The 68,155-nt window shown below is 45.5% G+C and overlaps 3 protein-coding genes and 2 pseudogenes across 4 annotated transcripts; all 5 read right to left on the bottom strand.

Annotated features, from left to right (window-relative positions):
- Nucleotides 1-19,188: 19,188 nt before the first annotated feature.
- On the bottom strand, nucleotides 19,189-20,502 carry LOC115309115 (piggyBac transposable element-derived protein 4-like). Its single transcript, XM_040217806.2, has one exon. It carries the CDS (start codon nucleotides 20,488-20,490, stop codon nucleotides 19,189-19,191), a length of 1,302 nt encoding a protein of 433 aa, XP_040073740.2. The 5' UTR covers nucleotides 20,491-20,502.
- A 3,703-nt stretch (nucleotides 20,503-24,205) lies between these two features.
- On the bottom strand, nucleotides 24,206-25,447 carry LOC115309301 (annotated as a pseudogene).
- Nucleotides 25,448-39,356: 13,909 nt separating this feature from the next.
- LOC121836606 lies at nucleotides 39,357-44,174 on the bottom strand (annotated as a pseudogene).
- A 471-nt stretch (nucleotides 44,175-44,645) lies between these two features.
- Nucleotides 44,646-52,184, bottom strand: LOC115309269. Of its 2 annotated transcripts, none has more exons than XM_042290930.1 (7): nucleotides 52,086-52,184; nucleotides 50,887-50,937; nucleotides 50,739-50,789; nucleotides 50,590-50,640; nucleotides 50,420-50,463; nucleotides 46,675-46,738; nucleotides 44,646-44,749 (listed from the first exon to the last, which is right to left on the bottom strand). In XM_042290930.1, exons 1-6 carry the CDS (start codon nucleotides 52,102-52,104, stop codon nucleotides 46,676-46,678), a joined length of 279 nt encoding a protein of 92 aa, XP_042146864.1. In that variant the 5' UTR covers nucleotides 52,105-52,184; the 3' UTR covers nucleotides 44,646-44,749; nucleotide 46,675. The 2 variants fall into 2 exon arrangements, with proteins under 2 accessions (XP_042146864.1, XP_040073751.1); XM_040217817.1 differs by lacking the exon at nucleotides 52,086-52,184 and adding an exon at nucleotides 51,367-51,472.
- An 8,788-nt stretch (nucleotides 52,185-60,972) lies between these two features.
- On the bottom strand, nucleotides 60,973-67,040 carry LOC115309268. The gene has a single exon (XM_029967467.4). The coding sequence runs from the start codon at nucleotides 65,810-65,812 to the stop codon at nucleotides 63,260-63,262; it is 2,553 nt and encodes an 850-aa protein (XP_029823327.2). The 5' UTR covers nucleotides 65,813-67,040; the 3' UTR covers nucleotides 60,973-63,259.
- Nucleotides 67,041-68,155: the final 1,115 nt, after the last annotated feature.

Here is a 68,155-nt window from a genome sequence, read left to right as displayed (position 1 = left end):
ACTTCAGCTGCCGGACGTAGTCAGCATAGGCTGGCTGCGCGTCGTTCACCCCACCGTTTGCTGCCAGAACTCTGTCCATGGCATTAATGAGCTCGCCCAAATGTGAGCAGGGCAGGGGTGAATCCCGTTGATCGGTTGACCGTGGGTTGGAGGGCAAACCCAATCTTAGGGAGCTAAGTGTCCGAATCCTTGTGCTGCTCCGTATAAGCTGCAAGCATAGGTTTGAGATTGCAGTTCAGGCGTTTGGTCACATTCGGTTGGGGGTGGTACGTCGTGGTCCTGTTGTGCCGCTTGTGGGACACTTTTGATGACTCCAGTGCACTGGCTCGGGGCCTGGCGAGTCGGTGCAGAGTTGCCTTTTCTGTCTGGGACTTGTGGTGACTTCTGGCCTCTATCTTCATTTCGAGGAGGGCCCTTTAAAAGCCCCTTGGTCCTAGATTTTACTCTAGAACTGCAAGGGCTACTGCAGTCTCGACTGTCCAATGAGAAGCAAACTCTGTCTTCGGACTCCTGTTCCAGATGAGAGCTTTGAAGGACTTGTTGACATTCTGAGTCTTCATGCGTGAGCATCTTGGCAACAAGTCCTGTGCCAAGCTATTGTACACCAGCACAAGCTCCTTGGCCATTTCTTCGGAGAAGGTCGGCCGTTGAGGTTTGGCAGCTGACAGCTTTCCAGCTGCTTTGAGTGCGAGGTGGTGATTGTGGTGGCACCACGACTCTTCTCTCTTGTGCATGCCATGTGTCTAAGCTCTTCGTCGTTTGAATACATGTGCAGCAGGGTTGCAAAGACCCCCCCCCCCCCCCCGCTGCATTGCTGTCACGTCTGGGGCATTCTCCTTCAGGGCACTCGCTTAGTGGTTTGTCTATGTTTTCATTATAACATTCGTCAGCTTGCCCCGTCCACCCAGTCCTTTCTTTGCTTTCTTCAGTTTTTCCATTCCTGCGTAGAGACTCTTTGCAACGTGGTTAATGCAATCTTCTTTGCTCATATTCTTGTCATAGAGCTGCAGTGCAGCAATGCGTTTGAAAGCTTTGGAGTCACTGTCACTGAGCACGGTTACATATTGCAGCTTGTGTTGTTCCGCCGACCGGCTGAAGATCAACTCTGCTGCGTACGCCTCCATAGCGTTGGCCGATTCATCAAAATTCTTTTGGCATCTGGATTTATGTTCTTGTAGCCACTCTTTTTCTCCTTCAGAGCCCTCTTTCAGTCCAAGGCTGCAACCATATGGTAGTAGTTGCTGACCCCCGCATAGTCCAGAACTAGACCCAGGTCAAGTTCAATAACAGCACCAATGCCAAAATAAGACGGGTTGGCCTCGTTTGTGTCATGTCCCGTCATAACTGATGCAGACATCCTGCACCTACTCCTTGTCATCCTACGTTCCTAGCAGCTTCCGCGCCGTCTCCGCAGTTTCTGCCATCGCTGACGCTCATGTGGCCGCATCACGCACTTTCATCGCGATCATCTGGTATGATTTGAGGTGCATCGGCGGCGGGGCATTTAGTTCCGTAAACAAAATATGTAAGCTTTGTAAAACCGATGCCGCATTTGTGCACAGCAATTATGAGGCACGCAGGAAGTTCAATCTGTACTGCTCCATCGATGGTCGACGAGAGTGGCACCGAAATGACGGCTTCACAAGTGTGGCACTCGATGACGAATGTCAGATAAGCTCCAGTGCCACGTTCTCAAAGCTCCAAATCGTCACCTTGGCAAGTTGGCCACAGCAGGACTTTTACCAAGCTTTGCAGGCAAGCCAGATCTACCAAACGGTAGCTGCCTGCGCCATCGCTGCAAGGCTGTTCGGTATGCTCGGCATCTTCACTGCTCCCATCGCTTCTGCCTGCTTCGTCCAAAAAGCTGATGTTTGCTCAAAAGTGGTGAGCAAGTCCAACTCACAGAACGTATCACTCTCGGGTATTGCAGGCACTGCTACTGCTGATAGTGCTGCTGCAGCCTCGGGTGGAATGGGCGATGATCTTGAAGACACAAAATTGTTGTCATTGGCGACGGGTGTGCATGTTCCAGTGCCACGTCCTCGCAATTTCCTGAATCACGAGCGGCGACCAAAGTTTTGCCGCGTTCGCAACTTCACCACAAGCATATCCTCAAAACGATCGCCGAAAAAATCACCCAAAGCTCTTTGAAAAGTTCACGAAGTAAAGACCGACGAAGGGAAAGAGCAGGCTTCTAAACGAGAACTAGCAGACAATGAGTGAGCTAGCCATGCCATAGACCATGTGATTTACGGAAGCCAATGAGAGCTGACATTTCATGAGTTCGGCCAATAAGAGTTTGCGTAGCGTGTTTTAATACGAAAACACGCAAGTTCCGACGGAGTTCATGGACGTCTCCCAGGGCGCTTATTCATTCTCGAACGACAATTATTATCTGTGCCGAAAATACAAGAAATGAGCTTTTCATTGAGTATACTATCTTCTCGCTTGCACGGAGCACCTATGTGGCAAAAAATGTAAACATTGCAGCACTCCATGTGCTCCAAGTGCCGCTTCTCATCCTCTTGCATAGCACGTAGCAAAACAGCTACACAGCGGACATGAATGAAACTTCGTTGGAGATACTCTTAAGAAGTTTGTGAACCTAAAAATAATATTTTTCAAGAGTTAATTTTTTTTTTTTTAATTTGGTTTATTACAGTTGTTTATATACATAAACTCTCTGTCATTCGTGCACAAAGTGCCAGTTTCACAGTCAAGAGCTCAGAAAGGGACCTAGTACTACTTTCTTAGTGTGATATCCTGTTTGACATGGAGCATGGGGCCTAATCCTGGCTGTCATTTAACTGGCAACACTCTATGTGTTCAGGTCCACACTGCTTATTTGCGATACATGGTGCTGATGGAGCTACTGGCAGACCCCTAGATTGCAATGTACTGCTTGTAGAGTATAAGTCGATCCACTGAAGAGAGCTAAGTAAGCTCACACAAGTCAGTCGTGTCCAGGAACTGTTTGAGGGATGTAGCTCAAGTGTACCATGAGCAGCCTTTTACTACTGAAACATTCAGAGTTTTGTGTTCTCATCACAGGTCACTAAGAAAAAGGGTATGTGGAAAGCCCCTATTGGCCTGTCCTCGAGTAGTGGTTTTCTTGAAAGCAACAAGAAAAGCGAATTTTGGCTCACAAAGCTTTTTTTTAATTGTTGGCATAAAAATTAAATTGACATAAAAATTTCAACAGGCATCAGTGCCTTTCAGTGTTTTTCCTTTCATGGTTTTCACTTAGAAGTTAGGACGAGAGACTAAAAAATAGCTTCTGATTTCAATTAAAAATAAATATAGAATCGGAAATTTTATTCATGTTCCATTTTGATTCAGATGAAAGCGCCTCAGAAAAACAGGGAGAGGGAAGACATGACATCACAGACTGCTACTTACAACTGAATGTTTTATTGAAAACAATTACTAATAGACAAACTTTCAGTTGTAAGTATAGCGTTCTGTACTGCCTTGTCTTCCTTGCCCCCTTTTTTCTGAGTCACTTTTATCTTAATTAACGGGATCCAATTAGCCATCATGCTCAATTGCTGTCCTCGCCATTTCCTACAATTAGCAGATGCCCAAAGTTCCTATGGAATATGTATATTTGCAAAACCGCATCCCCTGTCTGCTATGTTCAGTCACTCACTTAACCTGCCCATGCTGCGGGGACAAAGCTTATGTAGCTAACAGGCATGGCACTAACCAGTTCCTTCATGGTGTTCTGGCACCCCAAATCAAAGAATCCATTGGTTCATGAGAAAGTTCATGTAGTGCACTGATGCAGTGCTTAATACTGCCACTGTGTCCATGTATCTTGTGGTGTGGTCAACACATAAAAGAATGTAGCCCTTTCCTTCGCTCGTGTTGATTGGACCGAGGTGGTCCAGCAAGATCCCCAGATTGGGCTTGTTCGGGATGGCCCGGAGCCTCAAATAGTCTTTGTTTCTTGTTGTGTGCGCGTTAATCATGCGACACATGTAGCAGGGATGTACGTAACGACGGACATCTTTGAGCAAGGTGTGCCACCTGTATTTTCGTAGAATGAGTTCCTTCGTCTTTTCCGTTCTAATGTGTCCTGAGTTGTTGTGAAAAATCATCGTCACAGACTCTCGGAGCATTGCGGGAACAACAATTTTTTTACAGTGCATCCTTTCTCTGTGTTTTTTTTTCGTGAGGACGTCATTCCCATTATTGCACGGGCTGTTTGCATCGCTCGCGAGTGACTTTAACTTCTGGCATTCTGCGTCTCTTGCCTACAAGTTGCTCAGGTGACTGATCTCCTGCTGCAATGGCGTAGCATGCCAACCCTTGACCCGCCGGTACTGTTTCGAGGATGTCTCCTGGCATACTCTCGCTTTCTCCATGTCGCGAGAGGGCATCCGCTGCCATGTTCAATCTTCCTGGCCTGTGAACAATATCGGACATGTTCTCAGCAAGGTCCAGCGTCCATCGAGCAAATCGGCGATTTTTTGCTCTCTTTCGTGCCAAATACGCCATGCTAAAGTTGTTCGTAAACACAGTGAAACGCAGTCCACCCCGTAGGTAAATAGAGAACTTCTGTGTCACTGCCCAACGCAGCACCATGCATTCGAGCATGCTAGAGCGAAGGTTGGGGTCGTGTTCAGCGATCGGCTGGCTTTTTAAAGGGGATTGGGCGGTTACTCAAGACACATAAAAGTAACATAGTTGAGTGGGGAAAAAAACACGCTACGCAACATCTGTTAAAAAGTTGGTAACAACATTTTTAAAATTTACGGTGTTAGTTATTGAGACTAAATATGCGGGAAGGCGATTCCAATCAATGGAGGTTTGGAGTCAAGTGGTCGTATGTCTACGTGACTTGCATGCAATATTGTTGCATCATGCTGATTGCTTGACGTCTCTGGCGGCCAGTCTTAGACTTTCCTTTGCCGAGGAAAACAAATAGGGTGATGTAAAACATGCTGCAGAAGGTTTGTGCTCAGCAGCAAGATCATCACAATGGCAGCTGATATGACATCAGTGCAAGCCATGTATAAAGGAGGTTGTGGTATAAACTATGTGGAAAACATGCTTTGTTCCTTCAGGTGACCATGACTATAGTTGGGTTCTTTGTTTTCTTTGCTTGTTATTCTGTTCCTTTTATTTACATAAAGCGAAATGGTAATCTAAAAATGCAAAAATAAAAGTGGAGCCACGCTGCTTCCCTGGGACACTCTGGAAGACAATGAATAAGCATTAGGCAAAACATCTTAAACACAGGCACAACTTGCCTGCCACGAAAAGGTCATTTCTGAACAGTTTACAGTGTGCCTGGTGGGTGGGTTAGCCTCAAAGTATGCAACAAGTGCAGCACACACTGCAGTGTCGCTGTCCATCTTGGCCTTGTGGCTCGGCTGCTCCAGCTTGTCGTCCTCCTCCACTTTCCAAACATCCTTGACCCACTGCTTGCCCACGCTGTCATTGAGCGTCTCGCAGATGTTGTGTAGTGAGCAGCACGCTCGGACATCAGTGATAACATTGTCATTGCGGACGTCTATTCGCTTGAGGATAATTCTGAACCGACCTTTCAGATGCCCAAACGCTTTCTCCACAACATGCCTGACCTTGGAGAGGGCGTAGTTGTAGTCACCTTTCTCCTGAAGGTGATCCAAACTGTGGGGGAAAGGCTCCATCAGGTTCCTGGTGAGAGGAAATGCCTGATTGCGTAGGATGATGGGTAGTATCTATGTGCCACCAATCCATCAGTAGTTCCCTATTCACATTCGCGCCGTGGCACTTGTCAGGGAAGCCCATGCCGATATACCGAAACAGGTATCTGTGGTCCACCAATGCCAAAAGGATGATGTCGTACCTCAAACAAAGTGACCACATGTCAGCAAGGAACAACAGAAGTACTGCATGCAACAAACCTCTCTAAATTGTGCGCTCCTGAACAAGATTGCCACTTGTTAGATAGAGCCTCTCAAGCCCAAGCAGCAGAATTGACACAGCCAACATGGGTGCCTTACACCCGTGGGAAGCTTTCTGTGGCTATTAACTCTTGTAAGGAGGGGATGCGCCCATCACTTCGCACACGCTTCCTCCTCCCCTCGTTTCGCCACACAAAGTTGTCTGCAGGTATAGTGACATCATGTCTGTAATGCTGTTCAAGGGTATAAGGTGGCAAGAGAACTAGAATGGTCCCTGGTGTGACTGCACCAGTGTATTTTCGGTTTATCCGTATGTTTGAAGCATGATTTATTAAGATTGCTTAGTGTTTCCAAGAGCCAAATTACACTGAGGGGTCCAGCCTTGCTCGTGCTTAATCACTCATTACCTCGTAATTTTATACGAAATGAGCCAATATACCCTGAGAAAATGAGTGTCACTCTTTGCTCACCATCTTTTGTAATTTCGGTAGTCGACAGCCGAGTCTTGCTGGTGACACAGGCAGGCGGCTGTCGTCAAGAGCATTGATAGTGTTGGGGAATCCCAGCACTGCCTTGAACTCACGCGTGTGGTGCTCTAGATCCTCATTGTGAATCATTGAGACCGTTCTTTTTGTTGCAGAACTCGTCATAGCTTTCGTTCACCACCGATATTCCAACAGCAGAAAGATGGCCGATCGTCCGTTCCTCCGCCGTGGAGCAGAGCCTGTACAGGCGCTGATCACTGCTCTCTTCTCCACTGTGATTGCAATTTTTATGGCGGTGTCTTGGCATTGCATCGATGAGTGGCAGACGTCCATGAAGTACCGGAAGGTGGTTGAGGACACGCGGAAGCCAGTACGAAAGTGTTGTTCGCCCAGCCTAGGTTAGCGTCTCCTACAACCACCTCCCCACCGAACATACACTGCCCTCTTGTGAGGGATCCTCATGATTCGTTGCGCCGAAAGAGCGGCGACAGCGGAGCTTGTTGGCCGCAAGCTGCTCCTCAAGTTCGTCGGCTTTTTCTTTGGTGGCTTGGATGCTCTCCTCGAGCTGATTAAACTCGATCTGCAGCTGATGCAGCAATTACGAAATGCCCGGCCATGCAATAGTCGTCGTCCATCACAAGCCGCTCGTCGCCGTCAGTCATTGCTTTCATCACTACGGCGTGGTGTTTCTACTGGGCCCAGTTGGCAGTAGGAGGTAAAAGTCGCAGACGCAGAGAAGTAGCAAAGCAAACTCGGGAAAACACAGAGTTGTCAATCCCATTTCGCACCTTGTGTACCTCGACTGTGTACCTTTTTTGGATTTTGATTTGACAACATGGCGTGCAGTTTGGCCACACCAGCGAGACACTCCAAAGAAAAGCTGATTTTGAATTGCACCATGCAATAAAATCAATAAAACAATTATAAATTAGCTTTAAAGCGAGATATCCCAAGTGTAAATCAGTCCAGGTGGAACCAGCTGGGAATGGATTATGGAACTGGAAACTAGTTCCAGCTGGAAAAAAATCCAGCTGGAAACAGCTTCATTTCCACCTGGAAATGGAAGTTTCCAACTGGAGATGGAACTGTTTCCAACTGGAAATGGAACTGTTTCCAGTTGGAAATGGAGTTGTTCCAGCTGGAAATGGAGTTGTTCCAGCTGTAAAGGGAGCTAGTTCTATCTGGAAACTATGACATTTTCAGCAGAAATATCCACAAGTATTTATCAATTATATTTTAGTATGAGGTACACCCAATAAAGTGATCCCCAGTTTAATGTGAACTACTTCAAAATCAGATTGACACTGCACCTACAATTAATTGTCACACAATTCAATGTTGCATAATCAAACTCAGAATATGTGCTCAAAGAGATTCTGCGTTTCCTTTCATGTTTATTGAACATCATTTCAGAATACATTGCGCTAGCAAAAATCCTTGAGGTCCCTCCTGAGGTCCTGGATCTTTTCTCCCAGGATTTTAGGGATGTCTTCAAAAAGGTGGGAGACCGCTGCAGATTTTGCTTCTCCCCACCACTCAAGTGTTGCTGCAAAAACAGAATTTATAGTAAATCAAGTTTTACACTAAATAAGATCCCAGCTGGAAATAGTGTATAAAAAAGGAAATGCACCTAACACACACAATCTGGACCTTCTCTGGGGTCAGCTGTTTTCTGCCAGTTTGACCGAATGCCTTGGTGGGTCCGCAATTGCCACTGACACTCCTCTGCATGAGGGTGTCACTTCCCCAGACTGCCACACCAGCATCTTTGATAGCAATCCTTGGTCTCTTGTTTAGCTTTATTTTTTTTATTTACTCCCTTGACATGATGACTCCGTCTTTCAGGTGGAACTGAAAAGTGTTGGAGGAAATAGGAGAGAGCAGGCCGTTATTTTAAACTGTAGAATGACTACTTCCATCCTGTAATATTTTGACAGTTGGCTCACATTTTCCTATCAGTGTGATGTGGCAACATACGAGTAGCCCTAACATTTTCAAGACTCGGGCACTAGCTACAACGAAACTCAATTTACCCCACCTGAAATGTTACTTGAAAATATTGGAACAATCTTATCAATCAGCAATGAAATTCTATGCGTTATTGGCAAAGTCTGAGGCATGTATATTGAATGTTATAATCGGTTACAAGGCAACAATGTAGGAGAAGCTGCACCCACAAGCGTGATGCGCCCGTTTCAAATCCCTCCGCAGAAGAAAGAGAGTTCACTGGAAACGCTCCTTGTTCCGCTTCAATGGATAGATATTGGCTATGTGGTAGAATCTGTGCGCGGTTTTCTATATACTAATTAAAGGAATTTTCAATTAAACAAAAATAACTATATTAGATCAACTCGATTACAGAAATACACAGTCATTGTTCAAGTCGGCGTCACCGCGATCTCCTCCGTTCGAGTTCCTTTGTTCGACTCCTGCGTGTCCGGCGCTTTCCTTCTCCCGTCTTGCCCTCACCCCAGCCCCCATCGCCGCGCTCGGGCTGCTGGAGATGTCGGCTCGGGTTTCCCCGGCGCGTGCTTCGGAGGACGACAGCCGGGGTGGAAATGGCGTTCTGGAATCCGCAACAGGCTACAGAGGGATGCCAACTTGTCTCCGACCCCCACGTTTTAAGAAAGCGACCTTTGTATTCATCAGAGGGGGAACCGAGCCCCTGAAAGCAGCCTTTGTATTCATCGGAGTGGGAACCGAGCCCCTGAAAGCAGCCTTTGTGTCCATCAGAGGGGGAACCTAATCCCCAAAAGTCATATTTGTTTCTATCGGAGGGGGAAAACTAATCTCCCCCTCGTGGCTTCCACAATGCAAAGTCAAAAGATAAAGTAAATATGTACAGAAAGGCAAGACCCTCCTCACGCGTTGGCTGCCACGTCACGGAAACAATGGGACGCTATTGGATGCGGAGGTGGTGGAGAGATATATGATTCCCTTTGAGGCGCATTTGCCTCTACCTTCTTGACTTGTAACCTACTATAGGTATAACTTCATGTTCATGCAGACCCAGGGGATGGCACTAATTAACATGCGCATATATGGTAACCGCTTGGAACACAGGTAGAAAAATAGGACAGAAAAGACAGAGAAAAACATTTCTGGTAAAGTTCCATTCTAGAGTTGGTTAAACGAATACTGAAGGTGGAAACAATAAACCATAAAGCATTATGAAGAGGGGCACCTTAACTAACAATGAAGACGCACTAGTTTCAGACAGGTTCAGTATTTTATAAACTTCTTGGGATAAAATGTCTGAATTATGTTGTGAAGTTTGTATAGCATACTGCTCAGTCAGTTTTGTCTGCACAGCTCCAAAATTAGTGGTGACAGTTTGCTGATCTCTCTACTGTAAATGGCCTCAGGTTCGATTTGAACCAAGATTCAAGATCCAGCTAGATTCTTGAAAATGAATACCTCATATGTCAGTAGGTCTAATAACTAGCAAATTGTCATACAAATTCAGTCAAGTTGTCCTTTAAAGGAAGTAAGAGGGTTATTAATCTAATAATTTATGCATTTGAACAAGAAACAGATATATGTCAGAATTATATGAAGCTGTATGAGGTTGTAGACTTACACACCCGTCACTCAGAAAAGAGAAATTCGCTGGCAGTGCCTCTGAATGGAGTGGTGCCACTGGCTGGGGTTGTGCCTCCGGCTGGGGTTGTGCCTCCGGCTGTAGGCGCACTTCTGGCTGTGAGGGTGTAGCCCGAAACAACCCATTCCCGTTTGAACCCGTCCCATTTCGACCCATTCCCGAATCGACCTTCCCATTTCGACCCATTCCCGAATCGACCTTCCCGTTTGAACCCTTCCCGTTTCGACCCATTCCCGTAACGACCTTCCCGTTTGAACCCGTCCCGTTTCGTCCCATTCCCGAAACGCCCTTCTCGTTTGAACCCTTCCCGTTTCGTCCCATTCCCGAAACGCCCCTCTCACTTGAATCCGTCCTGTTTCAACTGATACCCGAAAGACCCTTTGCGTTTGAACCCGTCCATTTTCAGCCCATTTGTATAAAACCCTGCGCATGCCAACCTCTTCGCGAAAGGCTAATCGTTCAAATCCTGGTCAGCGCACCTTTTCGGCTTAAGAATACATGTTCTGAAATATTTCTGGAAGCCGGTGTGTTTTAAAAATATGCACCTTTCAGGTAGGCTTCGATGTAATATATTATTCTTACTTCAACCACTTAAAGTTTTTTTTTTTTTTTTTATTTCAAGATGATCCCCATAAAGGCCCGTTCACACTCTTGCAACCGAGTTCGACCGAGAGAGACCAGACCGGTTTTTAAGCCTTTTGCGACTTCTTAGGATTGGATGCGCTGCAGCTGAGCTGGTCCTAAGAGATCGCAAGAGGCTTAAAAACCGGTTTGGTTGCTCTCGGTCGAACTCGGTCGCAAGAGTGTGAACGGGCCTTAACGTGCAACCGCGAAATGGCCTAAGTACATTCGGCGACGCCGTTGCTGCAAAAACGACCTTGTCGATTCTTTTAGAATTTTACTTCGGAAGGGTATTAGCAGGTACCAAATTTTAGGGCCTAGGGTAGTGGCTCAGATAAGCACTTCCAAAGAGAGCAATAGTGTTTATGGCAGCTTTTTAATTCTATGAGATAAACAGCAACGCCGCTGATCGCTTGTTCGCGGTAACATTTTCACGCTATGCACAATAATGAAGTCTTACGTACACAATCACTTTGGGTAAGCTAAAATTAGCGTCGCCGTCGCGACGCTATTTTCAGTTTACCCAAAGCCTTGCGTACATTCTCCTAAAACCTTATATTTTTGATTGTGATATTTTGGAGAGCGAGAAATCAGACAGGGGGACAGACATATGATCGCGACTTTATTTGCTTTTACACTTTTAAACATTGAACACTCGCGCACACAGAAAAACATCACAGACCGGAAAATGCCTTCGCTTTGTTGAGAAACTCAAAGATGGAAATCGTGCCATTAGAAAGGCGACACTCGAGCTCAGAAAGCTTGCGGTCCTTGCTGACCCACTTGTGGCCCCTGGCCCGCACAGCACCACCATTCGCAAGCTGCTGCAAGGATATCCTAGTCAAAGCCTCATCCCGTTTAATTAAATCGATAAAACTGTAAATGTTCGGGTGGGCCCTCTCTGACACCGCATTTATTTTACGGTGCCAGGACTCCATGTGGTTGTTTGTCCGTGGCCCTCGGTTTCCGTGGTGATTCCATTGCTGAATCAATAAATGACCATTCATCCAGGTGCCATCAAAATAGTCAAGCACAGTGATGACGCCTGAAACACCGAGGGATACGCCTTCTTGTCGCAAAAACAGCCATGCACGCTGGACGTCAGAAACTGGAACGAACGAAAACGCCACTATCTTTCTAATAAGGGACCTAATAGTGTCATCCTGCCCGTACGCAGTTTGGAGGCCGGCTCTTTGTACTGCAGCCCACACTCTTTTTGTGAAATGGAAATGGCACCCACGATGGATTGCGGTTGGGAATAAAGTCAGCAAGCCTGCGATGAGCGCCTGCTCGAAGTCTGTTAGAAAAATGTCAGGATTCGGAAACACGATGCCCGCACCAGCGAATACATTCCTCAAGTTTTGAAATGCTCGAACATACGTCTCACGAGATCTACCAGACAGCAGAAAGTACACTGCGGGTGAGTGTTTGCCATCCGACATGACATGAATGGTCAGGAGTTGATCAAAAATCTGAGGCACAACAAAAAATGTACCATCAACAAAGAGCATCTTCGCGGATGACAAGCGCAGCAAACCCTCCCGTGATGCAAAGGCTAAGATCCGAGAACCACCAACACTAGTGTCATCGATTACAAGGAAGGGATGGCCGTCTTCTGTCTGTTGGTACAACGGGCTCAGCTGAATGTCGTCCGCAGTTGCAGGAAGTTCCGGCTGATGACGGCGTCGCTCTCTGTACATGGCGTTCTTCAGGCTTGCGAAAGTCGGGATTTCAGCTACAACATCGGCCGCACTCTAAAAATAAATACAGTTCCCGCTTTAGCCAACAAACCTGATTACACATGAAAACATACAGTCCCCTTTTCTTTTCCTTTTAGCTGCACCAAATTTTCAAAGAAACGGAAGGTGAGATAGGGTAGTTTGAGCCCTTGGGCCAAGTTGGTGGCCATTCTGGCCGCTTGAACTAAGGCGCAATGGCGGAATTAGGTAGTTACTTAACTAAAATGGGTAGGTAAATTTAGCATCTGAGGGCTAGGGGCATAGGGTATATAAAAGATCGAAGCTCGACCTCAATCTGGCTTAGCCGTACCGTAAAAGTTTGATTAAAAAAGTATTAGTGGGCACTACAGGGCAAGAAAGTTTACCCTTGAACAAGGCTGACATATCTTGCCCCATAGCGCCCACTATGAATTTTAATTCAGAATGGTACTTCACATCTAGACCATATTGAGGACGAGCTTTAATTATCCAAATACATTACGCGCCCTCAAGTGAAAAATAATTAAAACGTTTTAGTTAATTAGCTAGCTAATGACCTAATTTCGCATTTTTCTAGTGGCCACCAAGGCCATTATCACTGCCCCAGGACTCAAATTACTACATCTCACGTTTACTTTTTTCTAATATAGCCCAGCTAAAAAAAAAAAAAGCCCATTATGATCGCACTTTCACAAAATGGACACTTACGGCTTGAGATGCGCGAAGAAGTTCCTGGTTGTAGAGCGTCGGAGCTGCAACGTGAGGATTAGAGGCCACTTTTTCTTTTAGTTCCATTCTGATCCGGTCCTTGACAACGGCTGTTTCATCGGGAGGGTGATTGTGGTCTCCTAAAAAAAATGAAATGTTAATTTCGCACTGCAAATTCACGTTAACCTTCAGCTTTAAATAACCTTTCTACTCACGAAGGGTGTTCTTGACATGATCTCCTTCCGTCAGGATTGATGCAGGGCAGCAGGATGAACCATGGTTGGCACACCGCCACGCAACAGTTCCGTTCGCATTCGAACGTTTCTTGTGGTACTTATATCCATCTAAGTGTAAACACTGCTTCTTTTTCTGGGTTTGTAAGATGACAAACGAAGACATCCTGCGGCGGTGACAGCGGTAACTGCTATGCGTTTACAGCACTGCCGACACACTAACACCAGAACAGCGTGCAAAAAATGACTGCTGGTGATTAAATCTTCAAGGTCGTTTTGGGAGAGGGTGAAATTAGGTCACCAAGGAAGACAGACATGGTACACTTGAACTGACTGAGCTGATAACAAACTTCCCGTGGACAGTGCGAGGTGACACGGGTCGAAACGGGAAGGTTGTTTCGGGAAAGGGCGAAATGAGAAAAGATGAAACGGGAAGGTCGTTTTGATCCGGGTCGAAACGGGAAGGTACAAACGGGAAGGTTGAAATGGGAATGGGTTGAAACGGGAACCACCCGGCTGTGAAGGTCCCCTTAGCTATCACGGTTCCACTACCTGTAAATGTCTCTCTAGCTGCAGAGATGCCACTGGCTGTAGGTGTGCCGTCTCTTAAATAAAAAAGAAAAAGAAACATACTTTTTCACACAATTAGAACAGCAAATAAAACAGAGACTGCCTAAAAATGATGTATCAATGCACACGCAAAGCCCTCAGATGTATAACTCAGTACAACATACCGGGTGTCTGCAAGAAATCCGAACCCCGTTTTTCGCATCGCAATAACAAACTAGACATTGTGCAGACACAGCATCAACTGCTGCATATGCGTCGCCAACAAAAAGGCTTAATACAGCGTTCCTTCCTAGACATAAATAGTTTTTCATTTCTAACATTTTATTCCGGTAATGGGAAGTGTTGAAAGTGTGGCAACTTGCTCAAGCAGACGGTGCAATAAACACCAACCCTAAACCCTCCATTTATTTGCCGTGTGATCCATTTTAATACGCATACATTTAGCTAAGGGACCTAAACTACAGGTCCTTTAGGCAGCCCTTGTGAATGATGCTACTGTCTCCATTACTCAGGAACATTGTGAAGTGCACTAGCATCTCGTGGGTCGATGTTTGTTGCCAAATGCGTACCGCTGCCTTTAACTCTTTCGCTACCACGGGAAAAAGGGCAGTTCTTACTAGGTGGAAGGAAATATTTTTTGGTGCAGATTCACTAATGCCTTATTTACATTGTTTGGTATCAAAATGTAGTTAAAAGAATTTTCTATTCGATAACATAAATGCTGCATATACATTTATTGCACAACATAATAAAAAAATGTTTTGATGTAAAACTTTATACAGTGAGGATGTTGTTCTGCTTGACAAAGGTGGACAACTCTAAAAATATCAAGAGTGAAAAAATTTCAAGATATGCATTCTGTAGCTTATTATGCTGTCGGCGGTGTGTTCGAAAGCGCCGGAGAAGAAAAAGGAACGTCCAGCTCAGAGCTTTGACAAAAGGCATATATTCTGTTATTTCGCGCGGCTCCCGAGGCCACGCGGTAGCGTGAGCTGGCGCGCTCACCGGCACTGCGCCCGGCGCAGTGGAGCCTCGGTTGTTTAATCTAGAACAACGTTCACTCGGGTGTTTTCTACAACCCGTGTGGTTGTGGCAGCTGTTGGCTCTGCTACAGAATCCCCCCCCTAGTGTCGTGGAACAACCCGTGTGGTTGTGGCCCACGTCACGGTACTTTGGGGAGTCGGTGATTTGGCGGAGGCTTTTACTTGAGTGGGTGTGACGGCTGATGGATGGTGCAGGAGCACAGGGTCCGTCAGAGAAGAGTCCAAGTAAGCGGGTTTCACTCGATCGAGTGTGACAACGTCATGACGACCATTGATGTTGACCGTACAAGTTTTGTCGGTGCGTGAAATGACTTCGAATGGTCCGTCGTACGGGGGAATGAGAGGTGCGCGTACTGTATCCCGTCTCACGAATACGTGAGTGCACGTGTCCAGATCTTCACTTATGAAAATCTGTCTCTGTGTTTGTTGTCTTGGTGAGACCGGCCGTAGAGAAGTGAAGAATTTTCTCATCTCTTCAAGGTATGAAGGCATGTCAGGCTGTGCGGATGGTGTGCACGTAAAGAAATCTCCTGGTAATCGAAGTGTAGTGCCGTAAACCAGTTCGGCTGAGGTGCAAGTTAGGTCCGTCTTGAAGGTGCCGCGAATTCCAAGGAGAACGAGAGGAAGATGGTTCACCCAATGGTTTCGATCTTCTCTAGTCATGAGTGCCGTCTTCAGTTGGCGATGTAGGCGCTCAACCATACCATTTGCGGCAGGATGGTACGATGTCGTGTGTATGTGGCGCGCGCCCAAGATGTTGGTGAGGGCCTTGAAAAACGCGCATTCAAATTGTCGGCCACGGTCGGTCGTGATGATGGATGGACAACCGAACCGTGAGATCCAGGTGGTGATGAATGTGTGGGCAACGGTCTCTGCTGTGATGTCCTCGAGTGGAACAGCTTCAGGCCATCGCGTAAATCTGTCTACACATGTCAAGATGTAGCGAAATCCGTTGGATGATGGTAGCGGGCCCACGATGTCTATATGTACATGATCGAATCTGGCATCCGGCGGTCGAAATGGGTGGAGCGGTGTCTTTGTGTGTCGAGACACCTTCGAGCGCTGGCATTTGCAGCAAGTCTTCGCCCATAGACGGATGTCTGCGTTGATCCGGGGCCAGATGTATCTTGATGTAACTAGGCGTTGTGTGGCCCGAATTCCCGGATGACTGAGGTCATGCAGAGCGTGGAAAATGGCCTGACGAAATTTCGGAGGGATGTAGGGTCTGGGTGTGCCAGTTGACATGTCGCAAATAATCTCACAAGTGGCGAGTGGCAATGTAATGGACTGCAGCTTGAGAGATGTTGATGACGTGCGTAGCTTTTGCAGTTCGGCGTCTTCCTGTTGGGCCAAGGCCAATTCCGAAAAATTGACAACGGGAGACGGGGATACATTTCCAATGCGAGATAGTGCGTCTGCTGGCGTGTTGGCAATACCGGCGACATGGCGTAGATCTGTAGTATATTCTGCAATGTAAGCAAGGTGTCGAATTTCTCTTGCAGAATAAGAGTTGTGGTTTCCGGCGAATGAGTAGGTGAGAGGCTTGTGGTCGGTCATCACGTGAAACACTCGGCCTTCCAAGAAGTACTGGAAGTGACGAACTGTTGCGTAAACTGCAAATAGTTCGCGTCCGAACGTGCTATAGCGTGTCTCCGCCGGGGTGAGTTTCTGAGAGAAAAATGCCAGTGGGAGCCACTCATTGTTGTTTTGTTGTTGCAACACTGCTCCTACTGCAACTTCCGAAGCATCAACCATGATGCGCGTTGGAGCGTCATTTCGAGGGTGCACCAAAAGTGTGGCGTCGGCAAGGGCATTTTTTACAGCGGTGAAAGCCTTTAGTGCGCTGTCTGACCATGGTATTTCTGTGGAGGGTTTCTGTTGGCCACGTAGCAAGTCTGTCAGAGGTTTTATAGCTTGTGCGCAGTGTGGAATAAATCTTCGATGAAAGTTTATGAGTCCAAGAAACTCTCGCAGCTTCCTCAAAGATTTTGGTTGGGGGAAATCTCGGATCACTTGTACCTTGGACTGGAGAGGTTCGATGCCAGCAGGTGTGATGTGGTGTCCGAGAAATTCCAAAGCCGTTGCCCCAAAGGTACATTTTGCCACATTGATGGTCAGTCCGTATAGGCGGAGTCGTTCAAAGGTAAGGCGTAGATGTTCGTTGTGCTCTTCAGGTGATGCGCTCGCAATCAAGAGGTCATCCACGTAGGCGAAGATGAAAGGAAGTCCATGAAGGACTTCGTGGATGAACCTCTGAAAGGTTTGCGCGGAGTTGCGCAACCCGAAGGGCATACGGACATACTCAAAGAGGCCGAAGGGGGTGGTGATTGCCGTCTTCGGTATATCCGCAGGTTCTATTGGGATGTGGTGATACGCCTTCACCAAGTCTATCTTGCTGTAGATAGATGTGCCATCCAGGTGCTGTGTGAAGTCGTGGATATGAGGCAATGGGTACCGATCGGGCTGTGTTTGATTGTTCAGCGCTCGGTAGTCCCCACACGGCCTCCAGTCTCCCGGATCTTTCTTGGGGACCATGTGGAGGGGTGTGGCCCAGGAACTCTTTGATGGTCGGATGATGCCGAGCTCCTGCATGTGCTCGAATTCTAGTCGGGCTACGCGGAGGCGTTCGCCCGATAGACGACGAGGGCGAGCAAAAGTGGGTGGGCCAGACGTGACAATATGATGTGTCACTCCGTGTGGTGGTATCTCTGATATGTTAGACGTCTTCGTGATCTCTGGAAATTCCTTTAGGATATCGGCAAAACTGGAAGCCGGCAGGATGTTTCGAATGCCAATTGAAGTTAAGTTGGTGAAGGCTCCATTGACCGCAAGGCGAGTTCTGTTGTCAGTCAGGCGACGGTGGTGCATACTGACATCCAAATCAAAGTGGGAAAGGAAGTCAGAACCTAAGAGTGGGTAGGTCACATCGGCTATGACAAAGATCCATCGGAAGACTCGGCGTAATCCCAAATCTAGGGTCACTGAGCGCATTCCGTATGTTAAAATATTGGATCCGTTTGCCGCAACGAGGTGTGATCCGGGCTGTGGGTGTCGTCTTTCCGCTAGTGTTGGAGGAAGGACGGACATTTCAGCTCCGGTGTCGACCAAGAAGCGGCGGCCTGAAATGCGTTCTGTGATGAAAAACAGACGGCTTGCTGTTGGGCCTTGGTCACTTGCCGCCTCTAGTGACGGGCCGGAGCGTTTTCCTGCCAGTTGCATGGTTGTTCGCACTTGCGTGCCCTGCCGCCGAATGTCTGGTGGTACCAACAGGTACCGCCTTCTCGTCGTTGCGATGAACTGCGACGTCGAGATGATCTGCGCCTTCTTGGTTCACGCGATCTGCTTCTCGTGCTAAGGGCCGCGACGCTTGCTGTTAAAGCGTCAATGCGAGCTTCGAGGGCTCGGGTGGAGGAGCACTGGTGTGAAGTGTCCACGACGCTCGACAGGCTAGGTGTAGCGTATTCGGCGACGCGATCGGCCATCTCTGCGAGGCGGTCAAGACTTAAGTCTGCAGCTGGGGCGAGGGCCATGCGCATCCCTTGGGGCAAGCGATGGAGGAACAATTCCCGTAAAATGGGATTGTTTGCGTCAGATGCTTGCTCACCCAGCAGTTGCCGCATGCGGTGAAGCAGCTGGGATGGTCTACGGTCGCCCAGCTCTTCAGTGTTCAAGAGCTGCTGAAGCCGCGATGTCTCGGACTCCGTCTTTCTGGCGAGGATTGTGCGCTTGAGGTGGTCGAAAGCGTCGTCAGGAGGTGGCATTGCCAGTATGTCGTCAAGCTCATCAGCCAGTTCTGGGGGGAGGGCCGACACGACATGATAGTAGCGTGACAACTGGGTGGTGATGTGCCGCAAGTGGAACTGTGCTTCCACTTGGGAAAACCAGGCCCGTGGATTTTTCGCCCAAAAGACTGGAAGGCGGAGCTGGACGGTGGTGGTCAAGCCTGCGTCGTCGGTGGAGTTGCCGGCGCTCTGGTTCATTGTAGTCGGACGTCCGGGTCACCAATTTGTCGGCGGTGTGTTCGAAAGCGCCGGAGAAGAAAAAGGAACGTCCAGCTCAGAGCTTTGACAAAAGGCATATATTCTGTTATTTCGCGCGGCTCCCGAGGCCACGCGGTAGCGTGAGCTGGCGCGCTCACCGGCACTGCGCCCGGCGCAGTGGAGCCTCGGTTGTTTAATCTAGAACAACGTTCACTCGGGTGTTTTCTACAACCCGTGTGGTTGTGGCAGCTGTTGGCTCTGCTACAATGCCATAAAATGATAACACAATTTTCAGAGGGTATTGCTGAAAACTGTTCTTTGCGCAAAAAAAAAAGTTAGCGTGGGTGTGTGGCGTGCCATCCTCCAAAGCAGTCCCTCGTTGGGATGAAACACAGATACACACCACACGGCTCACAAAAAACTGCAGTCTTCCTTTCGACCTTCTTTTTCTCGTAGCAGAGCTTGCAGTTACGGCGCTTTTCTTGCACCTGGGGCTTGTGCTCAGACTTCTTTGGAGGAGGCGGAGGGTGAACATGTCTGTCGTCCATCCCGAAAATCTGGTTGACCAGCTCAATACGGAATGCGAGCTGGTCAAAGCCAGTCTTTCTGGTGAGCTCCTCTATCTCGGGGTGATGTTCCCTGTGTCCTTGGAAGATGACAAAGCTGTTGACGACATCAATGTCAATGCAGTGGAAGAACAGTGTCTTCCACCACCTGACACACTTCATCAAGACATTGTAAGAAGCGATAAGTTGATCGGACTTGTCAACACCAAGCATGCCCTTATTATAGTCTTCTATTATGAGTGGCTTCCTTATGGGGATCCTTGTCCATCGGTCTCCTCTCTTCACTTTTCGCATTGCACTGACGTGATTGTTGGCAGTGTGGGCTGTGCTCATCATGTTTACAGTGCGCTTGTCTTTCCATTGCAAATACAGCACATCACGGCACCGCAGCCAGCGAATGTCCCCTCGAGTTGCTCTTTTCTCCCAAGTGGTGTCTTTCAACTGGGAGGAAAATCCGCGCCGATCTTTGCGCGTTGTTCCACAAGAGAGAGTCTTCCTCTCAAGAAGGTGTTCAAAGAGGGAGGTGGATGTGTAGAAGTTGTCAAGGTAGATAATGTAGCCTTGATCCAAATATGCATCACACAGGCGCGTTACAACGTCATAAGCCAGTCCCTTTGAGCTGGGTGTTTCTCGCTTCCCGGTGTAAACGCTAAATTGCACAGTGTAGCCTGTGCTTGAGTCAGCAAGGACCCACAGCTTGTACCCCCATTTGACCCCCTTGTCACGCATATACTGGCGTATTCCCGATCGTCCTTTTGATTTGACCATTCGTTCATCCACGCACAAATTTCGGTATGGCTGGAAATGCTGACATGACACGTCATTCATATGTTGCAGCAGATGTGTGATCCTGTGCAGCTTGCCATCGCGGACAGCGTCAGTCTTCTCCGGGTCCATGACACTGAGAAAAGCAAGAAACGCAAAAAATCGGCTTCTGGCCATAATCTTTGGAAGAATGAGGCCGGAAAATAACTCCGAGGTATTCCAGTATAGATGGAGGCGAGGCAGTTCCACAATTCCCATGTAGATCAGGACTCCTATGCACTGCATCACTTCATTGGGACTGAACATTTTCCATGAGCCGTCCTTTTCTGCGTACGTTTGCCTCTCTAAAATATGCGCCCACGCATATTTGTTTGTGTTCTCACAGATCATGTTGATTAGCTCTGCGGTGAAGAAGAGTTGGAAGACATCGACGGCCCGGACGAACCGCCGTGCGCTACTCCGGACCGCGCCGCCAACTTTGACTCCCGGGTTTCGTTTAGGAAAAAACTGTACGCGCTTCACAGCTGCTGGCAAGGAATCATGTCCGTATGACGTTGAGACCCTGAAAATAAATAATATAGCTGTGAGTACATGCTCCGCCGGTCATAACTATTTATTAGTAATCTAAATGTGCGCCCCACATAGAGCTGACACTCACCCGCTGGATGTTCCGGCTTGAGTTGGTGCATCCTCGTCATCGGTGCTGAAATCTGATGTGTCCACATCATCTTCAGTCTCACTACTGCTGATTGCATCCGCAAAATTGGCTCCTAAAGAGCTCGAAAGGCCAGAAGCACGACATCTTTTGGGAGCGCGCGCGCACGATGACGACGCCATGATCGAAGCGCTCGCCCGTCAAAGCTAAACTTTTTGCGACGCGGGGAGGAGCGCCGCAAAGCAGGAAACTAACAAAACATAGCGGAGCACGTTGTGTGTTTCCCACTTTCTAACCTAGATGGCGCTAGGCGCCCGTAAACCGCGCGAGCGCGCGAAAATTTGAACTGGAAGTGTGTCGATCAAATTGATCGATTTGAATAGGCGCGGTAGCGAAAGAGTTAGACGCCATTCCCTATCGTTTCTCTTTTCCCCCTCAGAAGGGGTAAATTCTAGTGGAGGTGGTCCTTCGTGCATATGAAAAGTTCTGAAAATTCTGGGAAAAACAATGCCTCTTGACCTTGGACTTGTCATACTATTCAAAGTGCAAAACATTTTCAAAGCAGAATCTAGGAAAAGCACGAGTGACTCTGGCTTGACTGGGCATTTGAAAATTTTTAGTGCCAAAAGATTGAAGATGCAAAAAAGAAGAAAAATAATACTTCCTGTGGATACACAAAGGAACATAGTTCATTTCGTTTCAGCATGTCCAAAACGTGGAGAAAAAAAAATCACTTTGCCATGGTAAGTTTTGTTTCGCTATTGGTTTACTGCAATTGTTGTAATGCAACAAAAGTTGATTGGCAAACGAAAAACCCTACATACCGTAAAACAATGCAATGTTGCAACACAACGTAGCAATACAAAAAGAAACTCAGTGTTGGGACGATAACATCGAACACAATATCAATACGAAGTTACCGATGGTGGGATACAGCATCGAACATGTTATACAATATGAGGTTGTTGCTCTTGGACACAACTTCGAACACAATATACAATACAAGGTTACGGTGTTGGGACCCAAATTGAATGTGATATGTGACAGTGTCGGTTTGCACGATAAAATGAGGGTGAATAGGTTTGGCAGGTCAGGTGCATGCAGTTGCTTCTTACGCTCACATCTATCGATATTGACCCACCTTTCTGGGTAATCCTACGTCGTACACAAAATCCACGACAACATACGAGCACATTTCACCCACCACTCTTCGTCATCTGTTTCGCGAGATTCACATGACTGGAGGAAAAACGATGCAACGAACTATCGCCCGCAGCCGTGGCAAAGCCAGAAAACATTTTGCGAAGTGATGCAGGAACTAAAAATCAAATATCACAATCGAAAGATCTTCTGATATATAATAATCACACGATTTGCATGGTTTATGTTTTAGCTTCGTCTAATCGTCCACCTATGTGGCCATGTTTGGCTTGGCAACTGAGCCGTTGAGCGCCGACCATAAGTGAGCGCCACAAAAAGTATCCGAGTATGAAAAAAAAAATACTTAAAAAAATTTGAAAAAAAAAAAACAGGTTTTTACTTTTTTGTTTAGTGGAACATTTTAATGTTTCACAAACTTGCGTTGCTGCTGGCCACAATGGCAAACAGATACAGAATTTATATCAAATATGGCCGCTTACTCAACCAACTTTCCTAGCAGCATCAGCACCGTGGTTGTTATCGAATTATGAGTCGGATAACTTTTGGGCAGCTGTATACTGTGGTTACATGTGCTCTGTCTCTGGTGCATTATTGTAAGCTGTGTAAGCAGCAGCTAAAAATAAACCAGTCGAACGACCGGTTGAACACAACGTTGGAATGCTGTAGTCAAGTGGCCGCTGATAACCCGGTCGCATAAGTGTTTCGTTTGTAATACATTAATAGGAAACAATCCGAGGCTTTGATAGGATCTTTGACCTGCATCATAGTATTAACCATGTTGAAATTAACCTGAGACTGGGGAAGAGAAGAAACATCAAACTGTAGAAGGGACAGAACTCGGCTAACTCGTTTATTTAGTCCACTTCCTTATATAGTTTCAATCTCAAGGTCATCTCCACGAACAGAGAAGAACAAAGTCTATACAGTTCAAGTGCCACAGTCTTCATCGCACAATGCAAGAACATTGACAACCTTTACAGGTCGACGCGATAAGGCAACATCCATCCACCTTCAAACTTGAACAAAAGGATCTCTTCCCCTACTTTTCTAAAAACACAGTTCGTACTTCTGAATCATAACACGCCCTCCCCAAGAAAACAAAAAAAAAACACTGAAACAGTAGTTGGGCCAATTCACGTTGAGAACCACACAAAGTAAAAATGTTTTACAGGTCACTGGACTACAGGGGTGGAAATAGCCTAGCTCGTCTAAGCAGGTAGGTTTTCTGATAGTCGAAAGGAATAACATGTTGCAATTCAAAAATTCAGTGTGAAATGTCGACGGTTGTGTTTTATTCATTAAGTAAAATTACACATATGTATTAGGCATCAAATTACATAAATCGCAGAAGACAGTGTGAGCATCATCTATAGTTTATGTACCAAAAAGTCTTAATGAAACAAGAAAAACGAAACCAGCATGTTTGCATTCCTTTATAACCATGACACACATTTTATAACCAATTTATACATAGAAATATCACAATGCAACTGAAAAATAAGGGCACTCCTGTACTGTTGGTGAAATAAAAGAACGGTCAAGCTTTTTGAACATGTTTATAAAATGATAATAAAACAATATGCTGTTTAGAACCGACCCCTTAGGATCAACTCGCACAAGAGAATCTGCTTGCAAACATATCCTACATAATTTAGGGGCCAAGATTTTAATTCGAAGGGCATGAGTGCCATAAAGACATACGATTGATGTGTTTGCAACATGTTAGGCTTTGCTTTATTCTTCCTACATTAAAAAGCTTCCTACATTAAAATAAAGTACTTCCTACATTAAAAAAAAGTGCACCTTACAATTTTTTTAAATTTTGCAAAAAGTTTTGGAGGTGAGGTAAAAAAAATTGACACAAACCTTAATATGCGAGTGCTAACACAACAAGAGGACCTGGCACATCCCGGCAAGGATTGAAGATTCATTTAGACGTGCAACCGAAATATCAGTTTGCCGGATCTCTACTTAATTCCCCTCCAGCCTGCTAGGGAGTGGAACCTTCTTTCTCCTTCAAGACGAGGTATCTACCGTCGACATTAGTGTCAGCACAAGCTGCCCGGTTAAGTTTTGTTATGAGGTAATGTGCAGCCTCTATACCTACTGTAAGATACCGGGCAAGCGTGCACTCAAATTTTAGAGAATTGCAAAAAAAATAGGGGATGGGCACGTGTCCGGTCATCAATCTTGCATATAACTGTACTGTGCGTATTTTCAAAGATCTTACAAACCTGGAAATGGGTGCTTAGTGGGGAATGGGCATGCAGATATGCGGTATTCCTCGGTAATGCTACCTGCATGCACCCCTACTTCCCACCGCACTTGTTACAAAAAATTTTAAAACGAGAAAAGATCTAATAGAAAATTTTAAAGATCTAAAATGGTTAACAAGGTTGCAAAAAAATTAATTTCCTTTACGTTCGAGCCAGAGGCACCCAACATCACTGGCATCAATCTCAATGACCTTCTTGGATGACCACTTTTCAACTTTTTTTATGTGAGTGGTGCCGAATGAGAGAGAGGAAACATAGTCCCTAGACACTATGAAGACTCTCTTTATGTTACTACAACTCACTGAGACAATGTGCTGCATCTTTGCACACACATTGTTCGGCAGCTTTACTGCTGTGCAGTCAGTCCTGTGTGGCCTCTGGTACTGCTGGCTGTGGAACACACGCCCAGAGATGCATACTCTGTCATGTTCAACAACAGGGCCTGTGATCTGCTCAGCAACTTGCCTCTCAACCAACCTAAGCAAATGTCCTTCTACAAGTCTTGACTTGCCAAGGAGGGCTACTGGCTCTTCCTTAGGTGTACCACACTGGAGAAAGTCCTTAATGCGAGGGCTGGCCTCTGCCTTGCACGCATTGACTTTGTGGGCCATCATGCGTGTCATCACTTGGTGAGGTACACCCTTTGCCGACGTGACTAGGCTTAAGTTTCCCCATGCTCGCTTCAAAAGCGAAGCATGAGTGTGCCCAGAGCGGCCCTTGCAGTACAACACTTTTTGCAAGATGAAGCAACTGATGCACATTTCACATCATCTCTTTCTATAATAAGATAAAGAAATTGGATGCCTAGAACAAATCGCACCAGGCAGTCCGGGCTGTTGCTAATGTCGGCCGTAGATACCTCGTCTTGAAGAAGCAGGGAGATGCCCCGCACTAGCAGGCTGAAGTGGGTTAGGTAGCGGTCAGGCAAAATGCCATCTGTGCACGCCAAGCTAAAGTAGAGGAGCCATTGCTGCCATTCAACAGCCTTCCAGTACTTCCTCAGCTTGACAGATCTAGGCACACGTGCCATGCACTGTGGGGGCTTGATGTGACAGAGCCGCTCATCATTCTCTTTCTGGAGTTGTGGCGATCCAATGTAGTAGGCTGCCCCAACATTGGAGAGCCACAACTCTAGAAATCGGCGTGTCACACCAAGCAGCACACAGTGCATTTAGTCCGGGCTGAAGCTCCATACAATGTTTAAGCCAGGTAAGTTGATCAAGGGTGATGGCCCCTTGCAGGGTGTCGAACCGAAATTTTTATCGGTTCGGTTCCGGTTCGGGTTCACGGCTTTCGGTTCGGTTCCGGTTCAGTTCCGGGGAGCCAAAAATAACGGTTCAAACCGGTTCGAACCGCTTTCAACCGCTAAATTGAGAATATATTTTCCGCGTTCTTTTGGCACTATACACTATTTCCGTTGTGAAACGATTCACTATATAGTTTCTTCGATCGTCCGTGCAATTTACTTTTGTTCTTAGGTACCAAAAATATTAAATTCTGTTATTTAATTTCGACGCAAGAGTAGAAGAAAATCTACATCAACATACATAACGTCGTGTTCATACGACTCAATATCTATTTGTTTACGAGTAAAATATATTTTGCCTGAATCAAGATGTTTAAGTACAAGAGTAAAGAGTTGAGCTTGTTGGTACATACCTGTAAATAGATAAGCTTCTAATTTAGAACTATACTGTATTTTCTTGTCCTTTCTTCGTGTTAAAGTAAAATTCTAAAGTTCAAGCTGATCTATTTACACGGTATAAAATGTTGTCGCGAAGTGTGGTAGGTCGTCTAAAATACCCGTGATTGGTACAACTTTGTGTGTATTAAAAGTGAAATCATGTCATGAGCATGCACCTCGTGGCCATATATCATGAAATAAGGTTTACGAAATACACTTCACAATATATATATACATATATATATATATATATATATATATATATATATATGTGATGACGACCCAACTGAGCTAAAAGCAATGAAATTTTCGAAATTAACGAAGTTTTAGGATAACTCCTTTCAGTCTATGTTTTATAGAAACACCGAGCGGCAATCGAAATGCCTGTTGTTCTAACCAAACATTGTTTACACTCAGCACCGCACGCATGCGACTAATCATGGAGCAAGGAGTAATTGCAATTGTTCACTCTAATATATATGCACCTTCGCACTCATACCGAATCTGGCCCAAAATAGCGCTTGCCCAAGTGAACATTTTCTTATACAGAATAAGCTGGCATAGCCTGGCTGTTGAGGTTAGTTGTTGACAAGATGCCGGACATTTTATATTTGCAAATGAGCATCCTCCTTGCTAATTGATGATTTTAACACGATAGCGTTAACGAGCTCATGTCGCAGAAAAACCGATGTCGGTGGCGTGACTGGAAAATCCTGATGGGTCGATAGGTTCATGACGTCTGAGCTACATACCCTAGCGCAAGAATTTCAAACAACCCACAATGCTTACGTGAAACGTGACATCACGCGTGGAATGAGGGTGATTAAAACATGATATGTAATGCGAAATAAAGGTCACCGTATGTTTCAAATGATTTCACTTTTGAAAGTAATTCATTTGCCTTAAAGAAAAAATTAAAAATTTTAGGCAGGATTCGAACCCACAACCCTTTAGTTGTGAGTCAGATGCTTTTCACTAGGCCACGCGAGGCACGCTTGCGTAGCAAATGAGAATGTGATGCAAACGAGGCCCGTTGACGCGATCGCGTTCCACTTTTAAAGGCGAAGCTTAAGCGTCCTTCAAAATTCTTTTTTGTTTAGTAAAACCAAGTAGTATTTCACGTTCTACTTGACAAGGCAGCTACTTAATTGGACACTTTCTGACGGTTTGCGTGCGTAATCATCATAGTTCCACCGCGTGCCCCTGTTTACTTTCTTTTCGTCCAGCCCACAGGCACAAAACTAATGTTCACCAGATAAAAAAGGCAATAACAGACTTCTATATGTTTGAGAAGTTATATGTGTGAGGAGCAGATAGTTATTTAAATTAGCTTCAAAATCAGAAATGTATGTAAGGCCGTCCCATATCACTTACAACGTGCCTGTCGAGGATAAAAACGCCGGAAAAGATTGGCAGAACCGCTTACAAATAATTGGGGGGGCATTGTAATTAAATATATTTTATATTGATAAAAAAATTTTACTTTATAAAGTTCACATAACCGCTTGAGACCGACGCGGAAGGACGATACTCGAAACTATGTGAGCTGTGGAGTCTACGTAAAAGTGTTTTTCTGTTTGCTGATTGGCAGTGTGAAACATCGGGTTGCAGGGTACGCTAAAAAGGACTCTATGCTCACATGATGAATTGGAAGTCAAATACACAAAATGTTCAAAAAGAGAGAGATAATTAATGTTATGTTTTGCAAATAATCCCTTCCAGAACGCCTTACTGCAAAAAGAGACGCGTAAAGATGCACGCAATGATATTCATGATTTTACATAAATAGCGCGAAGGACAGACAACAATTTTTGAAATCTTAGTATATTACATTTCATCAGCTTGCATGAGCTCGAAACTTCCGAAATACTGCCTCGGGAGGCAAATGTTATATTCGGTTTTACCTGAACTTGTTTTGGGCCCTCACTTTACAGCACTATGCTAGAATTGTCATGCGTTCTAACATTTCTCTAGGCTGCCATATCTCATCGCGAGACTGCTATAAATACTTCACAAATTTACAATTAGGACATCTATGGCTAGTGTTGCGAACATCATACTTCACCAGAAAGCTGAACTATTTAGCATGGTATGCACGTGACGTTATCACACTATAGGCTGGTGGTCATTCTGATTCCTTCTTGCTGAGAAAGTCGAATTCGACGGCACAAAAGGCACGCTGCAGGAGGTGCAAGCTCAGCGAAAGCAAAGTATTTGAAAGGCTAGTATTATTATTCTTAGTGCATCGTCGTGAGGAACGGCGCCACCGTCTGGCACGACAAAAACATGCTTTTTGGCAAGAGCGCTTTTCCAATCAAAGTAGTTTCCGGGGTCACGCTTTTTCGTCTGCGCCAAAGATGCAGGGAAGAGGAACCTTTACAACACAGTATGTTTCTAAAACTCCCCCCTCCCTCCCCCCCCCCCCCCCCCCCCCCCGGGCCCCACACACAGACGCACTTCTTTATACAGCGGTGCTGTTAAGGGCTAGTCATGCGTTACCGCCATCTATAAATGGCGACGGCAACCAGACAGCCAGCTTGCCAGTTGTTTGGTTGCCACCGTCGCTCATAAATGGCGGCAACCCCTCCAGCCTTTCCGGTCTGGCTTGCCGACTTGCGGCCGGCCATTACTTCATTCCCACCATAGTACAGCATTTCTGGCCTTCCTTCTTCACCAGAGTGGAAAGGGTGAAAGTATTCCTGAGGAATTGCCTCCTTCATTTGTGTCTGTTAATTCGACAATTTTATTTGACACTTCCCTAGCAAAAATTCTAATAGAAATTTCTAATAGCCTATCGGTTTATTGACACTTTGTATTAGTCTATTAGTTGTAATAGCCTATTAGTTGTATTAGTCTATTAGTTGTATTAGTCTATTAGTTGTATTAGCCTATTAGTTGTATTAGTCTATTAGTTGTATTAGCCTATTAGTTGTATTGGTGTAGCCTATTAGTTTTAGTTATATTGGCATGCTATTTACCTACTGCATTACGTGTCTTGCCAAGTGAGAGTACACGGTGTAGCTTATTTAAGATAATACAGTTTATTTAAGTACATAATACAAATCTCACATTCACGCAAACCTCTCTATTTAAATCAGCACTTTTCCTAGCCAGAAGCTTGTTCATCCCTGCCTTGCGAACCTTGCGTGTTTTCTCAGCAGTGCTGGTTGTGTCCACATAGTGCCCAAAGAAGCCTGAAAGAGATAAGGAATTCGCAGTTGAAAGTGACGGTAGACATAATTTGTATGAGGGCCGAAATGCTATCACAAGGTGGTCGAAGCCAGAGGGACACAAACTGTTTAGGCCTCCGACCACTAAAACAATTTAGCAGCATCCAGTAACCCTCTTTCGAACCATTTCTGGGCTAGTTTTGGAAGCTCTCTCAGGCCCCACAACCTTCACTTTGTGCACCTGAGTAAGGAGTGCTGGCAAAACAACCCGAGAAGCAGCTCGCATTCGGATCACTCGACGAAAGAAACCACCGCTTGATTGGCTGACAAGCGCCGTTCGTTGTTCGGCAACGGTTTGGGTTCTGTGATTAATCGCAGAAAAATTGATTATCCTATTTTAATACGAAAATCGGTGGTGCAGGATTATAATGTTTAGATTCTTGGGATGCTAGAGCCTCTAGAATAACGCATGATCAAGAGTGGACTATCTCAAAAACCTCTTTAGTGCCCCTTTAGGGGAAACTCGCAGCGCTGAACCGTTTACATTTGCAAATAATTATAACTTTTTTTTTTAAATACTATTCAATAAAATGACAAATTGCGAGCAATATTGAATGTATTATCAGAAATTTAAATTTTTGAGCATCCCTACTCGACATCAACTAATTATATTTTAGGCTGAAATAGGTAGAATTGGGCCTCCGACCACTTTACTCGTATTTCAAAGCAAATGTTTGTATGAATTATTTTCAGTTCTCTTTCCACGTTACACTACTTACAACTTGACAAAGATTGACAGGGGAGACTGCTACGGCAGGTAGTTAAAAAAACCTGATACATAACATTTTCGGGAACCGCATGCACATTTCAAAAGAAATACCTCCGGACCATCATCCCTAAGAGGTGTTTTATATGTTTTTGCCATTCTTTTTGCCACCAAATCTACAGCAACCTCACAAGGTCGCCGAGAAAAATGCACGTCGTAACCGCGAACGGAACAGGCAATCTATAGATGCTACAAATGCACCGCACACTTAAAGAGAAGAGGTATATATATATATATATATATAAATAAATTTCATGCTTTGATACTTACCATACATCTTCATGATTTGGGCTCGAAAATAGCCAGATTGGTGTCCTTCCACCACACGTCGTACCAACGGTTGGCGTTGAAGTCCGTAAGTCCAACTGCGCTCAAATTCTTTATATCGTTACACGGAATAACGACGTTTGCGTCGCCGTCCTAAAACTGGACGTACACATGCATGTACACAAGTAGACAGGATACGATTGTTCCGACCATGGTTCCGACACACGTGTTACTTTTGTTTAACGTTCTTTTGTTGGCGGCATTAAGGACTGCTGTCAATTCGAAGTTTTGAAGGACGTGCAGTATGCTGCCGCTGCGGCGCCACCAGTGCGACAACTACCATCACGTGAATTCATCTGTTGGTACGAAATAATCTTAAAATACAATTTGTATTCTAATACTTATTAACAAAATTTGCTAATGTTTCAAATGCCGCCCTGCAGCCGCAAGAACGAACGCCAGCAGCTAGGCACCAAGTGCAAAGTTGACAGCACATAGGGTGACAGGGATAATAGTCAATGAAATCCATTCTGGTAGCCACTTCTATCCATAGCCATAGCCATAGATCTTTCAACAAGAAAAATGGCGGACGATTCAGGTGGTTCCGCGGCGGTTTACTCCTCGGTTGTCTCGTTCACGCCAAAATGCTTGCTCATGCAAACGAGAAAAGTACTTAGAGCCTGGCGCTGAATACTGAGGAACAACAGAGCTACAACGCAGGAAAAGAGCAAGTGCTGCCGTGCCGCAGGCAAGCGCAGCGGCAGTATCGATATCGCAAGAATGTGCCGGCGACGGCGAATCCGGCGTTCACGGTGCCGACAGCCAAAGAGCCTACACATATTTTTTCTTGTAAATTTTTCTTCTCGCTCTGCTGTTATTGGGCACAGCTAAGTTCCAATTTCGAACTTGCCTGTTATTTCTGGAACTCGTGGTTCCCGAAATTAATCAAATCTTCCAAACTTGCCTCATGACACACATTCAAAACTTTTATAGTACCATAGCTCCATGTAGTGACGTTTTTAACCCATCTTGTATATAGCGTTCAAGTGTTTTCTTAATTATCACTAGAATTTTCGTACCCCGTTTTGCCATATGTATATTGTACTTCATTACCAAGGAGAAAGCTGTTCATGAGCACAAAAGATAAATGGATGAATGAATGGTCCATCTGCGCCTTTTTGAGTTGTACATCGAATGAAGACAATTTGTTGTGAACATTCACTCTTATGTTTGATAAAAAAAATTTACAATGCAGAAACTTCTGTTAGCCAGTTAGAAAGTATCGGTGGGGACCAGCGGTTTTCCACATCTAATAAATCTCAGTTATTTGTTCATATTTATTTGGTGGTGTCGAGTTTCAATTGTTCTAATATGCCCATTTAAAATTGTAATAGAATGGCTGTGTTACAAGTAGTCTAATGAGCATTCCATTTGTTTAATAGAATATGTAAATTTGTCTAATTATTATTCTATAAGACTAACAGAATGCTTGTATTAGTCTATGAAACTTTATATTCTAATAGAAGGCATACATAACCCAATAAATATTTCTATTAGACAAATATAGTTTTGTATTAGTCTAATACACATCTCTACTCGTGTGATAAAGATGTTTATTAGTCTCATAGAGATTCCTATTGGTCTCATACAAGTTGCTATGAGCCTTATAGGGATTCCTATTAGTCTCATAGGAGTTGCTATTAGTCTCATAGGCATTTCTATTAGTCTTATAGGAGTTCCTATTAGTCTCATAGAAATGTCTATTAGTCTCATAGATATTCCTATTAGAATTTTTGCTAGGGTTGTTAACCGCAACCTTTCATTGCTTTTATTTTGCACCCCGTGAAGTTTAAAGGGGTCATGAAACGATATCGGGTTGGAATGTGCATGACTTTTCCGGGGCGTACTAGTCCCCTGGTCCAAGTGTTCTCGCACAGGGCGCCACTGATTCAGAAGCTTCTTTGCCGCGGTGAAATTGCGAGGATTGAACGAGACTATTTCTTTTAGTCTTGCCTTCTCAAAGATTGATGTCGTAATTGTGGGATCAAAACCACCCGCTTGTCGACAGTCGAGCGCGACTCATGGATTGGGCAGGAGAACTGTGTGAGCACCGTACATCGGCTCGTAACAATCAATGCCTCGGCAGACACTTGGGTAGTGGCTCGTGTCCAACCGCTGTGGTGATGAGAATAGTCGAACTCTAACAATGCCTGGAGGTCCAGCACGCGTTTTCTTCCTTTAAAACTCCAGCGCGGGGGTATGATTAACGTTGGCGGCATAAGATAGGCACCAGGCCACGTGGCCGCTTCTGGCTCCGAGTTGAGGGAATGAACGATGCTCATATTTCTCTCATTTTTTCGGCGACTACCATTGCCTAGAAAAAACAGCAAAGCCAAGTTAAATCAGTTATTAACATTAGGGACTGATCCTGAGTAGTATTTAGTAATGTATAGAAATATGTTATAGCTCATTTAAACAAAATACAGAGGGGTCGAAACTTGGGCAATAACTTGAGAACGACGCTCGTGTGAGACTTTCAGCGACTGCCAACGTTCGGCTGTTCCTCTCACGTCACTAAAATATCTTCTTTTTTTAGGTATTCCTTCCGTACACACGAGTAGTTCTATGTAACGTCATATTAATAGGTCGCATTTAGTCATTTCAAAACTTCCATCCCCGGGGACATCTTTCGGATATACTTCAGCAACAACGAAAAAATGTTTCAATGCCTAAATAATGTCAAATTGGTCTTGCAACATTTTTTTTTGTACTTTCAATAAATAGTGTTGAGAAATAACCCGTGACGTTGATAGGTTGCGGAAACATCCATTAGTTTTCCCCTAATAACAGATGCAGAAAAAATAAAGGACAGAGACAGCTGTCGATTTGAACAAGCGGCCACGTGATCTGACCCTAATTATATACCGCCAGTGTTCATCACAGTTATGCCCTAGACTGCAAGGGTTTGCAAAGCAAAAGCTTGGGCTGAGCTTCAGATATTGTTAGTGTTAGGCTATTGATTATCATATCTAATTGACATGAGCCGTTACCTAAATGTTTGGCCATGCTGATTGTCATGAACCCGAGCACTCGACTAGGGCATATGAAAATCGCTTACGTCACGGAGTCACGTGACTCTCGGTGTGAAATCGTGATGTCATGTTACGTCATGCTGTCAACAAGGTTAATACATCTAGTGACTTCCTCAAATTAAATTGATTTAACGCAGTGATTTACGTGACGTCACGAGGCCACGTGACATTACTTGACAACATGTATTGACACCATGACGTCACGTGACAACTTGACACATGGTTAATCATAGTGCCAACAAAGGTGCCATGAAAACCCACAATTTATCATACGTTGCAATTATGTATATGACGATGCGATCAACAGATAGAAATACAGCCGCCAATTGTTTAGTCCCATATGTTCATTTTGTGATACTAGCAAAGAAGAAAAAAAATATTACCTTGAACCGTTTTGAACCGGTTACCGTTATATTTTTTTTTCGGTTCGGTTCCGGTTCAGTTCCAAGATGGCGGCGAAGATTTCGGTTCCGTTCAGTTCAGGTTCGGCTAAAAATAACGGTTCTGTTCCGGTTTTCGGTTCGGTTCCGGTTCGACACCCTGGCCCCTTGATCCCACAAACATTCACACCAGTTCGAACGCCTCCACCATGTCGCTCTCAACTTCCTCCTTCGTCCTGTCAGGCACGCTGGTTATGCCAATGGGGTACTTGACTGTCCCTGTTAATACATTTGATGTGAAACAAATAAATTTGCAAGACAGCAAACAGAGAGCTTTTGTTATTTCCTCCCCATGTCCAGTGCCAGACATTGATCTCCACCTTACACACACATACACACATTAAAAAAAAGTATTTCATATACATGCTCTTATGGTGTGGAAAAATTATTCTGCTAGAGAAAAAATCTTTAGAGCACAAATGGAAAAGAAGCAGAATGAACATGAGCAAGAGAGACAATTTGGGTTGCACAGTCAGTGCCTTGCATGGGTAATGAATTAAGGGGGTATGGTAGGGTAAATGGTACACGTTAGTTTTAATGGAATACTTTAGAGACCGGTGCATGTATCGACATCAAACTTTGTGTGTTCAAAAAGAATGCCACTGGGTATTATATGACACCCATTTTTTGTGGCTAGATGACTTACCCTTTCTATGGCTCACCCCCCAAATTGCAGGTGTGTTTAATTATTCAATGTACCTTTTCTTAGCAGCCACGAAGAGGAATGTGATGATATTAGGCGATGTTATTCTGAACTCCCGTAGATTATATCTGAACTAGAGAGATATTATATTTTCCTTGGAGTTCTTGTCGAAAAAAAAAATAAAATCACTCTATGCACCAAGCCACAAAGGGGGTGTCTCGGAGTGGGATTTTTTAAAAATTATTAGCATGCAAGTAATCAGTGATTTTTTAGTTCAATATATTCATGAAAGGTTGTAGTACATGTGTGACAAAGTTTTACTGGATTTGGATCAATAGTTTCAAAGGAAAGGTGCATTGAATTTAAAGAAATGCTTAAAAATGCAATTTGAGAAAAGTGAAGTTTTATGTTCACATACTGCTTCTGGATGCTCAAAATGCTCCCGGAGAATACCGTATTTATTCGAATATAAGGCGGTCACGATTATAAGGCGAGGGGGCAGTTGAAGGACCAAAGAAAAAGAAAAAAGTTTGCACACTAATATAAGGCGAAAGAAACGAAAGAAGGCAATTAAATTCCTTACCTTTCAGCGAAGCAGACACAAGTATTTGAACTATCTGCACACAAAGATATTTACCTATTCGGAGCGAGACGAAAGACAAACTTAGAAGCTGTTGTCTTCAGAAGTGGTAGCATCCGAATCATCCTTATCACTTTCGCACTCAAAGAGGTCAGCGTCTTCGGTGCCGTCAAGGGCATTGGAAATGCAGCACTTGCGGAACGATGCTGCAACCATAGCTTCGGGGATCGCTGCCCATGCGTCGACCACCCACTGGGCGAGCATAGACGGGGACGCCCGCTTTAGACGTCCCGACGGCGTGAGGGCCACAGTGTCAGACGCCATCCATTCATTGTACTGCCGTCTGACGTGTGCCTTAAAGGGCTTGTTAAGACAAACGTCAAGCGGCTGTAGTTGGCTTGTCATGCCCCCCGGGATAACGACCAGCTCCGTGCGTTCGTCCACCAGCTTCTTCTTCACACCCTCCGTGAGATGTCCGCGGAACGCGTCGAGGACCAGCATTGACCTCCGGGCGAGCAGTGCCCCTGGTCTTCGGCACCACACCGACTTAATCCAGTTCAGAAAAAGCTCTTCCGTCATCCACCCCTTCTCCTGGCAACGAATGTGGACGTTCTGCGGGAAGACCTCGTTCTTCGGAAAGGTCTTTCTCTTCAGGATGATGAAGGGGGGCAACTTCCGCCCATCGGCGGTGCAGGCTAACATAACGGTGATCCTAGCCTTCTCGTTGCCTGTAGTGCGCAGGCTCACTTGGCGATCACCTTTTTGGTGAATGGTCTGGGGCGACGGCATGTCAAAAAAAATCGGGGTTTCGTCGGCGTTGCCCATCTGCCCGAGTAGAAAGTCGTGGTCGCGTCGCAGGCCGATAACATATCTCTGAAAAGAGATTAGTTTCTCTTCGTAGTCCTCGGGCAACTTCTGCATCACGGAGGTCCGCCTTCGCAAGGAAAATCCGGCCCTCTTCATATATTTCTGCACCCAGCCCCGGCTAGCTTTGAACTTGAGAGCGGGGATGCCACGCTCTCTCGCGATTTCGCGCGCCTTCATCTGCACGATGTCGGAAGTAACGGCCAAACCGCGGCCTCTCCTCTCTTTGATGAACTGCGTCAGCACTTCCACTTCGGGGAACGCTCCCTTTCGCGGGCCACGGAAAGCCTTTCTCGTCGCTGCGCAGGCGAACAGCGCAGTCTTCTGTTTGCGCCAACGACGCACGTTGTTCTCCGGAACACCAAACTTCCGACCCGCCGCGCAGTTTCCAGAAACCTCCGCCTCTGATACAACCTTCCTCTTGAAGGCTGCATCATAGTGGCAACGGTGACTCGCCATTGCGCTGGTAGCGTAAATAAGCGAGCACTGAAAAAATCCTGCCGCAGAGACTCGGCCACTCCAGCAAAAAAATGCAAAATGGCGTCCCAACTTGTTTACAAACTTTGCGGCTACTACTGGCTTGGAAGCGGCTACTGCTGGCTCAGCTCGTTGATATGGTTGAAGGCGTCTGCAGCCATCGCGTCTCCTGCATCGCAGCTGCCTAAACTCGGTAGTTACTATCTGTAACTTGCGTTTGTGTAACATTTTGTATGTTTTATTCTTAAATCTCTGCGTTAGATTTGTAACAGTATTGTCGGGCTCTTTTGGAAGCTTGGAAATGGTTGAAAGGCGGAAACCGAAACTGTTACACCAAAATTGCCGTATTGCTGTACTGAGCTTCGAATATAAGGCGGGGTACGACTTTGAGACTAAGGATTTCGGAAAAAAACCTCGCCTTATATTCGAATAAATACGGTACATTTCGCTTCTGGCTTTTTTCTGGTGTCTCTGAAACATTTCTTGGCGTTCCTTTTTTTCCGTCGTCTTTCCTTGCTCTCGGCAGAGTTGTAGAATTCTGCCCTTTCAACGTGCTCTTTGTCCATCTTTAGGGAAATGTCGCAAAACACACCTGGAACAATTCCAAGGACCTCCAGAACAGCTTTTCATGCAGAATTGCCGTCATTGTAGCAGGCCACAGCATCAAGTTGTCATCTGTGTGAAGGTTGCGGGCACACATGTGGCAAAGCTTGGATTCAACTTCGAAGTCGAGCACTTTTCCTGAGTCAGCTGATACTGCTGCTATGACGCCGTGTAGCGAGGAATAACCCCGCTTCATCCATGTGCCGTCACTGTGACAGCAGATTCCAGCTCCCCATCAAAGGCAGAGGCCTCTTTCTTCAGTTCTTAGGCAGCTTTTGCTCACAACAGTCGTGGTTGCGTCAAGAAGCCTCTCGTTGTACGATGCAAACTTCGTTGGCGGTGGCGGCAGATTGAGCACAGCACATATGATGCGACCAGTCGTCAATCCTTTTCCGCAGGTGCGAAGGGCATAACCGAACCGTTGATTTACAGTGTAGACCGCATATAACGTATGTCTCGGGAGTCGCGAAAATCCGCACTATAAGCGGTACTGCGCTATAACCAAAACATCAATTTTTCAGGCCAAAATACATGCCACGAGACAACTTACCTTTGTAAAAGAATTTATTTTATGTTAGATGAAAAATAAAGCTTAGTTTGAGGACAGTCTTTATTTCACCAGACTAGTACAGTTCTGTCTCAAGTGTGTCACACATTTTGAAAGAAATAAGCGGCTTTTGCCTGGCGCAGCCTTTCAACGGTGTCGCGGGCTGCGGATGGGCATTGCGAGCGTTCAGGATTGCTAACCCTAATCACTTTTCTTTGGAGATGAAAACGCGTGAAAATTCGTATCCTTCATACGGTACGCGTCAGTAATACCTTGAACTTGAGCACACACATGGAATGCGCCAAATAAGAAAATCCGGGGGATGTTCGAGGACACAAATGCTTAGAAAGCACCACTGTAGTCGAAGCAAACAAACACGACGACACGGGCGTTTCTGCCGTCTTGAGAGCGCCGCCACGACATCGCCGCACGAGTAGGTGGATCTTCCCTTCTAGTACGTGCTGGGTTATCATAGCGACACACAACGAAAATTCACAGTCAAGGATAGCGCTTTTACGCAGAACGATGAGATGAACGCCGTCTACAACGACGATCGCAACCGACGCCATGTTTGCAGATAGCTGCAGCCGGCCCGCGACCGGCATGCAACGCGCGCGAACACTTCTCCTCGACCTGCGATTGGTCTGTCGTTGTGGTTGTTTGTTTCTTTGTTTCCAACACAGCGGAGGGACGCACGCACGTGAACGACACGTGCGTGCGTCCCTCCGTCGCTACGGCAACTGCAGCCTCTCACCGCTTCTCCCCGCGAGTGCCCCTTGCGGCTCGCGCCAACTCGCGCCGTCAGCGCCGTTATCTACTGTCGCACAGGGAAGCGTGCTCGCTGCTCCGGTCGTCGGCGCGGTCGGCGGGCTGTGCCAAAAACCGCACTATAACCGGTATTTCCCTTTGCGCGCCTGCATTTTAAGCGGTATGTAATTACATGGAGTTCTATGGGAGGCGAACCGGTGGTTTAAAAAAACCGCGTTATACCCGGTCCTGCACTATAAGTGGTTACGTTGTAAGTGGTCTATACTGTACTTCAAAGACGTTGCCCGCAGTACGCCTGGATGTCTCAAGCACACTGAGAGCACCGCACTCGCTGCAGGTGACATTTATGCAGGATGCCAAACCGCTTCGCCTGTCAATAGCTTCTTTCAAAATTATTTCTCCCTTGTTGCACTTTTTACACACTGCAACATCTTGCAAGAAGCTGCAGAGAAGACCGAATTATACAGAAGCCAGTCGTACTCGTCCCGTCTACATCGAAGGATTCACCACCGATACTCCCACCAAGTTTCGTAAAGCTTGCACTTCGTCGTGTCAGTTTCTCAGTGCTTTTCTTGGAAGTGATCCGATTACCTTTGAAAGTTCTCTTTCTGGTCCATTTGCTGGACGATCGTGGCATCTTCTGGGCAAGTTATACACTTGAAACACGAAACAGAGGCGATCCAAAGTCCTTAATCGACCACAACTGAAATGTTCGGAGCAATAACAAAGAAATATAGAACAAGCTACAAGGGCACCACTAGCGGCGCATTTGCAAAGAAATAAATACTTTCAACAATATATTATATTTCACTACACATCATTTACTAGTCACACACACATAATAACAAAAAAAAAAAAAAACGGTACCGAAATTAATAAAACACCGAAAGACAAAGATAAACAAACCGGCCTCCGATCTCCGTCTGCCCTTTTTAAACGCCAGGGGGTGTGGCACACTTGGCGCGACTTTTAAACTGCTTAGAGCAGGCACTCGAGGCCGCGCTTCCGGGGGTTTGTTTTTTCGTCGTGCGGCCGATTTTTCAGCGTCAGAATTGAAAGTTGGATTTTTTTTATGGTTTACCGTACCTTACCCCCTTAAGCTGATAGGCTGTACAACCTTATGTTATGGGTCTGTCAACAGAGTTAGGGGGGTTCCCTATATCATATATAACTTAATTATTTTTGCCTTCATCAGACTTGCCTGGGTGCAAACAATAGCTGCACCCGAAGTAACCATTGTATTGTACCCTGTTCTGCATGAGAGCACTGGCTGGTGCATCAGCTGAAGAGTTGAGGCAGTACACTTGGAACAGAAGCAACTTCAGCTATTAGCCCCGAGAGCGAACACAAGCGTCGCTGCGGTCGCCGCGCTCTGATTGGGTGAGGCGTACCGTGACGTCAGGGCGAGTACTCCGCTCCGCGATCTCGCATCGGCTCGCTTCCCAGCACCGGTTTCTTGGTTTGGCGATGTGCGCCGCAAGCTCTTCGAGGAGCTGGACATCGTTTTCCCGGTGTACAAGACGTTAAGTTAGGCCGATATTGACGTGCTCCCGTACATTTTATAAGCCTGCTCGTCCCTTTTACCTTTAAAATTGGGTTACAAATCCCGAAAGCAATCGACGGAGGCAATTTTGCGAGGGATCGGTGAAGCGGTGCCGCAAGTGTTTCAGACGCTGGAATTCTGTTCCTTGCACGTTCATCATTTAGGACGATATTACATCCCGCTTTCAAGGCATTTGAAGTGGCATTTATATAATGGGCCTTTGGGTGGTCGGCAAATGAGCTCGCGACTCCGACTTTGCGCTGCCACTCTGCATGCGCTGGTTCGCAGATGTTTCAAAGGCCCTGTGTCTGATTATCTTTGAAGTGCTCATGGAACAGGGTTGTCTTACATAAATGTAGCTTCTTCGTGAATTAATTATATAGTTTATACATGTATGCAGGCATATTTCTTCAAAGATTCCCAATTACTGGAAATTAGTTTGTATGGTAGCAGCAAAGACGGCCGAATTGCCTCCAGATGCCTGTATGCTATGTATTGAACTGCCCAAAATATGCACAGCAATAGTGCCGTAATTTGGAATGTTTATATTTTTTCCTGACATTTTTATTCCAGCCTTGGGTATTCAGAAAATACACCGTTTAGTCTGAATTGTCATTTCCAATTAAAAGAGACACTGCTGCAGGTCCCCAAAAGCTTCCTCAGCCTCCAAACTCCCCTACAGCTGGACTCTCTGACAACAGAGGAAAACAGGAGTAAAAGCAAGGATTCAAACGTCTGTCCAGTGGTAGATGCAGCACTAGTAGCATAAAATGTGGAACCTGTGAAGGGTGACAGTCTGCGTGAGAAAAGCTTCTGGTATTTTAGCTTCAGTACATTTCGATTTAAGTAAAATCTCAATTTTAGGACTTAATGGACTAATAACGAGCTAGACACCTTCGCCTACGCTTGTTATACATTACTTGAGGGTTGATATAAACAAGTCCACAGATACCACCCGTGTATTCCATTGAAATACTATCCGAATCCAGCAAAGGTCAAATGCGAGCAATGTATATAATAAATGTTCCTTGTTTTTTTTTTCCTTTGCCCCTGCACTTGGGCTGTCTTACTTTTGATTCTCTCCCCATGGCCCAGACTGTATTTAGCATGTTGCTCGAGCAGCATGCAGCTTTTCTGCTTCGGCGATCTTGTTTAAAAACGGAGACACAAAAAAAAATGGTATACGTAACCTGCCAATTCATCCAAACCATCAGCATCAGCAGCGTTTATTGTGTGAGATGTAAATCTATAGTGATGCTCCTGCAATTGTGGCCATATTTCTGTATTTTCATATACCAGCTCCGATTCATGCGTTGCCTGCCCTGTCTACCATGCTTAAAATGTTGGTTGAAGTTTCACCTGTAGCTACAAGCCATACCTCAATAAAGGCACATATAAACGGTTATACTTCCTACGAAAAACATGCCAGAAAAAAAAATATAGAAACGAACGCGCCGACAGCTAGCGTCGTCACAGCCTCCACAGGGCGAGCGGCGCGAGTCGGGAAAAAATTCACTCCTCGCCGTGACGTCACCCCGGTTTGCCGTAAGGGGGCGCCACGCGAACATTTTTGGGGCTAATAGATTACAAAATTATACAAAAAGATAATCCCACAGGAACTCTATGATTATACTACTGTTACTGCAGAAAAGAATAAAAAAGAGCTCAAGTTCTGTATGTCATTATGAGGCACTGATCCACATGTGTAGCTGTAAGCTGGTTAGGAATTAAAAATACATCTGTAAAAAAATGGAAGTTAAAAAATTAATTTTTCTAGATTGAGTATTACTTGCAAAATAAACCAACAAAATTTATGATTAAAAATAACAATTTAAATCAACAGCCGCTATGGTTTTTATGAGAAAAAATATTACCTTTGAGTGGAACGTTATCACAGGTCCATGACACACCAGTCTGAGCGAGAGAGTCCATCTGCTTAGTAAATGCCTGCAGCACTAGTTGTATCTGGATGGCACTGCCCATACCAAAGCACAGAGACAGTCAGGTTCTTGCACCGAAGATGTGAAGAAAGCTCGTTAATCGTCATTTGCACGGGCCATGTCGAAAATTTTGACGAATTAAGAAGCGGACTGCCGTCCGAGTTCACAGTCATGGTTATGACCATTTTTTTAAGGTTAAGCTCTCGTTTGCAATACAGATCCCCATCTGTAATATCACCCTCCACAATTGGGTGAGAACGATCAGAAATTTTCTGCAGAGATTCCTTGAGTGATTTATTTTATTTATTTATTTATTTATTTGATACCCACAGCGCCTTTCGGCATTACAGTGGGGGGGTTATACACAAAAAATCAAGTATGAAGTCACAGGTACTACATTGGAAACATTCATAAAAAGACAACCAATCGAACAAAAAGGATTTCGCGAACATGAAACAACAAAGTCACAATTATCGCGACACGGAGCAGATTGCAACAAGTTTTACAAAAACATTATTAGAATCATGCTATGAACCTTTTCAATCGAATGACGTGACTGTTTCTAGGGCAGCATAAAAAGCATCATTGTCTATAACAGACGCTATGGTTGAAGGCAACCGATTCCATTGGGAAATCGTTTTAGGGAAAAAAGAGCTACTGTATGCTACAGTCTTGCATCTAAGCTCACGCACTTTGTGGGCATGATCCACACGAGCAGATACATAATGTGGTGAAGAAATATAGGTTTCGCATGGAATACCAGATTGTGAATGATATATGCTATGGAAAAGCTTTAAACAAAGCTTTGCTCGACGGTGCTCGAGTGTGTCCCATTTTAATGTTTGCCTTGCACGCGTCGCGCTAAAATCACCACCCCGTTTTGGTTTTCCTAACACATACCGAGCGGCTAGGTTTTGCACTTTCTCTATTTTCTCTTTGTCGGTGTTTGTCGGAGGGTCCCATACCGTGCAGGCATATTCTAGTATGGAGCGCACATTAGTTTTATACAAGAGTTCTCGGATGTCATGCGGAAACTGTCTAGTGTTGCGCTTTATGAACCCTAAAGATCTGCTAGCTTTTGCAATAGTGAAATCCACATGTCGATGCCAACTCAGCGAGGCTGTGAAGTAGACGCCTAAATACTTATATTCAGACACTGTTTGTAAAATAATATTGTTGACTACATAACGAAAATTAGTTTTAACTTGCTTTCTCGAAAACGTCATGGACACAGTTTTATCTAGATTCAGTTTCATCCCCCATTTTTCGCACCAGGTGTATATTGCATCTAAATCATTCTGTACTATCTGATTATCACTTTCACAGGTTATTTTTTTATACAGTACGCAATCATCGGCAAACATTCTCATACACGACGTAACGTTTTCATTAATATCATTTATATAAATTAAGAAAAGTAAAGGTCCTAAGACTGATCCCTGTGGCACCCCTGATGTCACATCAGCGATTGTCGATGCTGCACCACTAACTACAACGTACTGACGCCTTTCACGGAGATACTCAGCAATCCAGGAAATAACTTTAGGGTTAATATTAAAATTCGACAATTTTTGCACCAATAATGTATGGGGAACCTAGTCGAATGCTTTCCGAAAGTCTATAAAGACACAGTCTACAGTTGCACGGTTGTCCAGTGCTTGTGCAATATCGTGGGTGAATTCTGTTAACTGTGTCACACACGACAGCCCTTTCCGGAAGCCGTGTTCGAATGGGTTAAACAAAGAATGACCATCAATGTGCTTTAGAATAGACGTATATAAAATATGTTATAAATATATAAAATATCTGGCCTCTCTAGTAAGGGCTTCTCTAGTGTACTCTTGACTGCACTGTGCACAGGTCACTTTCAACTCTCATCTTCTTGATGTCCCCTTCACATTCACCGAGGAGACGCATGCAGTCTGGGCAGTAAAAATGAAACAAAGCTGCTCAGCAAAATCCCCGCGAACGTTTTGAACAAAAACTTTGTGTCCGGAAGATCATTTCTTTTTAGGATGAAACTCGCAAACGTCATAAGTTTCTCAACTATCGTCCACGGCATTCCAGATGTGACTGCGAAGTTCATCACCAAAGTGACAAGGTCTTCCGCCGAAAAGTCTGTGTCAGGAGGAGTTCGCAGTTGCCGCCACCATCTCCGCACTTGTGCTCCTCATCTACAGCCTCCATGACAAATCTTTGAGGATCATCTTCGTCTCCAGCTTGCTCATCATCAGGAGCGCTATCGGCTGGCGAACAGTTCCCAGTTGCGGATGGTCCATTATTGACCGGCACGGTCAGCACAGCCCAGTTTGCACCATTGTTAGATGTCCTTTGTGCGTTCGCTCTTTCGGCACGAGATGCCCTGTATTCCGTCATCCACGGTAGGTCCTCTACGTCAAATGACGGATCTAAGTAGAGTTTACGCCGCTTTGGCGGAATGGGCGTTTGCCACATCTTACTTCGTAATTGCTTAAGAAAGTACAGAAAAACTTCCAACTCCCCGACTCCCTGCGGTAACTCGTGAACGAGGGACAACCGTGATGCGTAACGGCATCTTTGGATTCGGATTCTGTTCAACAAAAGTAAACGTCACTGCGTAAATTATACTTTCTCTTTTATTTATTATAGACATCAAACAGACTAAAAAAGTGTGTATGAATCTTATTTTATTATATTTGGTACTATTCTTTAATTGCATGATCAGTTTCGGTAGTAGAGCCCAGTGAGATGGCCATTAATTTTAGGAACTTGGTTTAACAGTCGGTACCCAGGTGAAAATGTCTAACTGGTATCTGACTGGTCCCAGTTAAACTGGTTTACGGTACAAGTTTCCAGTTCAACTGGTACCAGTTGCAATTGGTTTCAGTTGGGGCAAGGACATCCCCCATAAATACTAGACTAAATAATGAACTATGCATCTGTACATTGTGGAAATTTATTGATCACTGATGACTGATCCTCAGTCCTGCTCGTTCAGTAGCCGCCGCTCCGCTTTGATAGAATCCTGTATTTTTTCAGACAGGATATTACCGTATTTACTCGCATAATCCTCACACTTTTTTTTGCGGAAAATCGATGGAAAGCTGGGGGTGCGAGAATTACGCGGGGAAAATTTTTTCCCGAAAACGTAGAGCTCTAAAAAAATAAAAATAAAAAACCGAAGCGCCAGCAAATTGGGGTTTTCGCGCCGGCAGCTACCTAAAAGTTTTTAGAAGTAGCAATACAGGGCTTACCTTAGCAATAAAACCACAGGTTTAAGACAAAGTAAGATTTAATTTGGAAACACTCGAGCCTCAGTCCGAATCAGTGGTAGCATCGCTGGTGGTTGTCTCGTCGTCACCTCCCGATTTCTCGTCGGCTTCGGACGCCTCGTCTTCTTCCCACACCAAGTGGTCTTCAGTAGCATCCAAGGCATTTGATATGCCAGTCTTTTTGAACCTCTTCACGATGATGTCTGCTCCGATCATCCCCCACGCTTCCGCTATCCAGCTGCACAGCTGCTCCACCGATGGTCTCTTTATCTTGCCGGCCGGCGTCAGATCGTGTTGGCCTTCGGCCATCCACTCTGCATACAACCTTCGAACATTATCTTTGAATGGTTTGTTCAAAGACACGTCCAAAGGCTGCAGCACGGACGTTAGGCCACCTGGAATGACAGCCAGGTCTGTGCGCAGTTCCTTCAACTTTGTGCGAACCGGTTCCACAAGATGGCCCCGAAAGCTATCGAGAACGAGGAGCGACGGAAAAAGAAGTGCTCCCGGTCGCCGCCCCCACACAGTCTTAAGCCAGTCGACCATGAGGGCAGCACTCATCCAGCCTTTTTCTTGCACCCGTACGTGCACACCAGGGGGAAACTTTCCTTTGGGGAGAGTCTTTCGTTTGAAGATGATGTACGGTGGCAGCTTCCGACCGTCCGCCGTCACAGCTAGCATTACCGTGCATCGCTGCTTCTCTGCGCCAGACGTGCGTACGTGGACGGTGCGTGCGCCTTTCTGCTCCAAAGTAGTGCTGCTGGGCATGTCGAAATTAATAGGCGTTTGGTCCGCGTTCCCAATCTGCGACAGCAAAAAATTGTTCTGCTGCCGAATCCTAATGACGAACCGGTGGAAGTCCACGATCTTATCCTCGTAGGCTTCGGGCAGGCGTTGGCAAAGCGTTGTACGCCTCCTCAAAGAGAGACCATTGCGCCGCATGAAACGCGTGGCCCACCCGTTACTGGCGCGGAAGTCTTGTGCCGGGACGCCTTCCTTTCTGGCAATTGCGCGCGCCTTGTTGCACAAAAGCTCAATGGACACGGCGCACCCATCGGAGCGTAGAGCCTTGACGTAGTCCATGAGCAGCGTCTCAATTCGGGGAAACTTGCCAGTCTTTGGACCACGGAAAGCCCGGCGTGTCCTGTTGGTCGCCTGCAGCTCCCTGTGCTGCCGCCTCCAGTAGCGCACGTTGAACTCGTTGACGCCGAAGTGTCTGCTTGCGGCGCGGTTGCCGTGCTCAATAGCGTAGTTTATTGCTTTCAGCTTGAAAGCAGCCGTGTAGTTGGCGTATCGCCCCATGGCGAAGTGGCAACCAGCACCGAACAAAGAGGTTGGCTCAAAGCGTTCGACGTTCGACCAGTTCGACAACTGATTGCGACGCGACACGCGACGACCGGGGGCTGCGCTAACGCCGTCTACCGTTGCGGTCGCGAGACCGGCTCAACGACAGTATGACTAGAGTCTGACAGATGGCGCTAGGACTGCTAGCACTCTGGCCATACGGAGCGGCGCGGTGCCGGAAAATGCGGGCGGTGGAGAGTGCGTGCGCCATATGCGGGTTTCACGAGCAGGCGACTTTCGCCGCTGCAGTTTTGGGGGTGCGAGGATTACGCGAGGAAAAGAAAAATTCTATTTTTGGTGGCCCACATTAGGGGTGCGAGGATTACGCGAGTGCGAGGATTACGCGAGTAAATACGGTAGTCAAGTTACCTGCCACCGCAGCAACGTCCACCCTCTTCTCAGCACCCCAGTAGGACAAGGTAACTGCAAATGAAAAAGCAAAATGTTACAGACTTGACAACAATTTGTTCAGACTAGCAATCTCGCCCTTAACAATGTCAACCTTTTCTGGGGTCATTGCTGGCTTCGGCAATTCGCCCGAACCTCTCTTTTTTGGTGCGAGCACCCCCTTTACACTTGGGCTGCCAGTCTAGCTTGCGACCAAATATACTGCGCTGTCTCCTTGACGACCGTTGTGGGTTTAGTGTGTTGCCAAATCCTTTTTCTTTGAAGGTTCGTCACGGCAACTCCCTTCTGAAGGTGAAATTGTAGATATAACCTTGTGAGCCATGTCATAAATACTGGACTAGAAGTTGAAGAATTTTCAAATCTGAGTGACACAACACGAAATAACACTACTAAGCGATCGGGATAATAAATTTGGTCAAGTTTCATGATGAATGGATTCAGGGGATGCTTTTCGATACTCCTTTTGGTGCACCGAATCTCTGATGTGGCATAATTTGCAGAAAAAATAGGTACAATAAAAGTTCGTTAATTCGGATCGCAAGGGACCGGCAGAAATGTCAGAGTTTACCGAAATCCGGATTATTGAATGGACTATAAAAGCACTGGAAAAAATGTGTTCTGCATGGGCATACATTTATTTCTGGAAAAACTCGGTTATTCGTGTTTGCTTCTTCGCAGAAAGTTGACGAAGGACAATTTTCTTCAACCCCATTAAATGATTGTGAGCGTACTGACTTTCGGGGATCCCGTCACAAAATTCTTCTAACACGGCGAGGGCCTCTGCGGCTTCCTTGACAGTGCGACGTCGTGACGGTTGATCGGACGCATCATCGGAATCATGCTCGTCGTGTTCGCCGAGCACTCCCGATATTATTTCATCGTCACTCAACTGACCAGCAATGGTAACATCGCGATCTATAGCGATATAATCGGCAAGCTGTACACCACTGGGCAGGACACGCTCGAGACAACTGTCATCCACCTCTTCAGCAGTTTCTTGGCTGTCCTCCGAGGTGGCATCAAGAATGGCCTCACAAACATCAGGGCGGACGAACCCACTGTGCCTGAAGCAGTTGGCTATCACCTCGGCCGGCGTGTTTCTCCAGACATGAGCCAAAATGTGAACTGCGCTGAGCAGGTTAAGATCGTATTCTCGGCCTGCCTCCATGCACAGCAGCATTCGTTCCAGTACATGCCTTCGGTACTTGCCCTTAACGTATTGGATAATCCCTTGATCCAGCGGCTGCAATGAGGCCGTCATGTTAGGAGGGAGGAATAAGAGCTCGATACATTCGAGCCCCTCCACATTCTTGTGTGCGCTGCAATTGTCGACCACCATGAGAACCTTGCGCTTGTTGGTGGAGAAGCGGTGGTCAAGCTGTCTCAGCCAAGCTTGAAACAATTTAGAGGTCATCCAAGCTTTTCTGTTGGCTCGATACTCCACAGGGAGACGGCCGGCGTTCTTAAAGGAGCTGTGCAACAATTTCAGGGCTTTGCTTAAATAATTGTGGAAGTTGATGCCTGACACTTCTGCAGTGAACTACAGAAAACAGATTTTGCCTGGATACCCTAGTTTTTACTTAAAAAAATGAAAAAGATCCAGGTTTTTGCCGCCTCTCAACTCGTGCATCGTCTTCCGGGTCACGTGCACAGTGACGTCACTAGAGTAGGCGCGGAGTTCCGGAAAAGTTCTCTCTTTAGAGCCATCAGCGAGCAGCGAGAACTCATCCGCTGCCGACCGCGTGACCACCCGTCCTTGCCCGTCCGGCGCTGTCCCCCTCCCCCTCCGGCTTCTGGCGGCTGTTCGCGGTTTTGTGGACCTAGGATAGATGGCGCCACTAAAACTCCGTATAATAAAAGTTGTCGATGATACCAGGGTGTTGACGCATTTATATATATGTTGGAATGACAAGATTTGTAAAAAGAGTTACCTTTTATCGAGCAGGTATTCGCACAACTTGCTATCTTTCTTACAACGACCCAAGTGACGTCACGCCGCTTGTTTCTCATGGCCGCCGCTCGTGGCTGCAGGTCGGGAAATATTCCAAGTTTTGCCTCGCTATTATGCGGCGGAATCGCAACATTGCGATGAAAGGAGGTGTGTTTTCTGCCATTTGTGACACAGTGAACAATATCAAAAGCAGAAAATGCCAATTCTTTCAACGTTAAAATCGTTGCACAGCTCCTTTAAAGCACCTTGGGCTATTTGCTTTCCCAATGACGAGGAGCGGTAGGCGCTCCGTGCCGGACATATTCGAAGCGAGAAGCACGGTAACTCTTTCTTTGCTCCTCTTGCCACCCACGCACGGGTCGCCCTTAAACGTGATGGTTTTGTCCGGTAGGGCTTTAAAAAAAAGTGCTGTTTCATCAGCGTTGAATATGTCCGCAGGTTCGTAAGCAGCGAGGTGCCGAGGAAGCACAGTCGTCCTCCAATTATCCACGCAATGTTCATCAACAGCTCCTTTCTCCCCGCAAACATTCCGAAAGGCCAAGCCGTGTCGTTCTTTGAAACGGGCAAGCCACCCCTATGATGCACTGAAGGAATCGATGCTCATTTTCGCTGCGAACCTTTCTGCTTGCTGGCAGATAAGTGGGCCGCTCAAAGGAAGCTGGCCGTTGCGCGCGTCTGTGATCCATCGCAGCAGTGCTTCTTCCAGCTTCGGGTGCGCAGCCGTCCTAAGTCTTTTCCTCTTCCCGGTGAACTTGCCACTGTCAAAGGCTTCAAATATTTTAGCTTCCTTCTTGACATAGTCGCTTAGAGTGCTCCTCTTGACACCATACTTCTTCATTATTTCTTGCCGAGGGACGCCTTGCTTGACGTCTGTCAAGATCTTGATCTTGGTTTCTAAATCGTTCGCTCGCTGCTGCGGGCGCTTCGTCGAGGTGGCAGTTGCCATCACTGCAGAGCATGAAGGTGTGATGGCACAGAAAACCCCCCACCAACAAAGCGATTACAACCCCCCGAACAAAACGCAGCGCAAATCAGAAGCAAGTGGCGCGAACCGCCCTCTCCGTCACGCTGGGTCCTCGCGGCTTCAATGAACGCTAGATAGTTCGGCTGCTACGTCCATATTGGGTGGCATTTAGCGCCGCCTAGCAGCGACTCGCTCGTTCACTATCGCCGCCATCGCAGTTCTCGTGACTTGGCGCGCAGCTGTCCGGCCGCCGGTGGCGGCGCAACGAGAGGGTGTTTACGGCTTCCAGACACCCAGCATCGTGCGGCTGAAAGCTGAAAATTGCGATAACCCTCTTAGGGGATTGTCCGAGTTAACCAGTGCGAGGCAGAATACCTCCGAGTTAACGAGCATATGACGCCATTGAGCTACACGTAGAATTGTAGGGACTGCGTGGCGAGTCCGAGTTATCCGAAATTCCGAGTTAACGAAATCCGGATAAACAAGCTTTTACTGTATTGTGATTGGGATACTTCAGATATCTATTATGGGTGTTAAAAAGCAAAAAAGTTATTTTTAGGTCAGAATATCACTGGTACTTACCTCTTTAACTCTGAATTAAAACATTTGATCACTAATAAAAGAAAGCAACACATACTTTGCTTTGCTTTTTACCCCCAAAAGATTACATTTTTTTCCACCTGTATGGTATACTGAATAGAAATGCTGCAGATTTTTCTTTTGCTTGGTTTGTGAAGCTACCCCTTTCGGATGCACCTTACGAAACAAATTAGGTACTTACGGAACCATCCGACTGGTGGGAGAATTCCTTGCTGCAGGAACCACCTTGTGATGAAATTGAATGACAGGATTAAAAGGCAGTGAGGCATTTTAGTTTTTTCAACCTTGACACCATTTACAAATTTCGTTCTCCCGAAGTCAATATCCCTGAAGTGCTAAGAGGCAGCTCACCTGCCATAGAACCCCCAGCCTGGGGTGCCCGTTCAGTTGGTTCTGGGCGTGCTGTATAAATGGTATTTATAAAAAAATGCTATGCTTGCACCAGATCATTAAAATTTAATAACAAGGCAATGCTCTGACGGTGGCAAAAGGCAGCTCACCTGCCATAAAACCCCCAGCCTGGGGTGCCCATTCGGCCGGTCCTGGGTGTGCTGCATAAATTATATTAAAAAAAAAAGGTGTGTTTGTACCAGATCGTTAAAACTGAATAAGAAGGCAATGCTCTGAAAGTGGCAAGAGGCAGCTCACCTGCCATACAACACACCACCCGAGGTGCCTGTGCAGCCAGCTCCAGGTGTACTGTATAAATTGGTAAATACAGGATGTTGTTTCAATTACAGAAACACTAAAACAAACAAAGAATTTGAATAGCCTGAATACAACAGGCATCTTGTAAAAAAAATGTTCAGCAAAAAAACTTTTTGGAGCAATATTTTTGGCGTTAGACTAATTTTAGTGAGCAGCTTTTAAATGCTCACACCAAAATTATGACTTCTCATTGGCTAATCAAATGAGCGGCAGATGAGACGCGTACATATGTATGGCATAATTGTTTAAAAGCTGCTAACTAAAAATAAGTAATGCCAAAAATATTGCTTTAAAAATAGTTTTTTTGCTGAACATTTATTTTACAATATGCATGTTCTATCTAGATTGTTTAAAAATACTATGTATATATTTTTTTAATTTCAGTGTTTCTTTAATCCTGCATATACACAGTCAACTCACCTGACATATTGCTAGGGGCTTGAAAAGCCTGTGAGCCTTGACTATCTCTAAATATGCAATGCATTCAAGGGTGACGCATTCTACATTCAAAAAGCTGCATAAATGCCAACCCACCTACCACGGGAGTTCGCTTCAGGGTATTGTCTTGTGCAAGCAGCGCTTAGTTTGCTATAAATATAAACAATGAAAATCGGATCATATTTTAGATTCACAACTCTGCATGTGTCCACTCCACTCGCCTTCTCTTGTGGGTCTTACCCCCTGCAATGTTTTGGAGGGAGCTGTTTCGTAGTGCTCCAAAGCTTCGCAAGGCTCATTGTGTTCACTTCCATTTGGCTCTGTGTAATGAAAGCAGCTTCAAGAATGCAAACCAACTATATAATGGTGGCCCCATCTTACACTCCTTATTTTTTTTAAATATGTGCGTACGACTGGTGTAGAACTAGAAAACGTTTTACATTAGTGTAAAACTTAAGTAGGCTCTATGATATAGCGTACAGCTTGGAACATACAATATATTGAACAAGTTAAGTTTTAATTTTCTAATTATTTTCTTAAAAAATAACCTAAAAAGACATTTTTTTTATTTTAATTTCAGCAGCTTTAGCTTCTCCTTGTAAACTTTTAGAAAAGCAGTCTCAGATCCAACTAACAAAGTCACTTGATTAGAAATTTGCCAACTCAAACTTTTACTCCAGAACGGAAAAGTTTATACATACCTAGGTTACCAAGGTCCATGCAAGGCACCTTCTTCTTATCTGTCGGATCTTCAACTGTTGAAATAGATTTAGGTGATTTAAAAAAAGCTTAATTCAAGTGCAATAAAACGCGCAGATTTATGCAGATTTATAAAATCTGCATTTCTTAGAAGAAATGCAGATTTTGTAAATTATATATACCAGGTGTCCCAAAATGAATGTTCCCGCTAAAATCATCGAGTATATCAAATAGTCGAATGTGTATATTACAGGTTCCATTTACGCATTAAAATTTCAAGTTTCAACTTTCAGAACACAAAAACTTTAAAATAACGTTTTGAAGCATGGCCTTAGAAAACTAAGATATTTCTTGTCTTTTTTTTTTTGTGCTCAGAACTGAAATCAAATTTTAATGTGTAAATCTGACTAGTAAAGTAAACCCCTTGATGCATCAGGTAACCGATTTTCGTGGAACCGTTTTACTGGGTATCTTTATTTTGGGACACAGCTTGCACGGTAGAACAGCTGTAACAGCTTTGGAAACAAAGTACACAAGCAAAAAACGTTTTACTCACGCCTAGAGATCTTGGATCCCAAGAGTGCCGTTAATGCCTTCACCTGCTCTTGGAGGAAGATGTTGTCCTCCCAGAGCTCCAGGCACCTGCTCTAATAATATTGGGCGTTCTTGCTCGCTTCTGCAACCTCTTTGCTTGAAACAAGCGTGTCGTCAGAGTCCGATGTGCTGGGGGAAGGGCACAACCTTTTGTGCTTTACACTACCCTGGAAAGTAAAAAAGAAAAAAAAATCTCATAGCATTGTCAGCCACATATAAAGAGAAAAAAAAGAATTTTTGTATGAGCACAATACTTACAATGCCTTGGCTGGTGCTGGCTTTCTGATGGGCCTGGCGGAGTTGGTCTTGAAGAATTGTGTCGTAGCTGTCCTTCTTTGTAGTGGCCTGGTTTGTTTTCTTTTTTTTTACTGCATGCGGGCAAAATTTGTACACTAAAGATTCTCTTACTTTTCCACCAGATTGTAGAGCTTGGAACAGCTGGCTCGAAATGAAGTTTTACAAGCTACCTGTTTCCTTTTTTGAGTAGATGTTTCGTCCCCCGAGCTCTCTAAATCTTCTTAAACCACAACCTTTGGCACTGGGACCCTCTTGGGACATTTCCACAATTCTTTAGTGGCTGTAAAAGTAATAGTGCAGAAATTTAATATGAAGTCCAAGGTTTGAGGCACAACGGCAACCTAATTTCGAGGCCCGACACCGAGCACTTACCGGCGAGCATGAGAATTTTCGCATTGTAGTCGCCCGTGTCCTCACCGACGTCATCATCCCGGAACACCGTGTATACGGCTTTGTTGTCAAAATCTGTTTTGTTCGTAGGATGGAAGTCGTGTATGACGTGCACTGGTACTACGTGCCTCCAATTGTCCAGATCCTCGAGAAAGCGGATCAGCGCGTACATGCCGCTTAGCTCTACAAACAAGTAAAATTTTCAAGATTAACACGGCATTGAGAGGGAAAAAAAATATGCACTGAGGGTCAGAAAAAAGGGGGAAAAAGACACAAAGTGAAAAAAGAGCACGGAGCGAGGCTGGCGAGGCACAAAACCGAGCAGCGTGTTGTGTTGCTGCTGACGCAGCCGAAGTGACACTCTCCAGTACCGGTGCAGAACAACCTTATCTTTATTCGTGCTTGCTCTTTTATAACCTTTGCGATAGTGCGCCGCCACAACAGTTCCCCCCCCTCAAGAAAAGAAAAATGACTGGAACACAAATATTTACAGATTCAAGATAACACAACAACAAGCACTTAATATAACACAGAATCGTCCAGTCTTCGAGGCCTCGATGTCTGCCTGGCAGATCTCCGTAGTCCTGATGGGGCGACAGATGACTCTGATGACGGTACCGCTCTCTCCGATGTTGTTGTGCGAGGTGACTGTCATGCAACTGGGAACGGTGTCTCGGGAACGTCTTGCGATGTTGCGTGCGGTGACTGTGGGAGCGCGACCCTGGGTGCCGGTGGTCGTCCGACGTTCAGTGTAGTCTTAGCGTCCACCCTTTGCACCGCTGAAGACGATACAAGTTCCTTGGAGTAGTGGACTGCTTCTTCGACCAGACGCCCGATGACCAGCGCCCGATCCAGCGTGAGACCAGAACCTTCCAGAAGAAGGCGTTCTCGTAGCTGCTGGCTTGAAATCTTTGCCACCAGCTGGTCTCGGATGAACTCGTCTGCCATGGATCCAAGTTCGCAGTTCGAGGACAGGTCCCGTAGTTCGGCAACAAATGTGTCGACGGATTCCCCGGGGAGCTGTGCTCGCTGCTCGTCGCCACTGTTGTGTTGCTGCCGACGCAGCCGAAGTGACACTCTCCAGTACCGGTGCAGAACAACCTTATCTTTATTCGTGCTTGCTCTTTTATAACCTTCGCGATAGTGGTGCCGCCACAACACAGCGCTCATGGAAGTAACTCTAAAATTTGGATTTGGATTTGCACAGTGGTGGGAATTTCTCAATTCCAAACGGTGCATAATCCCCTTTTAATTTCTCCAGGCAGCGCTGGGCAGAAACTAGCTCATCTCTAAGCATGTTGAGCTCCTGGCTCTTCACTTTTAGCCTGTCGCAGAGATTTACTACCTTTGTCTGGGCACTAGTAAGCTCGCTATGAGCGAGGCTCAGCTCTGTGGCCTGCGCTGCTAGTTGCCGCTCACTGCTGTCTAGCTCTGCCCTTACCATAGACTCGCTGTCCCTAGCTGCGGCAAGCTGGTGCTCCAGCTCGGAGATTATTTTTTCACACTTGCAGTGGCCAGCAGAAGTGCGCCGCTGAGGCAGATTCTCGTTTCCTGCAAAAACCTCTTGTAGTGGGGCCTGGTTCTTGTCGGGGGGGTGCTTGACAACTCTGGACGTTCCTCTTCCACTGAGGCTGGCTGTCGTCGTCAGCTGGCACATGTTGCTCTTTGCTTTCCTTGGACTTTTGGGCACTTGAAGCAGTTCGTTGGCCAGGCGGTTTCCTTGGGGGCTTCGTCTTTCCAAATGAGAAAACTTGCGGCAAGGCAGATTCCCACAGAAGGCGATGGCCGCTTGCAACATTTGTGAAGAACTCTACATTTATGCAGAAAATGGAATGAACAGACATTTGTCGACTCCAAGACCTGAGGGAGTGGCCCCTCATCCCTCTTAATGGCAGCAATCCATTTTTTTTTTATTTCGGCATCGCCTGGAAACCTTTGGTATAAACCCTGAAAATAAAGAACTGTCATCATGATGTGTCTGCAAGTCGTTTTTGGAGTCCGCAAAGTATCTAGCCCACTAAACTTGCTTAAAAAAGATGCCCTCAAGGGAAACTTAGTGCGGTGCTGTCCCAATATTGCATGGCAGCATAAAGTGACACGGTGGTACTGTATGTTTCTGTAACAAAGATTTTCCAACAATGTGTGTGGGTGCAAAGCTTTTTTTTATTGGCGTTTGGCATGTGTAGTTTGTTAAAGAGCAGAAAACGTTAGCGGGACTGATACGCAAATTCGACGCATGTTTAGCCACGCCAACGGTCTCTGTCTATCGTTAACACGAAGTAAAGGTACAGTGAAAACTGCGTGCCAAATCCTGAGGCTGGCCAAACGGCAGGGGATGCGTCGCATGAAACCGACGCTTTCGTTTACCGGGGTCAAACGTATCTAACAGCAATGGTAACGAAAATGCAAAGCAGTATAATGTAGAGCCAATATATTAATCTCATTAAGCAAATGCGTGCGAATTCATGAGGCTAGCCAAACGGCCGCGGTAGCGGACGGTCCGATATGTATATATATGTACCTTTCGTCCGGATTTGTCAACGTATCCATACTGTGTGCACACAGGGAAACAGCAGTGTGTTGGCATCTTCACTTATACTCATAAACTGTCCTTACAAGAACCAATGAAGCGCTTAACGTTCAGTTGCGCACAGCGAGGTAGTGGCCATTTTTTTTTTACCATGGCACGCAGCTGCTGACCTCTGGTGTTGCCAAGGTTACCATGCCGAGACACTGTTGCCGGGTTTCCCGCAAGGGGTCTATAGGCTGGAATGATTTTAACTCGTGTTCAATTCATTGATCATCGTGTTAGCTATCATTGTCTTAAGATTGTTGAAAACTGCTAACGATTTTATGAAATAAATAAAATTTCCAAACCAATTGCTATACATTAGCTCCAGACGTTTCAATACCTACTCGTTTCTTCATTTTTTACTGTCCCTTCTGTGTACTTTGTAATTTCCAGGTCATAGCCATTGAGAGTCTTCTGTAATCAGCATAGGTATTTTAAGTTTGCAAGAGACCCTTTTTAACAGGTTTGTTATTCCTAATTTAAGCACTTCATATACAAATATGAATTCTCACCTGCTTTCTTGAGAGCATGAGGTGTTATCTCCTTTGAAACTATGTAGATGCCCCTTACGTGTGTACCCCAGTGGTTCCAGTATCAATGAGGTGGAATGTTGAAGCTGCATGGGAAGTTGTACTAAAGTAGCCAGTGGTGCCACTCTCTGGCCTTCCAATATGCACACTTTGAGAGCGACTGTGCCAGGCGTGTAAAGGAGTGCTGGTGCTGGATAGCCAGGAGCCGGCGACTCACTTCTGCTGACGAGCGCTTCCTAGAGAAATTTTTTTACTGATTTTAAGTTGCCTAAGTATGTGAGAACAGGTATTCAGTGATAGTAAAATGTATTCTGGAATAGATTATTGTTTTGGGCAATGTAATATATTTACAGCCACAACAGCATTTCACCATTGCCCTGAAGCTGCTTCTCAACACTTGAAGCTGAACATTTGACAGTGATTTGTCTGGCTGCATAAAACTTAAGGTAATAATACGAGTCTCCAACCAATCATATCATTGTAGGCTCCCAACGTTTCAAAACCAACTTGGTTTCGAAACGTTGAGACCCTATAATTATAAGACTAGTTGGAAACTCGTATTATTACCTTCCTAATACTTGAAACTAGGGGTGTCACAAACCTTTGCTGAAATTTGAGTTCAGCGTAAAACCTCGAGATTCGTAAGTCCTTTGCTGAACTTTGAGTTTAACGTGGAACCTCGACGTTTGTAAGTCCAGCGAACCTTCGAGCGTTTGTGAAAGTTTGACGAAGACTATAGTGAAAAATTCGGAGAACTATTCTCTAATGACTTCATTGACTTTCTAATACGCTGCTACACCCTCCTTCGTCAGGTAAGTTCTTGCATGTCCACACAATAGTGCCAACTTCAGACTTCACAGTGAAGGTTTTGGAACACTTAAACCTGGTCGAACTTGAACCTCGGCAGGTTTGCGATATCCCTTAAAAATGCATGTTGCGACGAAGAATGAGCAATCTAATTTATACCCAAAACACCTTAAAAAGCTTCATGCTGTTCTTTTAACACGCAAGCACAATATTGCTTCATTTATCATTTGGCACAAACTATTGGTGTACTATGCCAGATATTGCCACCTAAGATTATGTCCATTATGATCACATTCTACCATAAAATTTAGGATTGTCTACAACAGCTGCATCATGCCCACAGCTTCCCACAGGCACAAATGACATTTCAATTTATGATCATGTATAGGTGAAAAAAGCTCAGGTGTTTAGCGCATTTGGTTATGGCCGGGCCATATGCTTTCCGGTCAGGGCACACTTGGGATGGGTTGAAAAAGAATTCAGGCTTTTTGGTGTTATTGTTATACTATATGCTTGACATTATTGTTCTTCAAGAAATGCAAAAATGTAAAAAAGATTTTTTGACCGAGTAGTAAACTTTGGAAACATGCATAACGACCTACCTTATGTTTTTCACATATTGTGTAGAAGTATTCACAAATGAAGTTAATTTTAACCTCAAATTTACAAACCACATTTCTCTTCTGATAATCTGTAATAACCCTTCAGCAGGATGTAAACAGTTAGGCACTTTTGATCCAATGGAAATACAGACAAGGTGCCAGCAAAATTGTGAGATCAACTGATCTCACAAGCGTGCTGAGATCAGTTTCTAATAGCTGAATTCAAACTTTATTGTGTGTTTCCAGTCTATTACACAGATTTTTAACTAAGTGCATGATACAGTCACATTTAGGAGAAGCTTACCAATGTAGTATGGTTCTCTAGAGTGTGCCGAGTTGAGCATGTGGTCGGTAAATTGCCTTGTTACACCAAGGAGTACACAATGCATGTATCCCACGGTGTATCCCCACACCAGATTGAAGTTTGGAAAGTTCACGAGGGGCATAGGTCCCGTGGTACCATTCACAGGGGCGTTGAATTCCACTGCAAGCTCTATGTCGCGGAGAACTCCGCTCTCCGCCCACCCTTGGTGAGGTAGCACATCAAGGTACCTCAAGCTTCCTGTAAACAAATGATGAAACTTGCTTATTTGCCACTTTTAAGATACAATGTATGCCTCTGTTGTGATTAGCATTTTGGTGTTATTAGGTGACCACCTTGAGATAAAGATACAAACTCTGAAAACATGTAGAGTATACTGACCCTCTTTATGTTCTCGTGCAAGACACCAGGAGCAACTGAAGAAACCGTTGAATAGAGTGGAGCTCCGGACAGCAGCTCGTGCTGGTGCTTCCAGACAACAACGCAGTGGATGGACCTTTGATGCGATCACCTTAGAGTCGAATTCCCATGTAATTTCTTTCATGCTCTTGACACTTTCTACAAACTTTTTGAGAAATGTAGCCATGTTGGGGTGTTTAGGTCCAAACCACAGGCCTGAAAGCATGCAGTGCTGAAAGCGGAGACTAGGCGGCAGTTTGTTAATGACAAACTGAATTGGCCATACTGATGATTTTGAAGACTTAAATAGAGGACTTCCATCTGTATTGAAATTGAATGTTAAATCACTCCAATGAAGGGTAATTTCCTATATTCCCTTTATTAAGAAGTAATTTACTATGTTCTTCCCTTGAAAAATTGAATATATACTCAGCAACAACACCTAACTGCATAACACTTGAAAGGTATTCTGTGACAAATGTTCTGAAAACTCGTGATAATGCTAATGGACTGATCACATATTGACTGAAATCATGACATCTGACAACCTGTAAGCCAAAAACATAGAAGAAAGACACATTAGGTAAAAGGACTGAAGAACTGAAAACTTGCACCAAGAGGTGAGGCAAGCAGTACTGAAGTTAAAAAAGATCACTGCTTCACACACGAAAATTAGTCTGATGTGTTCACATTAAGATTATACGTCCTATATATCACCAACACGCTGCCATAAATATTTAGGAAAAAGTCTAGAAACCGATCTGACAGGCGGTGAGAGTCACGCTGATGACACACGACACTTGCAGTGGAGTAGCGGCGTCTGGGCCTCTGATGGCTCTAGCTGGGGGTCGACACGCTGGGTGGTGACAACACTAGCACTGCTGCTCTGTCGGATGTGGTGCTGGCCGACTGGACGTCTTCAGCTGCCAGAGCAGCTTCGTGTCCAAGCACAGGTTCCTCTGCTTCTTGAGGACCCTCGGCTGGAAGAACAGCTGGCAGAGCTGCAGGCGGTGCTGCAGCAGACATTGAGGGCTCCAGGGGGAAAAGGGCTTCCCCGGAACAGCAGCACTCTGGGTGCTGAAGGACAACGCGGTGCTTGGGTGCACCTTGATGAATGACGCCTCCATTAGCCGGATTCGGCGAGGGTGGAAAGGTTGCTGGGCCTCCCACGGTCGAGTCGTGGCCACTGAGGTCAAGACTCGCAGACAAAGTAAAAGTTGCCCTGCTTTGCCACAAGCAACATGGGAGGCCGGGCAAAATCGCCTTGGAGGAGGTTGGCCTCCACAAATATGGCACCGCCTCAGTGGACGATCAGGCCGCCGTTCCGAAGGACAACCGTCGGGCGACGCCACGGTGCAGATGGTTGCTGGGAAGTCGTCGTCATCGTCCGGGACAATGATGATGCCTTGCATGGGAGTTCGCATCTGGTTAGGCTCCCCCATCGACAGTGGTAGTGGCAGACGGAGGCACCCCCAGCAGGACGGGCCAGCTAACGCTGGTCACGGTTGCCCCTCGGACAACTTCGGCAGACAATGGTGAAGTGGCTCCCGCGACTACACGAAAAACACGTAGCTCGAGACGCGGGAAATTCTTACCGCGCGTGGTACCAGCGACCACAAAAAAAAAAAAAATAGTGCTGTCGCATGACAAGCACTTGTTCGCTCCACAAAGAGGATCACGCAAGCGGTGAACGACGAACGGGCAAGGAGGTCTCGACTTGCGACCCGACAGGGGAGGAGAAGAAGGGGACTTCCCAAAAGACGAAGCCTTGCTATCTTGGTATGCATGGCTGCCCAATGGACCTCGATAGCAGCTATCTTGGATATGATGTACCACATGTGGTGCGTTTGAATATTGATCTTTTGACAAACGTCGAAAAAGATTGCAATCACGAGACATCCGCTCGAACTGCTGTGCCAGATGCACAGCACGCTCAAGGCTAGATTTTTAAGCCTCTTGCAGCAGCGTAGGACCTGCTCCACAGCAGTGTATCTGGTCCTATGCCATCGCAAGAGGCTTAAAATCTGGTCTTGTCTCCCTCGGCACTACTCGGTTGCAAGTGTGTGAACGGCACTTAAGTCGGAGCGCAGTCAAAGGCTAGGTGACATACCGTACCAACACAGAAAAAAGTGCAAAGTGCTACACGCGCAGAGGAGTGACGAACGCAGCAACGCTGTGCTTTTGCAGGCTACATTGGCACGTAGTGTTTGCTGTGCTGACTTAAGCTGAAACAAGGTATGGTCAAGTTTATTTCGACTTTTGGAGCAGCAATAGATTTTACATCAGGAATTTGAATAGCCAAAAGAAATCTCTAATGGAGAGGTGCTTGTTATGATAGGATTTAGACCTTTGCATGGCAGGCACACAAGTATTACTTTATGCTCCCCAAGCAGTTTTCTTCAATGAAAGTGTACGCAAAACTGAGAGGAAGTGTTATTTGCGAACAGTTTCTTATTAAATTTTCTATTACCCTTGTCTCCCAAACTTGTGTTTTTGTTTTTATTGTTTATCACAGTTCTATTGCAGAAGTGTGTGTGTGTGTGATCACCCTAATGTCACAACCAATATAAACTTAAGTTGGCTTGATAGTGTACTTGAAGAATCAGTCGGGGCTGGAACACAGCCATGGCTGCCTCAAGACCAGCGATGGGACGAAACTATTCGAGATTATTTATTTTGAGGGCATTACGTAAGGAAAGGGTACATAACACGAGAGCATAAAACAGTAACGACATATGCGAGTACATGGGGTGTTGCAAAACAACATTGCCACGAGCAACGGCAATACAGAAGTTAGTCTGGGTACATGGGGAGCGTAAGGGGATGAAAACATTGATACATGGCAACCAGTAAAGTACAAGACAAACAAATAGAAAGGCACAGTGGGATTAACAGAAATGAGCACAAAGAGCGTTGCGAGATGCGGTGGGATCCGTTTAGGTTACAATAAGTGAGGGTAGGTCGTTCCAGTCTACAATAGTACGAGGGAAGAAGGAGGATTTATAATAGGATGTGCTGCCTGACATGCGAGAAACGTGACACGGGTGATTTAGCCGCTATGATCGCCTGGGAGGTAGGAGGAGCGGGTCTCGGAGCGCAGGGAGGTAGTTGTAAATTTTGTGAAAAAAACAGAGTCGCTATCTTACGGCGGACGTTTAGTAAAGGAAGGTTCAGTTCGCTCTTTAGGGCGGATACACTAACCGACCAATCGTATTTCTTCAAAATAAACCTGGCAGCGCGGTTCTGGACTGCCTCGAGGTGATCTAATAAGTATATTTGGTGAGGGCTCCAAATGGCCCCAGCATATTCCAATTTGGGTCGAATGTATGTCTTATAAGCCAATTTTGGCACAAATGGGGGAGCCGATTTCAGGTTTCGTCTTACGCAACCGAGGCAGCGAGACGCCTCGGCGCATGTAAGCTCGATGTGGGCGTTCCAGGTAATATCAGTAGTAAGAGTCACACCGAGGTATTTATAGGACGGGACGTCTTCGACCAAGTTATTTTCTAACTTGTACGAGAACTGAGATCCCTGCCATTTTCGTGAAAACTGGAATAACTTGCATTTAGATTTGTTTAGCATCATTAACCACCTGGTGCACCATGCCTGGATTTCGTCCAGGTCTATTTGAAGCAAAAGATGGTCTTCAAAAGAAGCTATCCTTCGATATAAGATGCAGTCGTCAGTGAAAAGGCGGAAGTTAGAGGAAATTTTGCCTGGAATGTCATTAATAAAAATCAGAAAAAGTAGGGGACCAAGAACCAAGCCCTGGAGAACTCCCAAAGTAACCTCAGTGCGGGTGGATGAGGAACTATTAATTGTGGTGAATTGAGTGCGAGAGGAGAGGAAATCCTGGATCCAGGAGAGAATGAGAGGGTCAATTCCGAGCCATGAAAGTTTGGCAAGCAGGTGACAGTGAGCAATGCGGTCGAAAGCCTTTGAAAAGTCCAAAAATAGGGCATCAGTTTGGTGGTTGGATTCAAAATTAGTGTATAACTCGTGGGTGAATTCTACGAGTTGCGTCTCACAAAACAGTCCCTTACGAAAATCGTGTTGCTTGTTGTAAAAGAAGTTATTACTCTCAAGATGAGATACGTTTGAGTAGATAATATGCTCTAGGAGTTTTGAGGCTACGCAGGTTAGAGATATAGGGCGTTAGTTCGACGCCGAAGAACGATCCCCATTTTTAAAGACCGGAACGACCTTACCCAGTTTCCAGTCGGATGGTAGGCATCGCTGCGATAAGGACTGCGAGAATATTAAGTAGAGAAATTCGCTGGATATTGCTTTGGTGTAGTGAAGAATTTTGGGGGTGATGTCGTCAGGTCCTCCAGAAGATGTCAATTTCAAGTTGTCAAGAAGTTTCGCTATTCCAGCTCATGAGATGTCAATAGGTTCCATTGACTCATACGGTAGTGCTGGCAGTATAGGGACGTCGGCGTCTTCTAATGTAAACACAGACGAAAAATAGTTGTTTAATACTGTGGCACGGTCCGCTTCAGATATTGGGGACCCGTCCTCGTTGGTTAGCTGGATAGAGGAGGAGCGAGAGTTAGGGGATACAGGGTTCGTACAGGATATTTGACTGAAAACTCAAGGATTTCAAGGATGAAAAATGGCAAAATTCAAGGAGTGTTAGCAAAATTTTATTTGCTTACAAGACTTATGGAAGCAGCGCAGTTTTTGCATGGATTTCTTTTTCCACAGAAGCTATCTCCAGCTCCTTTTCTTTAGCAGTTCGACGAAAGCTGTTTGCCTTGACTAAGTAGGTAAGGTCGTTTTTCGCTTCAGCTTCTTCCGAAAAACGGTCCGCAGATTCCAGCAGGCACTTGAGAGTTTTTTGAAGCTTTGACTGCCTTCCGTGCATCTTATCGAGCTCTTGCTCGAGTTCTTTTCTCTTTGAAGCTGCCTGCCGTGACAGTGCTTGTTTCTTTTGTTCGTCTAGGTATGCAGCGTACCTATGCCGGGCTTGGCGCACTGACGCCTTCAACTCTTTTGAAATCGGAACGTTCAGCAGGCCACCATGGCTTTTCACAGCCTCGCAGATAACTCGTTGAGAACTATACGACAGCTCTGCCAAATTCTCGACCGCAACCTGCTTGTTGATGCTGAAGCCTCTTTCCATTGAGGCCTGCCCATGGCTCAGGAGGAGAAGTAGTTTCACCACAGCCCATAACTGCGAGAATGAAGCATCGTGCTTCAGCAGCCGCACGAAAAAACTGTCAAGACGTTCATGATCTTTTTCATAGTTTTGTAGTTCATGCCGTTTTTCTAGACAAAATTGAATGTACTGTGTGCACACAATGTCACGTTTGTGCTCAGAGAGAAGCTTATTGTCGATTAGGCAGTTAAGCACAATTTTTAGCTTCCCAAGGCACGTGTCTGTCTTGGACATCTCTGTGGGGTCGAAAGATGACAACCCACAAACGACAGGGTACCTCAGGGGACTTCTCTCCATGACTTTCAGGATCATGTTCACAAGGAACTTCCGGCACTCGTACCTAAACTCAAGCATACACTTGGCGCTCGCTTTGCAGCATTTCAAAATCTCAGCTGCACGTCCAACATCCACCTTTTCAAGTTCTGTGTAAACGGCAGCATCTTCAACATCAACTCGCAGCAGCTTCGTGATGCTGGTGGCTTCTGTCATTACAGAGCACTTTACGAACCTTGACTGAAGGCTCCTCAGAACACTTACAAGTTCTTTTGCCAGCAAAAACGTCTTAGGAGAATCACTCTGAAAAACAGTCAGGAAAGGCTGCACAACCATGGCAACATTCAGGGAAAAGTTCAATTTTGCAAGTGCAAGCTGGTCATTTAGAAAAGCACTGACGTTTTCATATGCTCTGCATTTTGGCATGGGCAGCCTGCGGCCACTCACTGCTTCAGTGTATTGCTTCAAGTGCTCCCATGTGGCCAGGGCTCTTTCCAGTACGGGCACGTTCTCGATCCAACGGTGAGATACAAAAGGAAGTGGAAACACACTGCTCCCTGTCTCTCGAATAAAGTCTTCTCGCATGGCCGGTGCATCATGAAAGAGTGAGAATAAGCTGGACAAATATGTGTCAACTGGCCATCCTGTTGCATGCATTCCAGCTTTGTAGGCATTATGCACTGTGTGAAGGCCAGATGATCCAATATCCAAACACTGAACTTGAAAGTCATTTTTCCTGTGCTGCTGGAACTTGTGGAAAAGGCTCCAGTTGACATTGGGGCCATTCATGGAAAGCTGAACAATTTTGCTCATCGGAAAGGACGCCAGCGCTTTCGTCAAATTCTTCGTGAGGTCCGTTGTGCTGTGGCCCATGAATGCCGATGTCGCATACCTTGTTGTCACCTCAGAATTGTTCCACAGTCTCACGTGAACATCAAGCTGTTTCTTTTGCAGGTATTCGTTTAACGTTTCATCAAAAAGGACAACAAAATGTTCAGATTTCTCCATCATGTCTAAGACTTGAGAAGCGAAAAATGGGCGCAGACCATGGCACGCGACGTACGCGCATTTTTTTTCTGAACAAGTGAAGCTTCTCGCGATATCGCTATCCGGAAACATCTTTCGGAACAACTCGGAAACTGATCCGCTGGAGCTGTATGAGTAGTGTGAAGACACAACTTTCATCGTCCACAAAATTTCGGCTTCAATCACGGAGTCATGCCTTCTGCAGTCTTCGTCAAGGGTCGCAGCTCGAGAGGATGTTTCCGTGTTTTCCCGCTGAGAAGTCGTTTTTGTGGCGTTTGCCGCTTGCAAAAAACTCGTGACGGAAGAGCAGCCCTCGCCTGCCGCAACTTTGGATCGGTGCTTGGCACTTTTCTGATGGCTCTTCAACGCCGACTCCCCCATTGTTGCAATGTCGACCGACTTCTGACATACTGCGCACTTCGCTCGATAAGAGTCGCTTGTCTCCGGCCTCACCCAGTGACGATATTCGCTGTGCTCCAGCCATGCAGACTGAAACTTGCACTTTCTGCCTGGCATCCTGTCAAAGTAAAGTTGCAGGCATTGCACACAGCACAAATGCGAACTTTCGCCGAGAAATGATGCGCGAGGCCGACGCACGGACCGAGTACCGACCGACCGACCGTTACTATAACTTGCGTTGGATTGGATTGGATTTCTGGCTCGCATTTGTTGCCAGAAGACGCAGGCGCTGCCGGTTTCGAAACCGAAACTTGCTGCTATTGCTCTCCTGTCAAGACTACATGTTTTCGCGAACATTCCTCAGTAAACGCGTTTTTGAAATCAGTGCGACTTACGGAAATACGTCATTCATTTGCTATATTGAAGCAAAGTCCACGAAATTTTCAAGGATTACAAGGAGCTCACTTATATCTAAGGAGTTTCAAGGGCCCTTGAAATAATGTTATCAAATTCAAGGACTTTTAAGGATTTCAAGGGTCTGTGCGAACCCTGGGGATATTATCTTCCAGAATTTTTTAGGGTTGTTATGCAGGATACCAAAAAGATCCTCAATAAAGAACCTTATGTTTAGCCAGACGAAGGTTCTGAGTAGGTCTTAAGGCACAAAAAGTATGCATCCCAGGCAGCGTCGCAGTCTAGATGCCTTGCTCTTCCAAACAATCGCTTTTTGTTGAGGGACCTTAATGCTTTGTTATACCATGGGTTGCAATCATCGCTCCGTATATGTACAGAGGGTACAAACAGGTCAACGAGATTATTTAACTTGTTCTTAAAGTAGCCAGCCCTAGAGTAAAAACTGGCAGTATGCAAAGGCAGATTTGCAGAAAGATTGCTGTTCATTGCGTCGAAATTGGCTTTGGAGTAGTCCTTGATCATTTTTGAGGATGGGTTTCTATAATGGATGGGTAAGGATAACTCCACGGTCAGCAGATTGTGGTTGCTAAAACCTTTCCTTTGGCTAATGGATGTCACCAGGTCTGGGGACGTCGTTAGAATAAGATCAAGGATGTCTTCACGTGTAGGTTTGTCGACGACTTGGGTGAGATTATGGTTTAAGCATAGATCGAGAAAATCCCTGGCTTCACTGGACCCACTAGTTGTTACTAAACCAATCTATGTTAGGGAAGTTGAAGTCGCCAAAGACTAAGACATTTGATCTTGGGCACCGCTATTGATTTCAAGCAGCAGAGAATGATGCTCGTGGAAAAACATGCTGCTATAATCGGAGGTCGGTAGCAGACACCGATAATAGTTTTTGTGCAGGACGATGTAACACAAACAAAAGTAGCCTCGATATTGGAGCTGATAGTAATATGAAAGGAAGAAATGCATTTTTTACCGCTATTAGCACACCACCTCCTCTCTGTGCGGACCAATCACATTGGTAAATATTAAACATTAAGTTAGGGGGGAAATTTCTATGTCACTTATCTCGGGCTTTAACCACGTTTCTGTAACAATGACAATGTCAGAATTATTATCTTGAATAAAGCCACTGAGCTCCTCACTATTGGGAAGGAGGCTACGGATATTAGTGAATGAGACTGTATGATTCGAATTGTTTATACGTCGCATAGTAACGGGCAGCGGTGACCGATCACAGAGAGGTCCTCGCTGCTATCTAGGAATCTCTGTGACGGAGTCGGTCGTAGAGTCATACTGGAAACACCTGTCATTGACGTACAGTTTGTCAAAGCGAATTTTGAAAAGGGAGTTCAGTGATTTGCCATAATGAAAGAGTTTAGAGATGAAAGAGAGACTGAAAGCGAGAGGTCCTCACGCACCGCGTACTGAGTTTCCTTTAGTTTTCCTCTAGAGAACAAAACGTTGTGCTTGTCCTTAAAGCGCAAGAATCTCACGATAATCGGCGGGTTTTTGTTAGCCGAGAACTTTCCCAGCCGGTAAGAGTGTTCAAGGTTTTCGGGGCTCATCTCGGGACGCCTAGGTTTTGTGCACAAAGCCGGAATCCAGAATTCCAAAAACAGCAGATTTGACCTCTGCAGTCTATTCTCTGTGTCGTCGCATCGCGAATTTACCTTGTAAAGTTCCGACACAATACCGCCTGAAGCCTCATGGTCAAGAACGTCGCGGATGGGATTGATTTTGGGGGTTTATGGCGCAATAGCTACGAGGCCATCTGCGCCAAACTAATTGAAGGTCCTTACTATAAAACGGGTTTTACAAAACGGAAAACCAAAAAGCTATAATCGGTGTAAAAGGCCAATACTACCAAGAAATTCAATTACTCGTTCAAAAGAGACCAGAGGATTCTCTCCCAGAAGGAGAGCAGGATGAAATGGGATATGATGTTGAAAAAATTCAGGAAAATGAATGCGGTGCTTGGGCTCAAGGCCAGGGCACAACCACAGGATATGCAAAACAGTGAGCCTATCACCACACTGATCGCAGACTGGTGGATCCTCTCCCGAAAGCAGATACCTATGGGTTATAAAAGAGTGTCCGATTCTCAGACGGCACAACAACGTTTCATGAAGTCGGCTTTTGCATGAAGAGCTTTCCCAAACTCCCGAAGCCGGTTTGGTAACATGAAGCTTGTTACCGCACTCCATGTCCCCTTCCAATTGCCAAGAATGAAGAATCGAGGACTTCACCAAGGGCTTAATATCTTGATAGGGTAAA

The sequence above is a fragment of the Ixodes scapularis genome, unplaced genomic scaffold (assembly GCF_016920785.2).
Source record: "Ixodes scapularis isolate PalLabHiFi unplaced genomic scaffold, ASM1692078v2 PGA_scaffold0__279_contigs__length_252992795, whole genome shotgun sequence".
Lineage (NCBI taxonomy): Eukaryota > Metazoa > Arthropoda > Arachnida > Ixodida > Ixodidae > Ixodes > Ixodes scapularis.
Note: the sequence above shows the minus strand (reverse complement) of the source record. Positions and strands in the feature narration are given on the sequence as shown.

Bases quoted from the DNA above. Each gene is read 5' to 3' on its own strand.
- LOC115309115 (XM_040217806.2), bottom strand. From the start codon at position 20,490: ATGTTCAGTCCCAATGAAGTGATGCAGTGCATAGGAGTCCTGATCTAC.
- LOC115309268 (XM_029967467.4), bottom strand. From the start codon at position 65,812: ATGTTCGCGAAAACATGTAGTCTTGACAGGAGAGCAATAGCAGCAAGT.
- LOC115309269 (XM_040217817.1), bottom strand. From the start codon at position 51,430: ATGCATTGCATATTTAGAGATAGTCAAGGCTCACAGGCTTTTCAAGCC. The intron at 50,464-50,589 runs GTGAGCTGCCTC...TTTCATCACAAG, and splicing joins GGCTGGGGGTTCTATGGCAG to GTGGTTCCTGCAGCAAGGAA. The intron at 46,739-50,419 runs GTAAGTACCTAA...TTTCATTTGCAG, and splicing joins CCCACCAGTCGGATGGTTCC to TTACCTTGTCCTACTGGGGT.